This window comes from Solanum verrucosum, unplaced genomic scaffold (genome assembly GCF_900185275.1).
Source record: "Solanum verrucosum unplaced genomic scaffold, falcon-dt-bn FXZP01000220.1, whole genome shotgun sequence".
NCBI lineage: Eukaryota > Viridiplantae > Streptophyta > Magnoliopsida > Solanales > Solanaceae > Solanum > Solanum verrucosum.
In genome coordinates, this window is record NW_026020308.1 from 590309 (window position 1) to 662397 (window position 72089).

At 34.7% G+C, this 72089-nt stretch overlaps 3 protein-coding genes and 2 pseudogenes across 4 annotated transcripts; 3 read left to right on the forward strand and 2 right to left on the reverse strand.

Annotated features, from left to right (window-relative positions):
• Positions 1-23672: 23672 nt before the first annotated feature.
• LOC125835086 (uncharacterized) lies at positions 23673-25850 on the forward strand (annotated as a pseudogene).
• Positions 25851-25915: 65 nt separating this feature from the next.
• LOC125835087 (uncharacterized mitochondrial protein AtMg00810-like) lies at positions 25916-27256 on the forward strand (annotated as a pseudogene).
• A 573-nt stretch (positions 27257-27829) lies between these two features.
• On the reverse strand, positions 27830-35212 carry LOC125835042 (uncharacterized). Of its 2 annotated transcripts, XM_049514180.1 has the most exons (9): positions 34866-35212; positions 33163-33367; positions 32978-33068; positions 32134-32279; positions 31547-31790; positions 30652-30756; positions 30388-30570; positions 29432-29633; positions 27830-28507 (listed from the first exon to the last, which is right to left on the reverse strand). In XM_049514180.1, exons 1-9 carry the CDS (start codon positions 35014-35016, stop codon positions 28020-28022), a joined length of 1815 nt encoding a protein of 604 aa, XP_049370137.1. In that variant the 5' UTR covers positions 35017-35212; the 3' UTR covers positions 27830-28019. The 2 variants fall into 2 exon arrangements, with proteins under 2 accessions (XP_049370137.1, XP_049370138.1); XM_049514181.1 differs by lacking the exon at positions 34866-35212 and having other exon boundaries at positions 32978-33083; positions 33163-33327.
• Positions 35213-40269: 5057 nt separating this feature from the next.
• On the reverse strand, positions 40270-44708 carry LOC125835141 (flocculation protein FLO11). Its single transcript, XM_049514279.1, has 4 exons — positions 43439-44708; positions 41544-43195; positions 40801-41064; positions 40270-40553 (listed from the first exon to the last, which is right to left on the reverse strand). Exons 1-4 carry the CDS (start codon positions 44649-44651, stop codon positions 40305-40307), a joined length of 3378 nt encoding a protein of 1125 aa, XP_049370236.1. The 5' UTR covers positions 44652-44708; the 3' UTR covers positions 40270-40304.
• Positions 44709-60914: 16206 nt separating this feature from the next.
• On the forward strand, positions 60915-70541 carry LOC125835123 (ATP-dependent zinc metalloprotease FTSH 9, chloroplastic-like). Its single transcript, XM_049514260.1, has 13 exons — positions 60915-61944; positions 64974-65039; positions 65137-65271; positions 65403-65468; positions 65806-65991; positions 66144-66230; positions 66308-66421; positions 66573-66697; positions 66787-66895; positions 67786-67911; positions 68768-69088; positions 69223-69346; positions 69852-70541. The coding sequence occupies exons 1-13, from the start codon at positions 61045-61047 to the stop codon at positions 69977-69979; spliced, it is 2487 nt and encodes an 828-aa protein (XP_049370217.1). The 5' UTR covers positions 60915-61044; the 3' UTR covers positions 69980-70541.
• Positions 70542-72089: the final 1548 nt, after the last annotated feature.

Genomic DNA, 72089 nt, shown 5'->3' on the forward strand with positions numbered 1-72089 from the left:
GAGAGCAGTTTTTGAGACCTCAACTAAGGGTAGTGGTTGGGCTAGAGCTAGAGACCATGCTCGTGGAATTGCACTGGCTAGAGTCGTGCCCATGAAGCGGCACCAGCTAGAGGCAGAGCTACAGAGACTTCAGTTGAGCCACATATTGAGGTTGGTTAGAACCAGGTTCCTCACAGGTTTAGAGCTCACTTGTTTCAGGAGACTTGTTAAGGATACTTGGTGCGCTAGAGAACCTTTCTTAGGGTGGTGCGATAGGTTCACCACATGGTTTTCAAGCTGAATTAGGAGTGCAGATTCCAGGTTAGCAGTAATAGACTTCGGGTATTCAGGATCAGATGGGTCAAATCACCAGTGGTTCCGGCACCGGTTATAGGTGTTCAAATTGCTCCTAAGATTTTCTGCGATATCTAAGTAGTAGTGTTATGAGAGGTTCAGAAGATTAAAAAACCCAAGTTTCAAGGTGGTAAGAGCGATAATACTCATGAGTTCTTGACTTTGTGCCATGAGATGCTTGAGGAAGTAGGTATGATGGATTCTCGTGATGTTCGTTTTATTGCACTTCAACTGCGCGCACGTGCCAATGAGCGGTGGAAGACTTTTGGGAGATCTAGACTAGTTGGATCTCTTCCAGTAGAGTGAGATGTGTTTTCCATGCTTCCCAGGACCACTCTATTCCTTGGAGAGTGGAGTCAACTAAGGTTTGAGAACTTGAGATAGGGCAATTTGTCTGTAACTGAGTATGAGGCCCGATTCTGTGAGCATTCTAGGCATGCTATTATTATTGTTCCCGATGAGGCAGAGATAGTTCACTTGTTTGTACGAGGGTTGACTTTCTTTAGTTTTTATGTGAATTCAATAAACATGATACTATCTCTGTCAATTTTTAATTGTCATAGTTTTCTTTTTTTGAAGTCAAACGATGATAACTTTGACTACGTTTTACGATGTATTTTTTCATCATATTGATATGCAAAAAATTGAAAATAGGGTGTACATAGGTCAGTTTGGTTTGGTTTTTTATGAAAAAATCCTAAACAATTATGTCGGTTTATTAAATCTAAAAAACAAATCAAACCACATAAAGTTGGATTTTTCGGTTTCGGCATTAGTCTGTTCTTTCGGGTTTTTTCAGTTTTTTGGTTTTTTACAACTATACGGTGTTTGAAAAGAGATCAAATATATTTTCACTTACCTGTGTGATAAGCTAAACTTAAAAAATGTTAAACGAATAGAAATCTTCGAAAGACGATAAATTCACATGAGTACAAAATTATTTTTTTGAAATATCAATGTTCAATATGTATAATTAATAAGATCAAAAGCTACAATCAAACTGAATACAAAATGAAATATTTACAAAGTAAATTGTTAACTACGAATTTGAAAAACTATAATAATATTATTGTATTTTCTGATCTTAGTACAAATAAAATATTTACAAAGTTTTACAAGCACAAATTTGAAATAATATATATAAACATTGGAAACTATAAACTAACTAAAATATATTAACAAGTAGATTATAAATAATATTTTTTGAACAAAATAAAATTATATATTTATATTATGTCGGCTTAGTTTGGGTTCGATTTGACTTTTTTCTTTGAATACCAAACCAAACCAAGAGTGGTCCGTTTTTTTTTTTGCAACGCCAAACCAACCAAACCAAACCACAAATCGGTTTTTTTCGGTTGATTTGGTTCGTCGTTCGGTTTGACTTTACGGTTTGGCTTGTACACCCCTAGTTGGAAATTATAATACTTTTCGAATAATTTTTGAATATCTAACTTTATTTTTTAAAATATCGAATTAATGTAATCTAATTTAACTTTGAAAATTAGTCAAATTGACTTTTAAAAAGTGCAATATGACAATTTAAAAGCTGACAGATATAGTATATAAATTAATAGGTTACTTTAATGATTCTAATGTAGTCAAAATTAACCTTCATTCACTGAATCTCTCAAAATAATAATATTTTATGGTCCACCATTAATTTTGTGAGATTTTACTGTAAATATTTTTTTTAGAGTATAAATAAGTGATCCATTTTCAATATAATCCCTTTTAATTGATTTTTAATAAATCTAAAAATATTATTTAGAAAATAAGTAATTAATACTAAGAATAAAAAATAAATTAAAGAAACGCGAAGTTGCCGCATAAAGCGAGACACTTGGATCATTATGGATGGCCAAACAAATAGAAAGTAGTTCAGTAAACCTCACTAATTTAATACTCGATAAATTAATAATCTTTCTAAGACAACATTTTCCTCTGGTCTCGATTTGGGTCAATGAAAAAAATCACTCATTTCAATTAGATAATATATTTTTAGAAGACCCCTATATAAATATATGGGTGATTTTTGTGATATCTTTTGAATGAGAAGCCATTTTTGGATATGGTTTCAAGAAATTTCCTATGTTGCTTGTATAGTTTACTCTCACCATCATACATTGGATGTTTTTAGTAAAAATATAATGAATAATAATTTGATAATTAAGAAACAATGAACATTTTGTATAATGAATTTAATTTTATAATGAATTATTGAATTTATTTTACAATGAATTATTTAACAAAAAAATATATATTAGAATGAATCATATACATACATTGTACTTTAGTCTAATAAATATATTTTTGTATGAATTCAGTAAATGTAATTAGTAAGATACAATCATGTTGATGTATTCATTGTACTTTATATATAATAAATAATTTTATTTTTATGTGAAATCAATAAATATTCAACTACCTCCATCCACTTTTAATTGTCATAAGTTCTTTTTGAAGTCACACGATAATAACTTTGACTAACATTTTACGATGTATTTTTTCATCATATTGATATGCAAAAAATTAGAATTTATAATATTTTCGTATAATTTTTTAATATCTACATTTTTTTGTTTAAAATATCAAATTAATGTAATCAAATTTAACTTTGAAAATTAGTCAAATTGACTTTTGAAAAGTGCAATATAACAATTAAAAGTGGACAGATATAGCATATAAATTAATAAGCTACATTAATGATTCTAATGTAGTCAAAATTAACCTTCATTCATTGAATCTCTCAAAATATTAATATTTTATGGTCCACCATTATATAGATACTAATGTCTATATAAACAATATGAAGTGTTATTATGCATGTAATAAGTTGGGTGAGGCTTCATATCATGAACGTAAGTTCATGGCCAAAAAATTAATACCATACGTTTTTTTAAGTCAATATATATATGAAAGAAGCTATTTTTAAAATTACATATTTTTTATTTGTTTATCATTTACTTTGTTACTTTTGCATTCACAGTTGTTCGAGCTAGTTTGATATATAGTACATCAAATGCAAGAACGTCTACCTCAAAAGGCTAAGCAATTTAAAAGAATTGGGAGAAATTGATAGATACGAGACAAGAGATAAACAAAAGAACAAATGACATTAAAAACCAACAAGAAAGTGGAACTGATACCAGGAAAGAAAGATTTTAGGCCACATGTGATCTTTGGAAGTTGAAGGACAAAGAGGATTGTCACACCCCAAATCCGGATGTGATGGCACGTGTCCATTTTCCACCGGACACGTCAGCCTAACCCAACCACAACGATAGAGAAGTAGAAATATGAGAATAAAAGATAATAAATAAGCGGAAGACTTTAATTAAGACTTAACACTACCTAAAATTTGGTTGTCACATGTGCAAACCTCTAAATACAGAATTCGAATAAAAATATACAAGTCTCAGAGTATAGTTCTCGAATAGAACAAAACTGAAAGTAAAGATAACTCAAGGGCACGTCTGGAATGAACCGCTACCTCTCGAGTATATCCCGAAGCTCAATCTACTAAAGAAACTACTAAGCCGAATCTGAGAGAGAGCTGTCAACCTACACAATTATGTAGGAGCAAGGGTGAGTACCAAAAACCACAGGTACTCACAAGTAACTCTAAACTAAGCAAAACTAGCAGCTACAAACAACTCCTTTCAATCCCAACCGAACCACCGAAACTTCAATCTAGCAGCAAACCAACCAACCTATACTAAACAGTTCATATTTAACAGCCAGAACCAACAGTATATCCTCATCAACCTCAGATCAACAAATAAGAGCAAGTAGATCAAATTCCACATAAGAAGGGTAAACCGATACAATCCACACATCACAGACAAAGATAAGGCAAATGCGATGAAAATGCAATAATGATGTCAGGTAGTCGTAATGCATGTATGTTCTACGATACACATCTGTTGACGTAATCAGTTCGCGCTGAATACTCAAATCAGAACCCATGGGGGCCACACATGGATCATATATCACCGCCGGAACCAGATCCCATCGGCATCAATATCGCTAGCCGGAGCTAGTCCATCTCATATATCTCTAGCCGGAGCTAGCCTCAACTGTGTCTCATATCCATCCATCCTCATATTAGTGTCTCAGAACTCATGCAACAGATAGTTCACACATGGGATGAATAATGAATATGCACATGTCATCAATCACAATCATATCACGATCACATCATAGTATTACACATCATCTGTCTCAATCACAACCATATCACGGCCACATCATAGTAATACACATCACATGTCTCAATCACAACCATATCACAACCACATCATAGTATTACATCACCTATCTCAATCACAACCATATCACGGCCACATCATAGTATTACACATCACCTGTCTCAATCACAACCATATCACGACCACATCATAACACATTTAGCTCGTTTTATTCCCCATCTTTCATTTACAACAAATTTCAATCAACAAATAAAACTCATCCTCAATCCCCATTACTCCCCAACACAATTAGGAAAGTAGCCATGCGTATTCTAAGAATTTTACAAAGTTTGGAAGCCACTTGCCTTAAAATGAACTCCAAAAGTTACTTGACTTGAGCCTTTCCTTTCCGAGTATAATCCGGATCACGATAATCTATTCAAACAATTATTCACAATCACAATTCGAGTCCAATGACACCAAAATCAAGAAATTTAGGGAAAAAGGGCAAAATGGTCCAAAAGTCTCATACCGAAAAACGATACCCAAATCTGGAAATTTTTTATGTAAAATGATCCTTAAAGTATTTGGAAGCTAATGGTGAAAACCAATTTGAAAACGGAGTTGAAATCAATTCACAAACTCAATTTGAAGGGAAATCCACGTTCTTGAAGAAGCCTAAAATATTCGGATCCGAAATCCCGACTCGAAAATGCAATATCTCTTGAAAAACATCTTACCCATGCTTAGATAAGTTCAAATATGAAATTTCATCAAAAACGGAGTTAAGATCGACCTTGAAATTCTCAATTTATCAAACTTTAACTTTATCGGGAAAGTCCAAATTGTACGCGGTTAATATGATGAAAATAATCAATGAATCAATAATTTTATGTTAAAATCAGTTTACCCATAACATAAGGATCGTAAATATACCTTTTTCATCAAAAAGGGAGTCTAAATCGATAAAACCCCAATTTTTCCCAAGAGGTTTACGAATAGGGGAAAAAAACCAGATAAAGAAATTATGAGAAAATGTCGAATTGAAGATTGAATACTAACCTTCATATTAATTCAAGAAGAAACACGTAAGAATCACTCCATTCCGATCTCTAGAACTCCCGATATGCTCAAAATACCAAATGAACACAGTCTGAGATTTTTATAACAGTACTGGCTGTTATGCACCAGAAAAACAGCAGTTAATCTTTCACTAAAAAGACCGTAATTTCCTCATACGATAGTGAAATGACCCGATTCTTTTTTGTAAATGTCTTAAATAATGTTACGGACCTGCTCGTTCAATCGGAGCTCAATTTCATGCTCGTTTGCCCAGTCAAATATCATTTCTATTCGGTAAACAATTATTTCTTATTTGCGATAAAAGTCCAATCTCGGATTAGCGAAAATGCACCAAAATTTTCAGATAAGTCCTATAATTCATGCTCAAAGTTTCAGAACCTTCAGAATAATTTTTTGACCTTTAAAACTAGTAATGAACCCTTTAGTTGTCACAATTTGCTGAAATAGTGTCTAAGCATCCAAGAAGCTTAAAAGCTCACCCAAAACTCATTTGGCACTTCCTGGACACAAACCAAATATGCTACTAGCTTGAAAATGACATTTCGGACTCGATGAAATCGTTGGAATTTGAATTCGAGGTCTCCTTGACCCGGTATCCGATAAGGCGTCAAGAAACTAACTTTAGGCTCAAAAACTCGAAACGCACTCGGGGCCTCTAAAAATTCAACCAAGACTCATTCTAGACTTAGAATCACCTCCTGAATCCAACGGTGCCCTCGGAATTCCATTTTGAGCACCGGAACCTCGTTTGTTGACCAGAGTCAACTCTTGATCAAAATTTCACAATTTTTACAACTTAGGACCTCAAATCTTCGTTTTAACTCCAAATTCGACTCCGTAAATCTTCATAGACCCGTTTCGACATTCTAAAACTGCTAGAATCGATGGAAATCCGATTCGAGTCTCGAAACTCCAAATGACTCGAAATAGCACTTTTAACCAAACTTTAACTCTTAAAAACTCAACTTTCCAAAAACTCAACTTTTCATCAATTTTCCTTCAAACCAACTTCGAAAATACAATAATTAGGACTCGGGGCAACTATCGGGAGGGGTAAAACGGTCTTTTTATGAAAATTTCCAAAAATGACCTTTAGGGTCATTACATTATTCCCCACTAAAAATCATGTTCGTCCTCGAACATAAAGTAGAAGAAGACAAAAATACTCGACTGTAACGACCCTAAAAATTGATAGGTGAAACTAGAGTCTAACGTATGAATTTTTAAAGTTTAAGCATAAATTGGAGTTATGAAATTTTCCAAAAAAAAAAAATGGACGTTGCCTTAGTTTTATTTGGTAAGTCCATGTGGGCAAGGGGCGTTTTCGTAAATATTAATTTTAGTTAAATTAAGAAGTGGGTATATTTTATTTTATTTCTAATAACTATATATGGTATTAAAACTTTTAAAAGGTATTTTTGAATTTATTCTTCAAATTAAAAACCCCCCCTAAAAGTTCTTTTCTCTAAAAGTCCTCTCAAGCTCAAGGAAGAAGAAGATGTGGGCAACTAGGGTTTCGAATTGAAGGTTTCTTGCATCAAATTTTCGTGGATTTTCTCAATACTAAGGTATGGTGGCTCTTTATCTAAAGCTAGTTTTCGCTTTAGAACCAATTTCAAAGGGTTTTCAAATTCTCAAAAGTTATGAAAAACTTCTATTTCTTACTCTACTCAAGGGTTCTTGCATTAAATGGTTTTAAATGATGGATTGTGATATTGTTGATATTAAATTGATGTTTTCAAGTGAAAAATCTCATGAACCCTTGATTTCACAAATTTCTATATTTGACTTACGAAATGGGTTTGTTGATAATGATTGGGTATTGATGAATTTATGCTTAGAATAGATTGTATTGTTGATGTTTATGATTTTCTATATCTATTGATTAATGTTGAGGATGGCTTTGGAGGATGGTAAGTTGGCTTAATCTCATATTATTGACATAATTGTTCTTGCTTGGTTTGATCCACTTATGGTGGAGGTGTTTAATTATGGATTGTATTATGAATATGGCCTTGAAGGCATTATCTATTGAATTAAAGTGTTATCAAGTTATGAAGTGTTATAGTACTATATGAAGGTAAATATGTGAAGGTATTCTTATAGTTATAAGGTGATCTTGTACAAAGTGTTATTGTAGTGTAATTGAAAGTATGTTCTCTTTAAATGTCCATATGTGACGATGGTTGTTGGTAGGTTGAATCCACCTTTGGTGGAAGTGTTATATCTTGTTCTTGTGTGGTATTATTGTGAATTGTAGCCATGAAGGCATTGGGGAAGTTGTTGCATAATGTTGGAATATTGTATTATTGTGAATTGAGGTCATGAAGGGCATTATATGAGTGTTATTGTATTGTTATATTATTATATATGAATGAGGCTATATGTAAAGTCCTATATGAAGCTATATGTAAAGTTTTATGTGAAGCTATATGTGTGAAGGTATGATGTGAATGAGTTTATGTGATCTTGTGATGATCCTATGTAAAGTGGATAGCATTGTGATTTAAAGTATGATTTTTTTTTCTCATGATGTATATATGAAAAGATGTTGGATTATGAAGTATCCTTAAATGAAAATGTTGTGACTTGGTTGGTAGACTAAAGTGTCCCTCCTTGTTACTTAAAGTCTTGAATGCATGAATGTGTGAAGTAGGCTAGAACTAAGAAATGGTGCCCTTTCTATAAATGCTAAAAGAGGAATTCTAGGCCAAGACTTGAATCGGCAGAACTAAGAAATGGTGTCTTTTCATAAGTCTAGCTTTCCTAAGTAAATGTATTACCTTGAAGGATGGGCCTTAGGGCGAAGTTCCCTTCTTGAGTGAGATGATAGACTTAGAGATGGATGGAGCCGAAACGGCATGAAAATCCTTATCTAAGAAAGTCAAATGAGCTATCCTTATGAACCTTGATTGGCCATGACTTAGAGATGGGGCCTTTCTTGGGAAGAGGTACTATGAGTTGGTTGAACTAGAAAATGAACCCTCTCTAAGTACATATGTGATTGAATACTCTATGGGAAACAAGGCTAGCACCGAGTGGATGTGGTTAGGAAGGTGACCTAGTTGAGTATGAGATTAGGCACAATGAACTTCCTTGGACATCCCCTAAACCATGTGCCTACATGGGTTGCTTACTAGTTCTACCTTTGGTAAGTAGAACAACCTCTACGGAGTAGGATAGACTCCAGATTCCATGCCTAGCTAGTATGGTCTATGTCGGTTATGTCTATTCCCATCATGTGGGATGTGCACTCTAGTTATTGGATAGGTTCTACAACGTGTAGGTAGTAGTATGGGATGCTATCTACACATGGCACGAGTAGGCTTTGAAAATACTAAAGTGAATTCCCTAAGTCTAACGACTATTATGTGAAAGTCCCCTTATGTGCTTGAATGTCTCCTAAATGGTTTCTTAAAGAATGTTGGTCTATTGATGTTATGTTATAAAGGAAATGTCCTTATCTAAGGTAATTTTGAGGAACACTTAAGTGTGCTTGAAGAGGTTGTATGGGCGGTCACTTCTTGTCTCACTCAAGTGTGTCTTAAGGTTATATTAGGTAGAGGTCCTACGGTAATGAAATGGCGTGTGTTCTTTTAAAGTTAAGCATGGGTTGTATATGAATATATGTTGAGTATGTATATGGTTGGCTATGGTTTTATATGTGAACATTGACTTGTATTATGTCTCTTATACTTGTGAAGTGAAGGTTTTATCAAAATAATATGAAAGCATTTATTCCTTGTAAATGTCCGTTTTGGCATGGTTTTGCATGGTCATCATACTTTGTACTTAATTGTGCTAATTCCATATTTCTCTATTTTCTACAAGTGTAGGTTCCGGAAAGTGAGCGGGTTCTATAGTAAGCTTGGAACTTGAAGTTCTTCCAAGATTTTGTGGTATGTCCTCGTATGTCGAGGACAAGAGTCTTCTATTCTAGTTTTATGATAAGGTTCTTGTAATAGATTTAATAGACTTCTTTTGATTGTAAAGGGCCGTGTCCCTAGTATGTTTTCACGTTTATGTCTAAGATGGCTAAGAGACTTAGTATTCCGCTTGTGTACTTTTGAATGATGTTTTTAAAAGTGACCTTTGAGTCTTATGGGATTTTATTTAAAGAGTTTTTAATTTCGCACTATTTTACATATCTAATGTGATGAATGCTAAGGGCTTGTATGAGACCTCCGAGAGGTCGAATACGCATGTTACGACTTGGGGGTGCTCTCGGGTCGTGACATCAACGCTATCAACCCCGAGGTGAAATTTCCGAACTCAATAATTACTACTCCAAACGAACCCATTCTTAAACCTTATCCCAAAAATCCATAAAAAGGACCCAAATCAATCTTGACAACTTAACCCTCAAAGGGTTATTTCAAACCACCGACTAACTCAAAGACTGAATCTAAGATCTCAAAACCACAACATATTTACCATGACAAACCCCTAATCATGTAACCGTGAGAGAAATTTCAAAATCAATAACCACAGAAAAATCAAGGATGAACATAAATCAATCACCAAGCTCTCACAACACACGAACTATCACCGACTCTAGAAAAAATCTCATTCTCATTACCACATTTCCACAAGTCTGAGCCATACTAATCTGATGCATATCCATCGAGCACCCATCTTGGAATAATCACGCTTATCTAACCCACGGATAGAAATGATCAAGTATCCAACTGATGATCGACCCACCCAAGCATATAAAACCTCTAAGGATGCCACCAAAACACTGAAGTAGGATCCGTAATTGTAGACAACTCCAGCAACGGAAGAACTAGGTCCACGGGCCACCTGAGCATCGAACCAGACCTAGTTGAACCATGCATACAAGGGCAAGATAAATACCAAAATAGCCAAAAACTGTAGCCACATACGGTAGCCTCTCTATACCTTTCCAAAAGCAAGATGACACTTGTAGAACTTCCGAAAACCTTCCACCACCCCAATACCATCGAACCCACTATCTCTGAATCGGCCCACCCACACAAGTATTCTATTCTGCCAAAAGAGCATAAATCGGTCCATCCGATTCACCACTAGGCATCCACCCACAAAAGTAAAAACACGTCTGAACATAGACAGAGAATCATAATCTAAAACCATGTCTGAAATGAGATAGGTGGTCACATAAGAATATACAAAACCGAAATTGAACAACCAAAGATATCCCTTCCACGATGTCCATAACACACCTTCCCATTCATCTGACTTCACAATCAGCCAGTCCGGCCTCATAACAATCATAGACATACTCAATTTATCCATTTTCTCATACTCTTTACAATAATCCATTAAAGCCAACAATATCAATACTACCAGAACATCATAGTCACACCGGCCAGTTACTTTACCCTCAGACGGCCACTAGTATCCAGTCATTCTTAGAAACACATCGTTGCTTCCAAAAATTTGAATTATGGTCCTTCCTCCTTCCATTGAAACATTCCACGATCGATATGGGTCTCACCCAATCGCTAATAATCCAAGTTCTAAATGCCATAGTACCTTTTCATTGAGATAGAACTATTGAATCACGACCAATATCGATTACACGCGATCCTTTACTTACCCAACTTTAACTATTATTCAAACCATCATATATCTCATGCCGAAACTTGAAGCAGTTCTTGGTCACTCCAATAATTCTGTATACTATGAGCACACAACCTCTATTTACCATCAAGGATCTATGTAACGCGTTACTACAGTTTGGATAATTCCATAAATAGAGTTATCAACCCAGTTCAAAATCCTCAGTAACCATGTAGAGCTATAAGTCCTTCCGGTTGGACACTCGTAAGCCACCTACCATAAGCTGAACAATTCAAACCAATTCAAAAACTGCAGAATTCCTCATACCTCAACGTTTACCACCAACACCAATACCAAGTGTTCAGAAAGTAGTTGATAACACATCATACCTTTGTGCTGAACCAGTCCACCTTGCATTGTCATATCTAACATAAAAGCAGAAATTTACACAATCCTCAACTTCAAACTAAGGATCTACACGTGATGTCTTATTCCTTCACATCTCTTAACTTATATCCATCGCGCAAGACTCTTGTTCTTCCCGTAAATCATTTATCATTATAGTTTCTTGGCCAAACATCCACCGCATATTACCTTTTACCTTAAGTCAAACTTCTCAAATGAAACTTCATCGAACTCTTTTACAATCACAAGTATTTAACTGCTACAACTCAAACCATGCAAAAGTCCTTCCAATGGCTAAAAAGTTGATACAACCAATCATCTCTTACCTTGCCAACCCACATCTTGACAAAACCAACCCGATTCCTTTTTAATCGTACCTTCTCGCTAAAATCCTTAATTTCCTTTACACAAGTATACTTGTTAAAACTTTCTTCATCCATGGCTTATTGTTGCCCATTTCTTTTGACTCATCATGAAGTCATTAGTTCCCAATATAATCATGACCACCCAAGGGTCGTACCTTGTCCTAGAAACAAGACAAGATCGATTCACTCGATCCATCACTATAACTTTCCTTATAATTAATGCTTAACTCAAGCGTTCATAGTAGCAACCACTTGATTTCTCAATCGAGAATGCAACATCAACCTTCTGACTCGATTAGGTGAAACAGCTGACAACTCAGATTTCTCCGCTTCCATATATCACCAGTACCACATCATGAACAACCGCTAAATCCACCACTAGAAGACATCAGATCCATTGAGAAGGTCGTACTCAAACAACATGTTCGTTTACACTCATTAAATAGTTGCGAAACATTACCAAAGCACTTCAGTCTCCGACCGAAAATGATATGCATAATTTCGTAAGCCCGATCGATGGCAGAAGCAACATAGCCCATAACCCTAACCAAGATAACACGAGTACCGTCGTAGTCGCCGTACAATGACCCTGTAATGATATACACCCACACTATAAAACCACCGTAGAACTTCTGATTTGGGTTGGTGCAACTTCATCATCATAATATACTACGCAATCCATTCCCTTATGACGAACTTCACAAACTGTAGTTTCCAAAGTCGCAGCACTCTCAACATAGTCATTCTCTTACTTACACCATCTTTCATCGTCTAGCCCCTTCCGTCGTATAAGTCACACAAACACTATTCTCGTTGTTGAATAAATGACCGGAGAAATAAGACGTTCCTGAAGTCTCTTAATAAATGTTCATTTTCCAATACCATAAACTCAAAACACATCCCTTGGCCACAACCTTACTCACTCGTCTCGAAGAGAATTCCATGTTTGATCACATTTCCTTTCCACAAGCCTATCACCTCCGCATCAAAACCAGATCTAAGATTAAAATCACGCGATAACACCTAAACTCGCACCCATGCAGGACCAACCACGAGTCATTACAATAAGAGAGAGAACAGAGTGAAGTGATAAGAATTAGATCGGACCAAGGAAGCACGATAGAGAATCAAGTAATAAAGATTTTTCCTAAAAGTCACCATAGCCTCTCGAAGATAAGTATAGACATCTCCGTACCGATCCCCGAGACGCTACTTAGACTTGGCTTGTACACGTGAAACCCATGAACCTGAGGTTCTGATACCATTTTGTCACACCCCAAATTCGGATGTGATGGCACGTGTCCATTTCCCACCGGACACGTCAGCCTAACCCAACCACAACGATAGAGAAGTAGAAATACGAGAATAAAAGATAATAAATAAGCGGAAGACTTTAATTAAGACTCAACACTACCCAGAATTTGGTTGTCACATGTACAAACCTCTAAATACAGAATTCGAATAAAAATATACAAGTCTCAGAGTATAGTTCTCGAATAGAACAAAACTGAAAGTAAAGATAACTCAAGGGCACGTCTGGAATGAACCGCTACCTCTCGAGTATGTCCCAAAGCTCAATCTGCTAAAGAAACTACTAAGCCGAATCTGAGAGAGAGCTGTCAACCTACACAATTATGTAGAAGCAAGGGTGAGTACCAAAAACCACAGGTACTCGCAAGTAACTCTAAACTAAGCAAAACTAGCAGCTACAAACAACTCCTTTCAATCCCAACCGAACCACCGAAACTTCAATCTAGCAGCAAACCAACCAACCTATACTAAACAGATCATATTCAACAGCCAGAACCAACAGTATATCCTCATCAACCTCAGATCAACAAATAAGAGCAAGTAGATCAAATTCCACATAAAAAGGGTAAACCGATACAATCCACACATCACAAACAAAGATAAGGCAAATGCGATGCAAAATGCAATAATGATGTCATGTAGTCGTGATGCATGTCTGTTCTACGATACACATCTGTTGACGTAATCAGTCTGCGCTGAATACTCAAATCAGAACCCATGGGGGCCACACATGGATCATATATCACTGCCGGAACCAGATCCCATCGGCATCCAAATCGCTAGCCGGAGCTAGTCCATCTCATATATCTCTAGCCGGAGCTAGCCTCAACTGTGTCTCATATCCATCCATCCTCATATTAGTGTCTCAGAACTCATGCAACAGATAGTTCACACATGGGATGAATAATGAATATGCACATGTCATCAATCACAATCATATCACGATCACATCATAGTATTACACATCATCTGTCTCAATCACAACCATATCACGGCCACATCATAGTAATACACATCACATGTCTCAATCACAACCATATCACAACCACATCATAGTATTACATCACCTATCTCAATCACAACCATATCACGGCCACATCATAGTATTACACATCACCTGTCTCAATCACAACCATATCACGACCACATCATAACACATTTAGCTCGTTTTATTCCCCATCTTTCATTTACAACAAATTTCAATCAACAAATAAAACTCATCCTCAATCCCCATTACTCCCAACACAATTAGGAAAGTAGTCATGCGTAGTCTAAGAGTTTTACAAAGTTTGGAAGCCACTTGCCTTAAAACGAACTCCAAAAGTTACTTGACTTGAGCCTTTCCTTTCCGAGTATAATCCGGATCACGATAATCTATTCAAACAATTATTCACAATCACAATTCGAGTCCAATGACACCAAAATCAAGAAATTTAGGGAAAAAGGGCAAAACGGTCCAAAAGTCTCATACCGGAAAACGATACCCAAATCTGGAAATTTTTTATGTAAAATGATCCTTAAAGTATTTGGAAGCTAATGGTGAAAACCAATTTGAAAACGGAGTTGAAATCAATTCACAAACTCAATTTGAAGGGAAATCCACGTTCTTGAAGAAGCCTAAAATATTCGGATCCGAAATCCCGACTCGAAAATGCAATATCTCTTGAAAAACATCTTACCCATGCTTAGATAAGTTCAAATATGAAATTTCATCAAAAACGGAGTTAAGATCGACCTTGAAATTCTCAATTTATCAAATTTTAACTTTATCGGGAAAGTCCAAATTGTACGCGGTTAATATGATGAAAATAATCGATGAATCAATAATTTTATGTTAAAATCAGTTTACCCATAACATAAGGATCGTAAATATACCTTTTTCATCATAAAGGGAGTCCAAATCGATAAAACCCCAATTTTTCCCAAGAGGTTTACGAATAGGGAAAAAAAACCAGATAAAGAAATTATGAGAAAATGTCGAATTGAAGATTGAATACTAACCGTCATATTAATTCAAGAAGAAACACGTAAGAATCACTCCATTCCGATCTCTAGAACTCCCGATATGCTCAAAATACCAAATGAACACAGTCTGAGATTTTTATAACAGTACATGGCTGTTATGCACCAGAAAAACAGCAGTTAATCTTTCACTAAAAAGGCCGTAATTTCCTCATACGTTAGTGAAATGACCCGATTCTTTTTTGTAAATGTCTTAAATAATGATACGGACCTGCTCGTTCAATCGGAGCTCAATTTCATGCTCGTTTGCCCAGTCAAATATCATTTCTACTCGGTAAACAATTATTTCTTATTTGCGATAAAAATCCAATCTCGGGTTAGCGAAAATGCACCAAAATTTGCAAATAAGTCCTATAATTCATGCTCAAAGTTTCAGAACCTTCGGAATAATTTTTCGACCTTTAAAACTAGTAATGAACCCTTTAGTTGTCACAATTTGCTGAAATAGTGTCAAAGCATCCAAGAAGCTTAAAAGCTCACCCAAAACTCATTTGGCACTTCCTGGACACAAACCAAATATGCTACTAGCTTGAAAATGACATTTCGGACTCAATGAAATCGTCGGAATTTGAATTCGAGGTCTCCTTGACCCGGTATCCGATAAGGCGTAAAGAAACTAACTTTAGGCTCAAAAACTCGAAACGCACTCGGGACCTCTAAAAATTCAACCAAGACTCATTCTAGACTTAGAATCACCCCCTGAATCCAACGGTGCCCTCGGAATTCCATTTCGAGCACCGGAACCTCGTTTGTTGACCAAAGTCAACTCTTGATCAAAATTTCACAATTTTTGCAACTTAGGACCTCAAATCTTCGTTTTAACTCCAAATTCGACTCCGTAAATTTTCATAGACCCGTTTCAACATTCTAAAACTGCTGGAATCGACGGAAATCCGATTCGAGTCTCGAAACTCCAAATGACTCGAAATAGCACTTTTAACCAAACTTTAACTCTTAAAAACTCAACTTTTCATCAATTTTCCTTCAAACCAACTTCGAAAATACAACAATTAGGACTCAGGGCAACTATCGGGAGGGGTAAAACTGTCATTTTATGAAAATTTCCAAAAATGACCTTTAGGGTCATTACAAGGATCAACTCGAAGACAGATTGGAGAAATCTGAGGTTCCTAAAAGGATGATATAGTCTATTTATTTATTTCTTGTTATCATTTACCAAAATGTTTAGACTTAGGATTTTTATAGATTTATTACTAGGAGTTGAGGTTTAATATTTCCACTCACTACCTTTACTCGTTATTTTTTTACATTATGCACATATGACACCTTGCCTCATGCATCCAAAATCGCTAAAACATTTAGCGATATTTAAATAGAGTATTGGTTGTAAATACTCATATTTAATTATTGTTGTTAAATATAATATATCGATAATTAAATTATTGTTGTTAAATAATTGTGGAAAAACCTTTTATGTTTTGTAGTGTGCAATCTTCTTGCTTTGGCCATCTCAATCTGCATGTTCTTGAGTCATGTATACACAAATTCAATATTATCGATTTAAGGTAAACACTCATATGTTCTAGCCAATGAATCCCTTCCTTAGGAAAAATTACAAGAATATAGTATGTAAGACCATTATTTACATAATATTATTTTAATTTTTTTATTTATAACATTAACATTTTAATTACAAATATATACATAACAATATAATAAAATGCACTTTTTTTTTTACGTGGGATACGGTTTTATTTACTACTTTTTGGGGTAGTGTGCTTATTTTATGGAATTGATAATTTACTATTTTACCTTTTGAATTTCCAAGCACAGTTATGTTGTGATACATTTCTTTTTTTTAAAACATCTTTTAATTTCTCTTTCTTTTCTCTCTCTTAATTTTTATCATGAAATCACACCATTTAATTTTTTATTCTCTCACATATTAGTTTTGGATAAAATCTCCATCTTTTCTCATTAAGAATTTTGGTTCTTCTTCATACTTGTTTTTTTTCTTCAAAATTATCTATATTTTGAGATAAAATTGTGTGTTTTCTTTGATTTATACAATCATGAATAGGAAAATTTCATGAATTCGATTTGTATAAATAATCTGGGTATTGACAACCGAATTGCAATATTAACAATCTTGATGTGTGTTCGAGATTAAATTTCGAGTTGAATGCATTTACTTTGTCTCCCTAATCTTGTTATCAGTAGTGAAAGGTCTATCTATGACTCCTAATTTGACAAAAAAGAAAGGTAAGGAGAAAGAGGTTTCAACTGTTGATTCGAAGGTGTACTCGTATGATAGTAATTTTATATAGAAGTTCATCTTAGAACAATTTCTTCCATCACTTTATCTTATTTTGAGAAATTATTTTGTCATACAATTAAATAAACTTTTATTATTTTTTGATAATTTTTTTGGTATTTCATTGTGCCTATTTAGTCTTTCTTGAAATTCTGAAAAATAATATTTCTCAAAATGTGGTATTGTTCATTCTAGTGTTGGACCTGAAAGGTAATATTTGATAGAAATTATATTGGTGTTCATTGTGGTATAAAATGACTAGCTGAAAAAATATTTATAAAATTATTAACAAACGTGCATTATATGATATAAATTATGGTATAAAAGTTGGTATTCAAGCTATCAATTTAGCAAGAATAATTGTTTTTTGATGATTTTTTGGTATTTCGTTGTGCCTAATTTTTAGTCTTTCTTGAAATTCTGAAAAATAATATTTCGCAAATGTGGTATTGTTCATTCTAGTGTTGGACCTGAAAGGTAATATTTGATAGAAATTATGTTGGTGTTCGTTGTGGTATAAAATTACTAGCTGAATTTTTTTTATAAAATTATTAACAAACGTGCATTATATGATATAAATTATGGTATAAAAGTTGGTATTCAAGCTATCAATTTAGCAAGAATATTATACCATATTTTAATCCAACAATATACCTCATTATAAACGTACAAATTTCTTGCAGTGTACAATAGATATAAGGTTGAATTGGGGTGTCCAAATGAAATATGCGGACAACTTCAAGGGGCTCTCGATGACTTAAGCCTATAATATACTAACTTATACCATATTTCATACCAACATTATATCATATAAAATACTAACCTTCATGAAATAAATACTACCATATTGTCATATAAAATAATAACTTATACCATATATCACACCAATATGGTATCATATAATATACTCCAACTTTCCTTGAAATCTATGCTACCATATAGTCATTATATAATATACTAACTTATACCATATATCATATCAACAAGATTTCGTTTGATATACCAATTTTTATTGAAATAAATACTACCAATTAGATATCATATAATATACTAACTTATACCATATTTCACCCCAACGTGAAATCATATAATATATTAATATTTATTGAAATAAATATTTTCTAATATATTAACATTATGTTAATTGATTTACATCTTTTTTGTTCGAAATTATTCATTTTAAACCATAACAAAACCAACATCGTTGAAATTAATAAAATTAACAATTGAAAAAATAACACCATTCTGAAAAATGCTTAAAAATTGAATAATTATGCAATCGTTTATAGCATAAAAATACTATTCTGAAAAGAAAAAAAAATTATTCAAAATAATGAAAAACAACAATCACTTCTTAAATATTTTTCAGAATTAACTATGGAAAAAGGAATTATATTGAGGTTATGAAAGAGAAATATTAAATAACAATTGAGATATTTGTGGAAAGTAAATAACAACATGGAGTAAATTAAGGTATTAGAATTTTATTTACTATAAATTGTGCGTGGGTTATTTTTCATTTAATATTTTTTTTATTTTGTAATGATTCTATTGTTATTTTGGTGTAAAGTAAAACTATTGTTATATACGTGTTATTTATGTTCTTAAATTGTATATTTAAGTTTTTTTCCCCATTCATTAATAGGTTATTCTCGTACTATCAAACTCAAATATATTTCTTTCATAATCAGTACGTCATAATATATACACTACATGAACAACCAACATGAAAATTTTGGAAGTAGCAATTTCAAGCACATTGACGAATAAACGCATTTGTAGAATGTGATTTATGTATCGCTTATTTAAATATCGTTTGTGTAGATTCATATTATTATCTATGGATTCTTTTATTTTATATACTTTTTGTTTGTTTCGTATTATGAAACTGATGGCTTAAACTTAGATAAATATGACATCCACCTTCACCAATAAAGTATGCAAGAATAAAAAATGATCTCTTCTAGACTACTTGGAATATTTGTCTAAATAATTTCCATATTATTATATTCTTAATCAATGAGATCTCCAAAATTATAATAAAGAACACCTGCCTTTATTTTAATATCTAGAAAGGAAAAAAAAACAACTACCTAGTGACTAGAATATAAAATTTGAGGTCCTAAATCCCTACATCTATTACTTCGGTTTTAAAAACTCGTAGTTACTAAAACCCTTTTTTATCGATGTCTCTTCGAGTTTGGTCTCTTTATCCTTCAATCCATTGATTTGGTTTGCTGCATCAAATCTATCTTTCCTCGAATCATATTCATGGTTTTCTTGTACCTGGTCAAGTTGCTTAATGTAGTTTGTTCGTTCTTGTATTTGTTCTCTTATCTCGTCCATCTTATTCTTCAACTTCAACTTCTCGTTATTGTTTCTTGAGGAAGACATTCTTGCTTTTGATATATATATGTCAAACTGCAACCAATACTGCAATATGTAACATAATTAAATAAATCAATTAAAAGCTAAACCAAAAGACATTAACAATTTCTATACTACACAACTAAGCCTAAATATATTGATTTTGTCCATGTATATACTATAAACTTCTTTATATAACAAGAAATTAATTAGAGAAGATCAACATTATTAATTAATATGTTCTTAAGAAAAACAAATATTAACACACAAAGTACTTACGTTAATTAACTTTGTGGAAGATGCATGACACTAAATTACTTCCTTGCATATTCTCTATTGTTTATATAGATTTCACTCCTTCAATTTTTTCCTTTTTTTTCCTTCTGTTTTAATTGCATCAATAATTAAAAATATTCTTTAAAATGAAAATTACCATAATATAGACTTGGAAAATATATACGTACAATTCAAAAGCAGCATGCTAGGAAATATAATTTAGGAAAATTTAATTGGAAGAAAATTAAAAGGAAAAATTGCCATGAAATAAGAAAATAGTAGTAATAACTAATATGGCACCTTTGTTTTCCTAGTCTCAAACTTTTTCAATGTTTTTAAAAGACTTATTTACGAAAGCATTTCCTTTTCTTTGTCCACTCTATTATTGAAGTTAATTCTCTCATCTTTTCTTAGGCTTTTTTATTTTATTTTATTTTATTTTATTTGGAATTTTTTCCTCAAAATATGGTAATTTTTAGTAATATTTACCCTTATTTAATTTGCAGTAAAATAGAGAGAAAAAATTAAGGTATTAGTATCTATATAAACAATATGAAGTGTTATTATACATGTATAAACTGAGTCAGACTTCATCATCAATGTAAGTTCATGGCCACTAAATCAATTTTACATGTTTTCTTTTAACATAGTAAAGAAGACACTACTTTTATTATATACAGTGTTTTGATTTGGTTTTTCATAACTTTGTTATTGTTGCATTCACAGTTGTTCGAGCTAGTTTGATATATATACACCAAAAGCCAGAATGTCTACTTCAAAAGGCAAAACAATTGAGAAGAACTGGGAGAAGTTGGTCGATACAAGAGAAGAAATAAACAATCAAACAAATAACATTAAAACCCAACAAGAAAATGGAACTGATACCAGAAAAGAAAGATTTGAGGCCACAACTGATCTTTGGAAGTTGAAAGACAAAGAGGATCAACTCGAAGATAAATTGAAGAAATCTGGAGTTCCTGAAAGAATGCTATAGCGTTGTTTATTTTTTCATTACTAGTTATTTACTAATTTCATAGGTTTAGATTTAGGATTTTGCCCAATTTGTTACTAGGAGTTCAAGTTTTATATTCTCATCACTACTTTTTGGTAGTCTACACACTACATTTTATTATTCAAATAAAGGAGAGTTTATAGTTTAGTTTACACATATCATTAACTAGGTAAATTTCTCGCACTTCGCGCGGTGGTGAACTACGTCAATAATCTACTTATGTAAAGTTGATAATATAAGTGTTTTCGAGTGAGTACAGCCCTACGATAAATTGTCAAGAATATTTTATCCAAAGATGAAATGAAATATGTTTTTAATCTTAGAGCCAAAAAGATTTGATTCTAAGTGTTTATGCATTTTGTTATTAATTCTTCATTTTACTGTAGTTATTCATCACCAATGTCTTTAGAAAAGATATGTAATTGTTTCATTGTCTATATTTGTATTTTCAAAAAGTGGTACAAACATTTTATTCATCAATTGCTAGAGTTTTTCTCCTATTCAAGGCCTCTACATACAGAATATAAATATTATACATCTTATATAATTAGTTGTGTACTTGATAAGTTAATTAAAATTTAACAACACATCTCTTGAAGTTCAATGAAATAACGCATGTTCGCTCAAATAATTTGAATTAAATGATGTCTTGGCAAGTCCCTTAAGCCATATTTTGTTGTTTATGTTTCTATCAATATGGTTAAAACTTTATTTTGTTTTGCCACTTTTAATCTAATGTTTATAAGGAGATAATTAATTTTTTAATATTTGACTAATATGGACTCATCCTATTTTGAGGGGTAATTCCAACATTTGAACCCCAAACTTTTGATTAAGGTTGAGTATACAATACTTACCATCCCACTACATTCATTTATTTTTTGGATTTCACTAATCCATTGAATGCCTTGATAAGATAGAAAGTTGAATAACTAAAACTCAAAGGTAGTTTGGAACCACCATAAATTCTGAACAGTTAAAAATTCCCTTCTTGGACATCCCATGAATCTTTTAGCGACTGAAAACTCTATAAAGATCAATGTCATTTATTTTACAAGTTTAAGAATTCTAATAAACATGACACCAATAGTCTAATGATTACATCAAACTCTTGCTTAACATATCTTTACTTCAACATAATGATAAAAAAACATAAACATAAACCACAAAGTTTAAAACATGTACTCAAAAACAACAATTAATAACATAAACATAAATTAATGACTATAAAAAATATATCAGGATATGTAACAATAGAATGAAACAAAAAGAAAAAGATCGAGCCAACTGAATGCAAATTGTCCCCTTAAGGAAATTATTCCCCTCTAGTACCCGAGGTTTAAAGGAATAGATCCTCTCAGGATAGAATGATTTTATTCACCAGTGTATTGATACAAAAACAATGGTGTCAGTGAGCCACTCAACAGGAGCAAAGTACACGAATGTTTAATTATGCAGAAGAAGAAGAAGAAGTTTAAAATTTTCGTTGTTTTAAAATGAGAGGAAATCCCTCTATTTATAGACAACAAAGGGTAGTGTGAATAAATGCTTATTATGCCTTATCGGAAAGGTCACAACTCTTTGAAAAAGTCACAACCTTTCATAAAAGTCACAACTTTTCATAAAAGTCGCAACTTTTCATAAAAGTCGCAACTCTTCATAGAAGTCGCAACTCTTCGTAAGAGTCGCAACTTTTCATAAAAGTCGCAACTTTTCATAAAAGTCACAACTTTTCATGAAAGGGAAGGCTAATTTTGAAAATTAATAAATTAAAAGGAAATCCTGGTTTGTGATGGCGCCACGTAGGCGGGCCTTGCATTCTCTTTTATATATATATATATATATATATTAGTAAAATTATCCGCGCTTTGCACGGAAATTTAATATCACAGAATTTATAAAATAATACTTATAATCTATCAGTCATTAAAACTAAAACACTATATTATCTTACATACATAGTAACGTACATTAATAATGTAAAGGAAAATAATAATTATAACATCTCATCATTTATCCTTCAATCAATCATCTTTATTTGATTTTGTAATTTATCCTTTTGCCTCCAAGAAGTGTTACTATTTGATATTTTTGGAAAATTAGATGAACATTCACATGAGATATTGTATTTTCTAAAATAAATAATATTTATATGTAATAACTAATACTTATAACAATAAATTTGCAGAAACATAAACAACAAAGTTTAAAACATGTACTAAAACAACCATTAATATCATAAGCATAAATTAATGATTTTAAAAATAAAATCAGGATCTATAACAATAGAATGAAAGAGAAAGGAAAAAATTGAGTCGAAAATGTTGAGTGTTAACCAGGCATATGCCTTAATTTTCCAGGATGAAAGTCAAAATCTAGCTGCTATCAATACATCCACTTCACATGAAGATGGATAAGCTATTTTTTTCACTTAAAAAAACTCAGGATCTAAGAAGAAGAATTGGAACTCTGTTTGCGATTTTTGTCACATGAAAGGACATTTGAGGGAAGACTATTTCAAATTAATGAAGTGTGATCACTATGGAAAGACAGGGCACTTAATTGGGAAATACTACCAGCTGATAAGATATCCTGCTGATTACAAACTTAAAGGAAAAAATGTTCACAAGCTAACCTTGTTGATGTTCAGCAGGAAGGGCAGATGACTATCTCTGAAGATAAATACAAGGAATATGCTCTATGGAAGAAAATGAGGGACAAGGCTCCAATGTCTAAGGCTAGTGCCAACATGGCAGATAAGTGTTTCACAAACTTACACACTAGTTAGATAGTAGACTCTGGAGCATCTAATCATATAACTAGGAATAAACATATATTAGTGCATGATGGTATAGTAGGTAATGCATGGAGTGTACAGTTACCTACTGGAGAATCTGCTAAAATCAATCACACTGGAAATTATTCACTATCAGGAGGTGATTCTCTTAAAGATGTTCTCTGTATGCCTACTTTTAAGTTCAACCCGATGTCAGTTTCAAAAGTGACAAAAGATATGAACTGCTGTGTTAAGTTCTACCCTGAACACTGTGTGTTTTAGGATCTTTGCATTGGGAGAGTAAAGGTGACTGGTAGGGAGCAATATGGACTTTACATACTGAACACACCAAACAATGACCATTCTATGACGGAAGGGAAGTCCATGACTGTATCTAGACCACTTCTTGATCTATGGCATATAAGTCTAGGACATGCTCCCATGGCAGTTTTAAGAAGAATTCATGTTTTTCATAATCTCACTTCTTTTCAATTACAGCATTGTGATATTTGCCCGTTATCTAGACAAACAAGGTTGCCTTTTTTTGTTAGTCGTAGTAGTACTGCAGATGCTTTTCATTTGATTCATTTGGATATATGGGTATATTATCATGTTGAAACTCACAATGGTATGAAATACTTTCTCACTTTGGTTGATGATCACACTAGATGGACTTGGATTTTTTTGCTTCGATTGAAGTCTGATGTTTCTACCATTCTTAAAACTTTTATCAATATGATTGCCACTCAATTTGGGAAAAACATTAAGTCCTTTAGATCAGACAATGGTTCAGAGTTCTTTAACCAATCTTGTTCCAGTCTATTTCAACAAAATGTTATTATTCATCAAAGCTCATGCCCTTATACTCTTCAACAGAATGGAGTGGTGGTAAGGAAGCATAAGCATATACTAGAAACTGCTAGAGCAATCAGATTTCAGTCATGTTTACCATTGAATTTTTGGGGTCACTGTATTGAAGCAGTTGTTTATGTCATTAATAAAATACCCTCCTCAATGCTACAGAATAGATCACATTTTGAACTTCTACATGGTCATGATCTTTCTCTAGCTCCCATGAGGGTGATTGGATGTCTTTGTTATGCCTCTGCTCTACCTAGACAAGATAAGTTTGCCCCTAGAGCTATCAAGTCAATTATGCTAGGCTATGTTGCTCATCAAAAGAATATAGGCTGTATAATTTGGTTACTAAGTCCATTTTCATCAGTAGGGATGTGATATTCTATGAGGACATTTTTCCCTTTTCTCAACCATCTTCAGTCCCACCTGTGTTTGGTTCTGTTGCAAAGCCTTCCGATGACTATTCTCAGCTTCTTCCTATTTGTATTACTCCAATAGGAGCACATGACCTACCTCCTGATGACCAGCATATTGAAATAGATATTGCTGACAGTGGTGTTGATAGTGCTATAGCTACTGAAAGTCATGAAAGTCATGAGTCTGACCTTTCCCTATTCCCTACATGGAGGTGATGTTGATGAGCCTCTTCTTGCCCCTCATTCAACACCTCTAAGGAAGTCCACAAGACAATCTAAACCTCCCACATGGATGCAAGACTATGTGAGTAAGCCATCAGGGGCTCATGCTTGTATTTATACTCTTTCTGCTGTGTTGGGATACACAAAATTGAGTTCTAAGTATCAGGCTTATCTTGCTCAAATGTCTTCTGATAGTGAACCTACATCTTTCAAGGAGGATGCAAAGGATCCTAGATGGGTAGAGGCAATGCAGTCTAAGATAAAAGCTTTAGAGGAAAATTCCACTTGGATTGTTGTTGATCTTCCACCAGGCAAAAAGGCTATTGGTTGTAAATTGGTCTATAAGATCAAATATAAATCTACAGGAGAAGTGGAAAGGTTTAAAGCCAGATTAGTTGCCAAAGGTTACAATCAAAAGGAAAGGCTTGACTATCAAGAAACTTTTTCACCAGTGGTGAAAATGGTGACTGTGAGGACAATGATTGTTACTGTTGTTATGCAAAGGTGGGACATTCATCAAATGGATGTCTATAATGCATTCTTAAAGGGGACCTACATGAAAAGGTATACATGGACCTGCCTTTAGGTTTTGCTGGTGACAAAGGGCATCAAGTTTGCAAATTGTCAAAGTCACTATATGGCCTTAAACAAGCATCTTGATAATGGAATATCAAGTTAACCACTGCCTTGACCAGTTCAGGGTTCATTCAGAGTCAGTTGGACTATTCTCTATTTACTAAGAAGTTTGGCCCTCACATTGTCATTGTTTTAGTCTATGTTGATGATTTGTTGATCACTGGAAGTGATGGAGATTTAATACAACTAAAGACCATTTACAGCTCAGTTTCAAGATCAAGGATCTGGGAGACTTGAAATATTTTCTTGGCATTGAATTTGCCAGAAACAAAGATGGAATTTTAATGCATCAACGGAAATATGTTGTTGAACTTATCAGTGACTTAGGCTTCACTGGTGCCAAACCATTTCAAACACCATTGGAAGTAAATAAGAAGCTCACTTCTTTTGAGTTTGATCAACATTTGCATGATGATACATATCATTTGTTAAGTAATCCAGGTGAATATCAAAGATTAATAGGTAGACTTCTCTACTTGACTATCACTCGACCAGACATTGCCTTTGCAGTACAATGTCTCAATCAGTATATGCATTCTCCTAAAGTCTCTCACATGGTTATTGCAACAAGGGTTATGAAATACATCAAACAGTCTCCAAGTCTGGGTGTGTTTATGTCAGCCCATGCTTTTCCTTGTCTCACTGCCTATTGTGATGTTGATTGGGCATCTTGTATCACTACAAGAAAGTTAGTTACTGGTTTCTTACTCAATCTTGGTGATTCTCCTATCTCCTGGAAATCAAAGAAACAATCAACCATTTCTCGAAGCTCGGCTGAGGCTGAATATAGAAGCCTAGCTTCTACTATAGCTGAAGTGGTCTGGCTCACTGGTTTGCTCAAGGAACTTGGAGTCAATTTCCTGGCCCTGTGTCTATGTTTTGTGACAGTAAATCAGCTATACAAATTGCTACTAATCCTGTTTTCCATGAGCGTATAAAGCACATTGACATTGATTGTCATTTCATCTGAGAAAAAGTGCAGCTTGGCCTAGTGAAATTGATCCATATTTCCACCAGTGAACAACAAGCTGACATTTTCACTAAAGGTCTTGGTGTTCCTCAACATACTTATTTGGTATCCAAGCTAGGCATGAATAACATCTTCATGGCTCCTAGTTTGAGGGGGGATGTTGAGGAATTGACAAAATGCACAACAACACTGTGAAGATATTTTCCTTTATTCAGTTAATTAATAGTTGGTTAAATAGTTAGTTAGTTGATGCTAGTTTGTTATATTTCAAGTTAGTTAGTTAGAATCTTAGCTGACAACTTAACTCATCAATTAGTAGGTCTATATAAACAAATACTTGTACATGTATATTGAATTGAATCAATTGAGAAGCTTCCACAAATTACTCTCTCTGTCTTCTTCTTCATTACTTTGATACATTGTGATCAATAATGCTTTGTGAAATTGATTACAATCAAACAAATTTTATTGGAAGAAACATCATATCGAACAATTTTTAAAAATTGGAAAAAAAATACTGAAAACGAAAAACTATTTTTTATTGATTTAGTTTGATAAATGAAAAATCGAAATCAATCCAACCTATGTACACTCTAATTAAAATTACTAAATCATGTACACTCAATATATAATTCATGTAACCGAGTAGAAAAGTAAATACTTAGTTAATTCGACCAGTTAGTGTGAAGTACCCATTTTCATTTTGTTAAAGACACCTTCTCCTTGAATGACATAATTAACATTATTCAATAACTCAGGTTAACATATGGTAATAATAGTACATAATAATTATTTGGACTTACTGTAACATCATATGCCAGAGACCAAATGGTACAAGTACACAAGAGGTTGCATAAAGCCAATCCCAGGGAACAGTGAAGCTTTATAGAGTCTTTCTGATAGTCCGCATCTTCATAGACATGTCTATTTCACTAAACCTCTCTTCGACACATCTCATCTAGAGCACCTTGTTTTTACTAGTTAATCCGTAGCCGAATGGAAAGAGAGGTTCATAGGAGTTCTGTTCCTGATGCAGGGGTAATTGATCTACACTTTTAAACCATGTCATAGGGAGCCTTCCATGGAATTCAAAATCTCCGAAAATGACATCAGTGATACCAGTTCCTTCAGTGCCCGGCAACCAAGCAGCAACGAAGGCGTCCATTTTCTCCAGAATCGAAGGCTCTATATATAAAGGCCTTCCGGAGATCAATATCACCAACGTTGGAACTCTGTCTGCAACCAAGCTTATTAGTTCTTCTCCGCCAAGAGGAATTCTGAGGTCTTGGCTGTCTCCACCGCTTTCACAATAGGGAGGTTCACCAACAACTACAATTGAATAAGAGAAGTCTTGACTCGCAAAGGTGTCTGCTGACGGATTTTCCTCATATACCAGTTCTGTTTCCCCTCCAACAGCATCTTTAATAGCTTCCAGAATAGTTGTACCTACAACAAATTATCGTTTTAACTAGTAAATGATCCATGATTAATAGTGGTAAACTATAGTTCAGAGATGGGCTACTTAACCTTCTAAATTATCTTACCGGAGGATTTCAGTAAGACATGCATGCATTATACTATCATCGGCCTGTTGAGAAAACTGAGCTCATTGTCAAAAGGACCCAATGCACGTCTAATCCCAATCCTCGTCTTTATTGAGGTTCCTAAGGGCAGCCAAGTGCACTAAGCTTCTGTTTTGAGCATGGTCCACAGAAGGACCGGACTACATTGGGTCTATTGAGGTTCCTAGTACATCAAGATCTTTGCGCAAGGCTAACAAGAGTACTCACTAGCTTACATATATCTATATGTCATACAAAATTATGCTATCAGCTGGCGATATCAAGCATTTTATGACATTGTAGCTTAAGATTTCTTGCGAGAAAACAATCAAACATACAGGGTTTTACAAATCACCCACAAGAAATGGAAGCGAAACTCTTGAGATATTGTTCCTAACCTTAACTTGTGGTAAATTTTGAAACCATGTAAGAAAGAAGGAAAGAAAAATGCTACTCTAAACTAGAATGCTCTGGTTGTATGAAAGACTACCAAATACCCCAAGAAGTAAGTAACAACTGATGCCATCTTTCCATTACTCTCTTTGTTTCATTTAATATGGTGGTGCTTGGCTGGGCACAAAGTTTAAGAAAAAACAAAAGACTTTCTATGCATACCAAAAGTACCCATAAAACTCGTGAACTAAAACATGTCAAATATTTCTGTATCTATAGGAGTATGTCACTAAGAGTAAGATGGGGAACTTAAAAGTTAACGAGTTTTCACAATATAGAAAGGTGACATTGTTTTTTTAATGTAGTAAATATGAAAGAGTGTCATATAAACTAGAGCAGAGGAAGCATTACTTACCAATTGTGATTCTTCCGCCCATTCCTTCCCATGTTTTAGTCCACCCTCCGCATTGAAATCCAAGATCGTCAGCATGTTTTCCTGCTACAAGAATTCTCTTTGCCTTCCTATCTAGCGGAAGAAATGGTTTTGTTACATCCTTTCCATTCTTTAGAAGAACCAGTGATTTGCGAACTGCTTCACGTGCTAATTCGTGATGTTGCTGAAACAATTATCAGAATGGTAAAAACTACTATGAAGCTCTGCACCGATACATGCACATAACTACTCTCTCTCTCCTACATTCTTTAAAATGTATAATTTTACCAAACAAACAGAACTAGCAGTATATACATTGTAAAAACAGGTAAAACAGTTTGCCAACTCACATAATTTAACTTTTGTAAGGGCAATGCAAAGCTATGTTGCTCAGACTCGGGTGTGGGTACCCCATACGGGTGTGCGTCTAGAGGTCAGACTCTTTGTCACAGAACTTTTAGGATTTGGGGGTATGAATCCGAGAGCGGATACGGGAAGTGGGATACGGCCAATAAACGCATATTTTTACACTATATAAAGTATATATTTCGATTAATTAAAGGTAATGAATTAAAGCTAATAAAATTTAATTCTTTATAAACACTTAATGTGTTAATCATAAAAGATCTCATGAAATAGCCAATCAATCTATCCTTCTCGGGCATAGATGTAGTCAAAGCATCCAATATGAGTTGACCAAATCCCGTGTGGATCCCACACCCACACCAATGTCACGTCAACAGGGGTGCGGCAATCATTTTGAAAAGTCTGTGCAACATAGATGCAAAGAAGATGTTCACTTTGATGTCGAGACAAAAAGCAGAATAGTTGAGATAGTAGGTCAAACAAATAAAACTTATGAAGGTCTTATTTAATGCCGAAATTCAAGATAAATATTTTGACACTATCTGTCAAAATAAAGGACAAGATGGACTTACATTACAACCAACAGTATCCAACAATGACCTATCACTCAAAGGGTTCTCAAAAGCTCCGGAAACAAACTTAACTCTCAGGATCCTTTCAACAGCATCATCAATTCTGGTCATTGGAATCTCCCCAGATTCCACAAGATATTTCAAATGATCGAGAAATAATTGATACCGAAAAGGAACCATCACCTGCAAAAAGTTTAACAGACAGTAAGAACAGAAATAACTCATGCAAAAACAGAATAACTCTTAAAACATGGTTTTATGTACCATGTCAATCCCTGCATTGACTGCTGCCAAAATACTTTGGTCATAGTTAGATCCATGAGGATGGAAAAATCGGTCAAGTCCTTCGGAATCAGAAATAACAAAGCCCTACAAGAGTTAGCATTCAGATTCTTGCAGTGTATGTGATCTTTAAGCCAATCATATTCTAACAACTTGACAAACAAATAGAACATTAGTGCATAGCATTTCATTCAAATCGAGGAAAAATATAAATAACCAATAACCAAATTCCATGCAACCAGATTCAAATTAAAGAGAGACATCGTTTCTCTCATCCCCTTACCTTACCATTTCTTTTCTTTTTTTGGTTTCCCACCCAGTGTCCGGTACCCAACTAAATCCGGATTCGCGCCGGGAAGTCCCACATTGGGGTAAAGTGCTCCCTAACAAAGGCGACTCCGTACCCAAGGGGACTCGAACCCGAGACCTCTTGGTTAACGATGAAGGAGTAATTACCACTCTCATCCCCTTACCTACTCCTTCATAAGTTGAAGCAAAAACATTGAAACAAGTTTTTACACTTTCGGCTTGGTGACGTTTTAACCAAGTAGAACCAACTCCAAGCCATATGAACTTTTCCAGCTCTTTGCTAAGAGAATCTTTTGTGTTTGCTGAATACGAAGTCCAAAACCTGTTTGGGCTTCAAACCAAAATTTGATTAGTTTTCTACATTGTTTTTAAAGAACAATACCGAGTAAAAATGGGCCCTGAAACTCAGCTTTTTGGAACCGCAATATGTTCAATCACTTCCCCTACTATGCATGGTAGGAAATGAGAAAAGCATCTGACAATCTAGAGGATTTTTATGTTTAACTAATGGTCCAAAATTTGGACTCCAAATGAACCATAGAGCATTAAGAGAACAGGCAATCCTTACCTTAAATCCGAGCTTCCCTTTCAAAACTTCAGTAAGAAGGAAGTGGCTAGAATGCAGGTGGCTTCCATTCCATTTAGAGTAGGATGCCATTACTGTGCAAACTCCCTGAGAAATACAGTCAATATAAGGGGCAATATGTATTCTCTCTAGATCATCATACGATGATATGGTATTTCCCTCATTTATACCTCGGTCAGTACCCCCATCTCCAACAAAGTGCTTTGCACAGGCAACAACCTTGTCTCTGGAGTAAAATTCATCAATCAGTCCAAAGAGATCCTTGCCATTAGGAGAACAAATAATACAAAAGTAGAAAGCTATAGAAATATCTGACGAATGATCAACAATAAGGTAGTAATAGCTAAGACATGCTTTTCAACACTGATTTTTTATTTTCAACTCTAGCTATGCTTCTACTTTTCCTTCCCTAATGACTTTTCTTCTGAAAATTGCAACATGTGGAATAGCATTTGAATGCACATAAGACTTCAAGAGTATAGGTTGTAAAATACAAGAGAAATACATTTTTTATATATTCAGAGAAGCGTACAAAATTTTGGAATTTGTTTTATGGCAACTTCTACTACCTTCCAGCTAGAAAAGGATAGTTTTGGGGGTATCCAGGAGGTGGTTGCCCTTGCAAGCCTGTGACAATTGAGGTCATCTTCCTAATAAGTTCGGTGTCTTCTCCATAACTCTCATAGCATCTTCCCCACCTGGGATCTCTACATACCTGTTTCACATTATTTAAATGAAGTCAAGATGCCTCAAGACAATAGAGTTATAAAGAGATAACAACTAGAGAGATATTGCTTAGCACCAGCTTGGTACTACGTAGTTTCTCTTTATCAATATACAAGCTGCTTACCTTCTCAAACAAACAAACAAAAAACAAGTACTACTTCTAGAGAGATAGCAGTTATGAGGGACTGGGAACATAACAATCTTAACCAAGAATTTCCAAAAAGAAAAACGACAAATCATGTTTTTCTTGTCTCAGTTAGCAACATACTACTCCCTTTGTCTCAATTTGTTTGTCCTACTTTTCTTTTTAGTCCGTTTCAAAAAGAAAGTATCTTTTCTTTTTTGGCAACTCTTTCATTTTCACTTTCCACATGGCATGTTTAAGAACACAAGATTAAAGGACATTTTGGTACATTCTATATATCTTTAGCTCAAGACCACAAGATTCAAAAGTCTTCTCAACTTTCTTAAACTCAATGCCAAGTTAAAACCTGACAAATAATTTGTAACGGAAGGACTAATTAAGAATTCAAATTATAAACTTTGATGTGATACTTAGGAGAATCCTTTTTCTATCTTGCTCTAAGTGTATATATGTCCAACGTCTCATGTTTCCTTTACTTTATTCATCCATGAAATTGACCTAATACAAAGACAATAAAGAGACAAGTAACACGTTCAACTTACAGCAACACAGGGAGCAAAAGTATAGTTAATGCCACAAGCCCTGACTTCAAGAGCAGTCACAATCCCAATCTTCTGAACCAAATCTGCATCTCTGCTCGACATTTATCTAATTTAGGTCGTGATCTTAAATGTCAGCTATCAATAAGAAATTGGTAATAAAGATCAAAGCTTGACATTAATTCAACCTGGTGGCTCCAAGGCCCACATTTTGTGGAAAAATGGTAGCACCATAAACATTGTTATTGCCATGAATAGCGTCAACTCCATAAAGAAGCGGAATCCCAAGCCGTGATTCCAGCGCAGCCTTTTGAAATCCGTCAACCATATATGCCCAAGCTTCCGATGGGGCATCCTCAAATGGTGCACTGCCTCCAACACTGAGTATACTCCCTGCGCCACGAAAACAGGTTCAAATAAATTTCAGCCAAGAAATTTGTCACAATTCCAGAACATCTTAGGCCCGGGAATAGAATCCTCTATACCTGTTCCTCTCCATTTAGGTCCAATTCGTCTTATAAGTGTTCTCAAAGTCCCAATCTTATCCTAAATGCATAGCTAGTTTAATACCAACCAGTTAGTATCACCTAAAAGAGTCATTTATATGCATTCCACTTTATTCAGTTCATTTCATTTCAATTCAAAATAAAAGATTCTCTGAATCTCACACTTGTCCCTCTACATGAATAACTAGCCTAACCCAACTAACTAGGATCACCTAAATGAATCCTATATACCCGTCCACTCTATTCAAGTCCACTTCATTCCAATGCTAAATAAGAGGTTAACTAAATCTCATACTTACCCAACTAGTTAGAACCACCTTACTTTTATAAGGCAGTTACAACAACAACATACCAAATGTAATCCCACCAAGTGGGATCTGGGGAGGGTAGAGTGTGCTCAGACCTTACCCTACCTCTAGAGATAGAGAGGTTGTTTCCGATAAACGCTTAAATAAAGCCTTCCAAACAGTTTGCAAACAGAGATAAATGCTTATAAGACAGTTAGTAATGTCTAAATGAATCAATTTATGAGGACTCATTCTATACACGGGCATGTAAAAAGATATTTGCACAATCAGGTCATTGCATGTAACTCTACTTAATAATCATTCATCGGTAACCTATGACAAATGGTAAGCAACCCAATGTAACAGGTTAAATTACTCTGATTGTGTAAAAATCCTTTACCTCGTCAGTGTATATAACTTAAACCCATTATTTATCTCGATTCTTCTCTATCCAGGTTGATTTCATTCCAATACTAAATAAAGTGCTTTAAATATCACACTTATATCTACACCAACAACTCATTTAATCTATCACCTTAACTGGAGTGGACTTAGCACTTCGGGCCAAACTCAATAGCTTTTATCCAAATTTCGTTTTTGCCTGTTGAATATGTATAAATGACTAATTTAGAACTCAATACCTTAACAACAACAACATACCAAGTGAAATACCACTCATGGGGTCTAGGTAGAGTAGAGTGTAAGCATGCTTTATCACTACCTCGTGAAGATAGAGAGGTTGTTTCTGAAAGACCCTCAGCTCAAGCGCACCAATTTCAGATATACAATTCAGATATGAAGAAGAAGTAAACATAACACTAATAAGAACAAAATAGTGCAGTAGCACAAACACAATTAACTAATGATGATAGATATCAAAAACTAGAACTACTAATACGGCTAGTACAACGACAGACACCAACAAGCCTAAACCCTTAAAAGCAAGGCACTTCTCAACTACCTTCTAACCTACAACTCATAAACTTAAATGAACTAAATTTCCCGAACTCATAACCTTCAAATCCCGACTCCACCTCAAAATCCATCAGTGCCATTCTATTTTTATTTTTTAGGGCAAAGAGGGAAAAAAAGGCATACCTATAGAAAGGTCAGTAATGACAGAGGGAGTGGCAACACTGCGTTCGATCTGAGTCATTTGGCCTATTTTTTCTTCAAGTGTCATCCGAGATAACAAATCTTTTACTCTTTCCTCAATAAGAGCTGATGGGTTCTTGTACACAAAATCCATTTCTGCTTATTACAAGTATTCAACAAAAAAGTTGAGATTTTTCTTGAATATTTGTGTTAATAGTAATTGGGAAAGAACTTAAAAGTGAGATTATTGAGAAATGAAGAAAATGGTGATAAGTGGAATAGCCATTAACGCTCTCTGCAAGTTAAACTTAGAAGATGAAGAAAGAAAGAAAGGTAGAGTGTCTCCAAATTGAAGTGAAAAGTGCACAGAAATACAAACATTTGTCTTTTAGGAAGAAACGAAATTACAAAGAAAGAATCTGTACACGTGTCCGAGAAAATTGTCCGGTATTTCCGTATTAGTTGATCATTATATTAAGGGGAAAAGGACAAATATATCTCCGAACTATCGTAAATGATATGTAGATACCATCCGTCATACTTTTGGAACATTGGTGCCTCTGTCGTCCACAAACTAGGCATATACACCGTTTATATTAACGAACATACACGTGTCATAATCTTATCCACCGATCCGACATTTATTAAATATCGGATCGACGTATAAAATTGCACCACGTGTCCCTATTTAGTCTTCTGTTAGAGTGACGGCAGGAGCACCAATGTCCCAAACATATGACGGATGACATCTGCATACCATTTACGATAGTTCAGGGGTATATTTGTCATTTTTCCCTTATATTAAAAATAGTTGTCTCATATTAGCTATTCACTTTACTAAATCAAGAAAGCATTAATTATTATTTTTTCCTATATTAACTTTGTAGTTAATTCTTTTTTAAAGTGTTCACATTTATTTGTAAAATTTCAAAAAGGTTTTTTAGGGGTGGATTAGTAAATTATCTTCTTATTTATGATTTTTTTAAGCATCGTGCAAACCAAAAAGTGATCAACTAATATAGGACAGAGGGAGTAGGTGACTTTCGTCATGATCAATTTTGGATTATCATGTAAGACGCATGTGTTTATATGTTTAACTTTATACAAGTTTGAGTGTCTACTTGATTCAAAGTTAGAAAACATAAATGTCAGCTCAAATTAAGTTAAAAGGGTGTTTATGTATTATCCTTATAAGAAAAGGTAAATAAATGGTAAAAAAAATATCAAAACAAACAATTGTCTCTGGACATAAATTTATATTTCCATATCATAAGTATGATATAATAGTTGTTTTTAATAGTAATACTAAATTGAAAAAATTACAAGGTATGACTAATTATATAAATATTTAAAATAGGGAAAAAGGATAAATATACCTACGAAATATCGTAAATAGTATGCAGATACCCTCCGTCATACTTTTGGGGCATTGGTGCCTTTACCGTCCAAAAACTAGAGCATATATGTCATTCACTCTAACGAAAGACTAAATAGGGACACGTGACACAATCTTATCCGTCGATCCGATATTTAATAAATGTTGGATCGATGGATAAGATTATGACACGTGTATGTCTGTTAGTATAAAGGGTATATATGCTCCACTTTTTGGAGGTCAAAGGCACCAATGTCCCAAAAGTATGATTGAGGGTATTTGCATATCATTTACGATAGTTCGGGGTAGGGGTGGCAAATGGTTGGATTGGATCGGATTTGGATGGATTGAATATGGATTGAGCAAAAATGGTTTGGATTACAATCCACCCAAATAGAATATGGGTAAATATGGATTTGGTCAAATATGATTTGGGTAAAATGGTTCTAACCCATTTAAAAAAATATGTTTTTCAAAAATAAAAAATTACCCCTTCCCCCGGGCACCCCCCACCCCCCGAGGCCCTCCCCCCCCCCCCCCACCCACTAATTTTTTTTTGTTTTCTGAAAACAAAAAAAAAAAACTGTTTTTTCAAAAAAAAAATAAACTACCCCCTCCCCTTGGGTACCCCCCACCTTCCACCAACCGACCCCTAAATTTCTTTTGTTTTCCAAAACAAAAAAAAAAATTGTTTTTTCAAAACAAAAAAAAATTACCCCCTCCCCCGGGCACCTCCCCTTCCACCAACCTACCCCTAAATTTTTTTTTGTTTTTCAAAAATAAAAAAAAATTGTTTTTCAATTATGTTTGAAAATTAATTGAACTAGGTAAATTACCCGTACTTCGCACGGGATTGAACTATTTTATTAAGCTTAAATATGATCTTTCGATAATATTCATATTTTCGATACATACACTACATTGTCAAGAACATTTTATATTAAGGCAAAGTGTTCCTCCGAAATCTTAAATGCTATATTTTTAAATTTTGTTTTTGTTATAGAAAAATTAGGAGTCGTAGAGAGATTTTAACTATAAATAAGAAGTCTAAGAAAATCTCTATAGAAATAGTTGGTCAGAAGTAATGAAATTTGCTAAATTTAAAAAAGTTATAAAGAACAACATCAGACATTAAGGAAGAGACCAAAAAGCCTCGAACAACAACACTCCCAAGTAAAGTGGAACACCACATCCATACAAGACCATAATTAACTAAACTCAAATGAAAGACCTTCCGGATTTTTCTTATGAACCTCCATCAATATGTTTTTATAATAGTATGACGTATCATGTATATGTTAAAAATGACCTTAAAATTGTGAGTATCTTAAATGTTTTTCCTCATTGTCTCAGAGTAGTCATTACTATTGCTTAGGTTTCATATAACCGGCCCCAACTTATTTGATTCCAATGGAACTGTTCACAACTGAATATTCTAAACCAAAATTTTGACACATAACATATTAAAATCTCACAGCATAATTTTGTAAGCACTTGAACTCACAAATATCCACAAATAATAATAAAGACAACCTTACTTTCCTAGCAATAAAGAAGAAAAAGGCAAATTGCTTAACATATTTTTCAAAAAGATAGTATATCGGGCTGTATCCAAATTTACAGTTCACAAATTTAATTGAAATAATCCAAAACAAAGAGTTCTTACTTCTTTATAAAAAATAAAAAATAAAAGTTTATCAAAATAAAGAATTTTCACTACAGTAAAAATGATCTTTAACGACAATTAATAGCTTAATTGTTGCTAAATATGTATTTTCAGAGGCAATTTGTACTCTCTATAAATGTCCCTAAAATTTATAGCAACATTGAATCTAATAACAACTAATAAATGTCGGTAAAGGCTCTAGCACTCTTCGTTAATGTGCATATTTATTGGCGATAAAAATTATTTTTGTTATAGTGTATTCTGGACATTTGTTTAATTCAAGAAAACTTGATCTCTTATTATGCCCAAAATGAAGAGACGAAGAAATATGACAAATTACTCAACTCGCGACAAAAGAAGTGGACTAATTGTGCTTATACTAATATTTTATCAAGAGTGCAATAACATAAAAATTATTTGTATCTAAGAAAAAACAATAAAAATAATATATTAACTGTGGTAAGCAAGAGAGCAATTTGTTTGGTTTTTTTTTCACAAACTTTACCATCAGTTTTGTATTAGTTATCACATATTTATTGTTGTGTGCTATCAAATATAGCACAACCCACAATAATTTTTTTCAAAAAGTATATGAAATAAACTACAGAAATGGACAAAAAAGAAGATAAATTTTCAATCATCGTCACTGAAATTTTTAACAGAGTGCAGAAAAAGTCACCAAAATAGCAAATAGAAATTGCAATAGATACATGAATCACTGTGACTTACAGTAAAAGATTAAGCTTCATGAAATATGAGGAAGAAAATTTTGAGGAATGAAACACACTTCATAAGACGTTTAATTAATGTATTTGAATTCGACTCCCCTATAGCAAAAAAATCCTATAAATAATAGTGACATAAATAAAAGTTTTGGTTACTAAAGAACCAAATGTAATGAATTCAACCATTTCAACAACGTTATGAGTTGTGGAATGAGAGGTGCAAGAATAGTAATGTTGCATTGCAATCAAAATCAGTATTCTTTGTTTATATGAAGAAACCTGTAGAAAGGGACAAAAGAGAAAATCAATTTTCAATCATCTTTGCTGAAATTTTTGACATAGTTAAAAAAAAGTCACCAAAATAACAAAAAAAATTTAATCATAATTACATGAATCACTAAAACTCCATGAAATACGAGGAAGAAAACTTTGAGGAATGAAACAAACTTTATAAGAAGTTTAATTAATGTATTTGAATTCGACTACCCTACAACGGAAAAACACCTACAAATAATTGTGGCAGGAAATCCCTCTATTTATAGACAACAATGGGTAGTGTGAACAAATGCTTATTGTGCCTTATCGGAAATGTCACAAGTCTTTGGAAATGTTACAACCCTTCGGAAAGGTCACAACGTTTCATAAAAATCACAATTTTTCATAAAAGTCGCAACTCTTCATAAAAGTCACAACTCTTCATAAAAGTTACAACCTTTGATATAAAAGTCGCAACTCTTCCTAAAAGTCACAACTTTTCATAAAATTTACAACTTTTCATAAAAGTCCCAACTTTTTATGAAAAGGAAAGGCTAGTACTCAAAATAAATAAATTAAAAAGGAATTCTGGTTTGTGGTTGCGCCACGCAGGCGGGCCTAGTGTTCTCTTTTATATATATATAAGATTTTTGAAAATTAATATTAATTTTTTTATTTTTTAGCACAATTAAGAATTTTGAATGGAAGTGAAAACTAATTGATCTATTATGGGTCAATATGGATACCCATATTTAATCCATTTTGACCATATTTGTAGAGATTCTTAAAATAGCTTGAAGCCCATATTTAACCAATTAAAATATGAGTGATCCAAGTCATTAAATATGGACAAAATGGACTCATTTCATTAATATGGGCTGAAATTGTCACCCCTATTCGGAAATATATTTGTCATTTTTCCCTTTAAAATAATTGCAAGTCGTACCTACTCTAAATATATTTCATTAAATTTTAATAGGTCCGCTCCGCACAAATTCACAAGGCGAGGTGAAAATAGTTTTTTTTCTGCAAATCGCCCGCACATATTAGTCTAATAATTTTTTTCAACACTATTAGGTCACATCTGCATATAAATTTTCATAAAAAAGTGAAATTAGTCACATAAAAATGAGTGCAGGCTACCTGCTACAAACATGTTTTCAATGTCATTCTCTATAAATTACATCCTAAAATACTATACAACAATAAATTTCCTCTTGACTCTCCTATGTGTATACATCAAACTTCATAGAGCTCCTATACACCAAGTATCTTACAAATTAATTTGAGTTACACAATTAAGGAGTCTCATGGGTAAAGAAGAAACAAACTATGTTGTTCGAATTCTTCTAAAATATCTGTCGATATTTTTGAAGAGTCTGAACAATATAGAAAACAAGTGCATGTTAACTATCCCCTTATTAGTCTTTAGCCTTTTCTTTACTATCTGTTTTTTCACTATGTGTTTCCTTTGATGCTGCAGAATTACCCTTCTCTGAAGTTTGTTCACTTGCACTAATAGGAGTGACTAAAATTTCATTCTTGTTAGTTGAAGTGGATGAAAATTTTGTAACATCACTTGACTTTTGTTGTTTGGTGGTGTTGTTGGAAGACACCATAGTGGTCTTGTTTGGTGATTCATGAGACTTCCCTTCATCATTGAATGGTTTCTGCTCAACATTGCAAAACCAAAAGGAAATTAAAAGTTTCATTTTGTAGCTTGATCGTCAACGACAAAGTCAGAAATTTCGCTAAGGGTGTTCCAAATTCAATATGGATATATAATGAATTTACACAGAGTGTAATTTACACCCTCTGTGCTCTTTAACTCGTTGTAGCAGGTTGTCTGCCTTATTTTTCAGATAACTAGTTCAACTTATTATGGACAGTTACATGTAGTTAACTATATAAACGTACCGTTTTAGCATCTGCATGATGAAGTTGGTCTGATGCAGACTCAACCAACAAAGTTCTAGACATTCTTGGACTTGGACTTTCACCTATTTGTTCCTCCCTGACAAAGTTCAACAGAGGGCCTTGACCTGTTGAGGACTTTGGTTTGAGTACGGACTTTGGTGATGATGAACAACTTGAGGCTGTAGGGACTTCTCGGATTGTATATTGTAAGCTGATTGAGTCTTGATTGACAGATCTCTCCGATGGAATTCCAGGTGTCGGATCCTAAGTTACATTAAAAAAAAAAAACAATACTTGAAATTTCAAACATTCTATAAGTGAGAAACTGGAAAGAAAATGTTGTTTCTATTAGGTTTGTTATGCAGAAGACACTGCTATACTGACACATAATAATTTTATAACAACTTATGATACACATTAATTATTTTTATTCGGTTCGTACAAAGTACTAACTATACATGATAATACATCTTTTCTGCCTTTAAAAAGTCAGATACACAACTAAACTTTGGCAAAGAGTATTGTTTGCATGCTGGATTTCAACTTCTATCAATTAATTTAACCTGGAGTTGATTTCTCTGATGGTCACTTAACTAGTAGTTATTATCTCATAAAGTCACTTAGTTTTTGTTGAAGAAAGGTGACTTTCTAAGATAATAACTATTAGTTGAGTAACCATCAGAGAAATCAACTCGTTTAACTTGCATAATCTAATCATTGTCAAATTCATTAAATCACCAAACCTGCATTCTTTTCTGTTCTTCAGAAGTTGAGGAGCCTTCACTTGCTGAGAACTTTGGTTGAATCATAGTGTTGGGAGAGGGGGATGAAGTAGAGGCACTCGAAACTTGTTCAACCACCAAATCATGTGGTGATGATGATGATGCTTGTGAATCATCAAAACTCTGACTAATTGTAGAAAAAACTTCTTCAATAGGCTGTTTACCACCATTATCACAAAGTGTTTCCTCAATGTCATTTCTAGGAAGAGACTTTGAATTTTCTGCAGACTTCTGTGTCTCCGGATGTGGTACTGAACTTTGCACTGTCGGATTTCTTAACGTAAGTGTTGAGCTCCGAGTAGTGGTTGGATCACAACTTTCAGCAGTTACTTCATCTGGCAGCTTATTTTTTAGTTTGCGCGTGTCTACTTGTTGAGCCTCCAAATTTGAACTAGATCCTTGATCAATAGAAAATGTTGGTTGCGAAACAGACTTAGACGATGACGTACTAGAAGAGGCTTCAAATGAGTGATGTCCTTGTCCAATAGTTGAAAATGCCACAGTTTCACTGTGTTGTTCGCTGGCACTGTCTAGAACGAGTGCAGCGACATCGTTCTCTTTGGCTGAAATTGAATTTTCTGTTTCTGAAGGTAATTCAGAAACTTGTAATGTTAAGTTGCTTAAACTAAGATCTGATTCCTGTGAAGCAATTGAATCTGATCTCTCACTGGAGATGTTCACTGACCTATCATTTTGTAGCTGATCAATACTCGAAGAGGATCCATGTTCAATTAAGCAATTTGGTTGTAGAACAGATGTCGGAGATACTAGTGACGTTGATGCGAAAGGGAGTTGTTGTGCTGGAAATTCTGGTTGTAGTAATGAACCTTGAAATCTTTCACCAACTACAGAAAGTCCCTCCGGCCTACGCTGTTGGTAACTACTACTAGCTTGATTCCTGTCTGTCCTTGGAGGTGGAAATGAGCTTGAACCAGTGGAATACGGTTCAATTGTTCGTTCTGATGGAATATTTTGTGGCACATTATTCTCAGACATATGGAACCTCGAAAATCCAAATTCTACTATATCTTGTTCAGTGACCTCGCGTACTTCTCTGGAATTTGATTCATTTTCATCTACTCTAGCTAGGTGAGATGAAGACATCAGCATGTCTTCACTGCTAGAAGTTATAGCTTTTTCTATCTCCCCATCTATAGAAATCTCCTCACCCACGGATGAGCTCCCATCGTCTGTCAATGGAGGTGAACCGACTTCAGAAACCTCCACTTGCATGTCAGAAGCAATAGACTGGCCGGGAGTGTGATGCATAGGACGATTAGGATAGTATAAACGCTCGTCCTCTATTGTGTTCTCCAACAAGGATAAACCAGAAGGTGATGGATCACCTGATAAGTTCCTTAGAGCAGGAGAAGCAATAGACTTCAAGATTGCATCTTTGTCTATCTTATAGAATGGTTCATCATCTTCCGACGAAGATGATGAACTTACCCTATTGCTAATATCTTCCACTAGTACTGACTTTATCTGTACTTCACTACTGTCTTTTTCATCCTGGACTTCCCTGCTATGATCTCCTTTATAGACCACGTTCATCTCCGGTTCGGATGCTTGAGATGGTACTTCTTCAACTACTCTATCATTATCTTCCTTACCTGCAATCAAATCACATTTGTTGAGTTTCATTTACAGGAAGTATTGAAGGACAAAGGTCACCCTGAATGAGCTCGCGGACATTCTTGGTCTCAAGCCTGAGATAAAGGCGGAGGGTCTTGATAGGTTGACAGACAGCACTAGTTATTTTTCATGTCAGCCTGAGGTGTTTAACTTATAAAACATGTCAAGTTTAAGGGGCTATCTAGGTATTCATCCAAAAAAGAATAGACTCATCATTTTACCTAATGGGTGTCTTGATTTGGAACTTTCAGATGTCTCTGGAAACCATTGCCTGGACGGAAGATCAGAACGTTGAGTCTTTTCGCGCTGATCAAGATTCAAATCCCCTGGAAATGCAGTCCCCATACAGAAGCTTCCATGCCTGGATAACATCAACTCCTTCTGTTCCTGAGCTAACATGAACTCCTGCATAAAACTTCCACCTCTTACATTAGGCTTTTCTTCATGTTGATCATATGGAAGGTCAAAAGGATTCCGATTTGGTCCCATAATCGAAGGGGCTGAACCCGGGGTAGTTGAAAATTGATTAGTTGATTCTTTATGTTTTGGAATTAAAATTGAAGATATTGGAGGAAATGTTTCTTTGCAGCCTATATTCATCAATGATCTTCTAACTTGTAGGCTCAACATCTTTCGTGCTCGTCTTCGTGCCATTAAACTTTCCAATCTTCTAGTCCTTTCAATCTCAGAAAGTCCAAGATCCATGAGATTCTTTTGATCATCATCTTTCCATTGCACACCCTTATTTCTAGCCCCATCATATTCTGTTTCACCAAAACATTCTCTTTTTCTCTCATACATACAACTAAATGATTTAAAACATTTTCCACTTCCTTCATAAGAACAACTTGAATACTCAACAGGCCTTGAATTCTTGAAAATACTTGAGCTAGAAGAGCATTCATCACGATCATGACTTATCGAATGCACTTCCACCTCTCGTATATCTTTCAGTTTTTCCTCAATCAACGCGCCTTTATCAACAAAATCATCATGATCATGATCATCACTAAAAGGTATTCGAAAAGTTCCACCTTGTATAAACTCCTCAGCACCAGTTTCTATACATTTCTTGGATTTTCTTCGTCTAACAGATCTAGCTCGAAGAAAAGCCTTTCGTTTATTTTCAATGACATCTTCATCATGATGACTGATTATATTCCTAGAAGGTTTCGAATGATCAACATCTCTTTCGAAGTGTTTGAAACTTGGAATGCTAAAAAACAGTATAAGAAGAATAGTGAAAAAGAACAAAAGGGGTAAGGAATATATGAAAAACCATGTGTTTGATGGTGAAAGTGCATAAAACAAGATGAAGAATAACAAAGTGAATGAAACAAATGGATGTTTTTTGGTAAAAGTGGAGGAAAATTCTATAGAATATTTAACATTTGTCCATATCAAACTACTAATATTGCTTGACTCAATAGCCATTTCTTTCTCAAATGTTGTATCATTAGGAAACTTTTTTCTAAAAATTATCAATTATCTAAGCAAAGATATAAACACAAAGAGACTCTCATCTTATTTAGTTTGATAAAGAAATATTCTTTTGAAGGATGATGGATGACAAAAAACTCTGAAGAAAATTGGACATGATGATGAAAAATTATGTCTTTTTTTAACCAAAGAAAAGTGGGATTGAGGAATTTTGTTCCTTTTTTGTTCTTGTTTGGTTAGTGATATCCTCTTATTTTAGAAATTCTCCACCATCCTTGCTCCTTATTTTTAGTGATACCTAGAGATTAAGATTTTAAATCTAACATATGCATAGTGTTTATGCACCTATTATTCTTTTCTTTTGTGACTAATTATGAGGAGCATCAATAAGGACTATGATAGGGAAGTCCAAAACTATATAAATCCTATATTAGCATATTGTAATACCAATATGAAAATCAAATTTTATATCTTGTAATAACCATAATAAATTACCATGCTCCACATTTATTATTGTTAACCGCTTCATACAGGGTAGCTTTATTAACTCTACCATAAGTAGGTAGCTCTTTCCAAGGTATCCACTTTTTAGTCAAGTGCATAGGCATTCGCGGTTAGCTATGGGCTAGACATTACTAGCTCGGGAGAACACTGCAATATTGGCATCATCCATCCAAGGCACGAGGGGTGGTGAGTGTCTCTGACTAGGGGTGACAATTGAGCAGGTTGGGTTAAATTTGGGTGGGTCAAAATGGGTCAAGACAATAAATGGATCAAGACCCAACCCAACCCAAATTTGTTTGGATCAAAACGGGTTAGTAACAGGTCATAACCCAACCCGCCCAATTTTTACTAAGTTTTAATAGCTTTATTTGTTAGCATTTTATAAGCTTTTAGTATCTAATAAAATTATTTTTTTTCTTTATTATAACTATATATTATATATAAAATCAAAAAAAAAAGATTTTTAATAATACTTTGACAAGATTTTTTAAAAATCAATTTGGGTTACATATCAATCCAATTTTTAATGGGTTGTATTGAAATGGATTGAGCTAACAAATGGACGAGTCAATAACCAACCCAAAACTAAATAGGTTGGATCGGATTGTGCGAGTTGGACTTGATTTTGCCACCCCTATCTCTGACCATTGACACAACTCAAGAAAAACCACATCCAAAAACTAGCTATTAAGGTGAGAAAGCCCAATGTTATATAAACCTCATATCAACAAATTGCAATATTAATGAGGAACTCAAGTAGTTTCATACCTTGCAATGATCCATAACTATCACTTAATTTGTTTTGCATGTTTGATAAAAAAAAATACATGTGAGAAATTTAAAATAAAACAAATTAGAAAATTACATTTTAATCTCAAATAAATTGAGATCGACGATATGAATCATCACTGTGTCATTTAGAAAAAAAAATCAAAAGTACATTCTTTTTTATCTTTCTCCATCAATCAAATATGTCAATCCCAAGTTAGCAAGGTCAAATCTCTTTTGATATCATACGACGATCAAGGTGGGAGAGTCTAAAATTATACAAGTCTTATATTTGCTTCTTATTAAGTCGATGAGGGTCGGACTCAAATCTCATACTTTGTAATAGGATCATAACATACTATCACGCTCGTCAGTCATCGTCCTTGATAGTTGCGCGTTAGACCATATCTAGCCCTAGGCCAACACTGCAATATTGATGTCATCATTCAAGGCACAACGGACGCAAAGAGTGGTAGGTGGCTCTAACAACACTAATACAATCTAGGGAGGACCACACCTCAAAAGCTAGTTATTAATTGAGGTGGAAGATTCCATGACAATATAAGTCCTATATTAATTTTCCATCAAACCGACGTAAGACTCATGTTCCAAACCTTACAATGTGATCATAACAGAATATAGAGAAAAGAAGAATAAGTAGGCGGGGACAATGTTATTAGTTCACCAGCGCATTCACTAGAATTCAATAATTTTGGTTCAAAATTCTATATTTGTGTTTAAAAATCTACTTATTAAAGCATATAATAATTAATTAAGAGCCCAATAAATTAAACTATATCTTTCTAAAAGGAAAAGACTCATAAATATCATCATCCCCTTTTGGTCTAAAAATATCCCAACCTTTTTTTTTTTTGCTCAAGAATACAACTAACCTATTAGAAATGACTTAGAAATTCCATCCTTCCACTTTTTGGTCTAAAAATACCCTCTAGTTTTTTTGATTTAAGAATACCCCACTTTCACCTTTTACTCTAAAAATACCATCAACCCAAATTAATTGAATTGAATTCTTTTACTAATTAGGGAATTCTTTATTTGTTTTAGAAGATAATTTTTTATTTATTCAATTATTATATTAGATCATCCAAAATACTTACAATATTTTAGTCTAACTATATTTGAAATGAAAAATATATTCTTTTAACTTTTAGTAACATAGTATAGAGTAAAAGAAAAGGGATAAAATTTGGCTAATTAATATATTCATAGACTTAACTATTTATCCTCAATGTTTTACTTAAAAGGTATGTAAAAGGAAAAATGACTGAGTTTTAGCAAAACGATTAAACTTGATTTAAGAGAAATCGAATTTCCAAAAGAACAGAGTCGCCACTTAATTTTTAGTAAAAAAATCAAGAAAAATATAAGATTTTTCAAAAGACTTAAACAGATAAAGTCAATTGAAAAAGGGTTCGAGTTCGAATGTACATTCCGAGAAGGTGTTAGGCCCTCGGAATGCCCGCTAACTCGCGGTTGACCGGCGATTTGACCAAAATGATTTTTGACTAATTTTGAAATCTTAAGTAAAAGAATTTATTTATTTTAACTTATTTATTTATTACTATTATTATTTTTATCATTTTATTTTATCTTAAGAGGGAATGAACTAAAGGGGAATTTTCAAAAGGGGAGAGGGGCAATTTAACTATCGACAAAACTAAAATAGAGCTAAGTAACAAATAAGTTGTATATATAAGAAAGAATAAATATTTTAACTTTTGAATATAAAGAGAAACGACTATCTTCAGAAAATTAATTAAGTTAAAACCAATTCATATAAAGAGTTAGTCACTAAAATAACAAATAAGTACAAGAGGAGAAAGGAGAAAATTTGAACTCGGGCTTTTGCCCAAATTCGGGAAAAAATAGACTTTGCAACTAACTTTGAAGATTAATTCAAGAAGAAAGGACGTAACAAAAATGAATCATTTAACTTAAATGTATTGAAATCGTTTAGAAAGAAAAGTAAACTTTTTCAAAATGGTCAAGTAAAGAAAACTAATTAAATGAGACGAAATAAGTTATCATAATCAAAAGTGGTTCATCTTTAGGGGATTAATTAAGTTAAATAACCAAATCACATAAAATGGGTTAGAGAATTAATACAAATAAATAAATAATGGCAATAACGAAGAGGATGCCCAAATTTGGGCCAAATCTGATGGACTTTAAGCCCATTTTCGCCCCAAACTCCTGTGTATACAACAAAGGTATATTGTTGTGTATGAGTCATATTTTGGGCTTTTTTCCATGTATATTAACATGTATACCATTCGTATACAATATACTTCGGCCTCCAAGTACTTGCAATTCGTTTGCAACCTGTAATTCGTATGTATATCAAGGTATATTGTTGTATATCAACATGTATACGACCCGTTTTGGACCTCTCCAAGACCTGTAAATCAGTCCCTGCCCCTGTACACCAACTTTAGGGACATGTTCCTTGATAAAACGAGATTTGAGCCTCCTTGGCTCAAAAAACTAAAATGCACCGGAGAAATGGAGGGGTCCAGTGGACTCACTCGACGGGATTCACATGCAAACACAAAAGATATACATGAGAACCAGTGCATTTCATTCATGATAAAAATAAAAGCATAAGATATAGATGACATTAGCAAATTGGATAAACACATAATTTATTATTCCAAGCTTTAAACCTTACAAGGAAACAAAATATCTCATACGTCATTTAATCACGACAAGAACCCACTTAATGCGAAGTATATCAACCAAACTAATATATAGTAGACAAAACAAACAACTAAAGATTAAAATCATCAAATTTGAAACCCGGGCATTGATTCGTTAAACACATCTTCACAGAATCTTTTTTTTTTTGAGAAGGACATCTTCACAGAATCTAACCAACTTAGGCCATTTGAAGAGCAAAGGGAAAAATTATCACAAGGTAGGGACAAGTAGCACTAGAAAATTTCCACAATACTAATACATAATAAGAGGTCTAAGCAATTAGAAAACATTGGATAATTGTCAAATTGAGAGATGGCATAGTAAGATAAATTTAGAGCAAACTGAAAACAAACTAAATATTCCAATCATCATAGTGAAATTCTTATACAAATTTTAAATTTTGAATGAATTTATAGAGTCCTAAAAAGAAAAAAAAGAAATGGGTAAACAACAACTAAAAAAAAACATGGTAGAATAGCATCACTTCTTAAAACTTCCTAAAGGAAAATCAATTGCAACTAAGCACACTTAGGTTTAACAGAAGAACCATAACAAAATAAAGCAATCATGGTCACAAAGAGGCAGAAGAAACAAAGTATAATTGGAGTATAAAACTATATAGCAGTAATGCCTAACACGATAAAGTATTAAGCTAAATAGCAAGTGATTCCATGGCATTTAACAATAGAGAAAACAAGATGTCAAAATAAGAATGCGACTATGCCACATATGTTTAACCATATCAGTTGATCTTGAAACTTAAACCTATGTGAATAACGACTTATCATTGAAGACTGTAAACATGAGAAGGCAGTTTTGGCATTCAAAAATAAATAGGAAAACAACAACATAAATTCCAAGAAGATCAAATACAGAATCAACAACACTAAAAAGCCAAAACGGCAAACACTCAACATTGAAACTAGATCATGAAGCAGCATAAGAAATATAAGCACAACATATTCAAGCTATCCAAAACCTCAACGACACACATCAATGAGATCTGACTACAGAATAGAGATTTTCAAACATTTACCGAACGAGATAAAAGAAGAGATGAAGAGAAAGCTATCGATAGAAGAGTGTTACCTTCTTCCGGGCAGCGAACTTGGAACTCGAGCTGCTGGAGACAATTCCACCACCAATAGATGAACTTCGGCGAGCTCCGAGGAAGAGAGAAAGAGAAAGCAAACCCGAAATCTAGACTCCAAGTCCCCGTAACATCTCTTTTTCCTATTCTGTATGCATTTCTATGTATGTATATGTTGTGTCTTCGTATGTAAGGTCTCTAATCCTTTCTTTTCTTTGTTCTTATAACCTTGTTCTCTCTGTATATTAGTGGACCTCCTATATTTTCCAATTCTATCTCCAACCTCCCGAATGAAGAGAATGAGGGGCTTTAAATAGGGAAGAATTAGGACGGATTTTGGGGGGGCAATTTTGGGTGGAATTTAGGATCTATTTTGAAATTCGAAATTCAAAAGCTCTTAAGAGATAAGGTTTGAGGAGCTGTAAATCGTACCAATCTTCAACGGAATGAAAATCACGGCCATTTGATCTTGAGTGAAGGACGATCGAGTCAAGGAGATCACTCCACCTGGCTACGGCAATGACGAAGGAGCGAGGCAGGAACAGTACTATTCGTACTGTTTCGAGGAAAATGGAGAAGACGACAAGGCGACCTGTGTACTGGGACTGTACACGTAGACGCCGCTACTGCTTTCCGTCTAATGGAATTGACGCCGTGTGGCTCGTGCTTGGAATCGCTGGGCTGGGTCGCGATTCTGGACTACTCGAGATGGGTCGGGTTCGCGATTTTCTGCTGGATTCATGGGTTTCATTTCTGGTTCTTACTGGGAAGAAGAAAGAAGTACAGGGGTCTGAGGTCGGGTATTGTTTGATGTTGTTGTTATCGGGTGGGTCATTTGGAGTTGGGTTTCTATTGTTGGTGGGCTACTGATTGCATGGTTATAGGGCCCAAATTCTTGGTCTCAAAATGAGTTGAGGAAATTGATTAGGTTTTAAATTGGAGATTTGGCCAATGGATTAAAGTTATAGCCAGTTAAAGTTCACAATATGGTTAGATTTGAATTTAGTTTGCAAACTCGGCTAAAATCTAAGATGAATTTAAATAAGATTAATTAAGGAGCTTCTTAAACTTAACAAAATGAAATAATTAACTTAATTATAAATCGAATGATTAAAAAATATAAAATATTATATAACTAAACCAATTAACCAAATATTTAATTAAAACAAAATATTTTTGAGATGATTTTCGAATATTCATAAAATATACTAATTGTATACATAATTATCTAAAACATATACATTATTTGAAAATGGTAAAAAGGCGACAAACTATTTTAAAATGAATTGCAAATTTTATATATATATATATATATATATATATATATATTTCTTTTTTATTTATCTTGAAATTTTATAAAACTAATTATTTTAAATCATTTGAAATTGAAGAAGCTCGTTGATTAATCTATATGTGGAGGTCCAAAATTGGGTGTCAACACTCAACACTAAAGGAAAATAACTATTTATTGATATCAAATTTTAAGTAGACGATTTTCTAATAAAATATCTATATACTATTTTTTTAGTCGAGCAAAAATTGCATTGGATATCTTTTCTGCCAAACACATAGATTACTTCATTGCCTAATTACAAGGGTAACCAATTTTCTAGAAATAATACTAAATAAAAATCGACAAACAACTTTAGATTTTACTAAAATAGTGACCATTAATGATACTTCGAAGACATTTGTTGCATCACATGTTGATCTCTTATTATGTTTGCTAATGATTGTATTGATAATTTTTTAATAATAAAATTTAGAAAAATAATAAATTTCAACGAATTAATTAGAATCTGAGTTGTGTTGAGATCTGATAATATTTATTAAGAGCTAGGAAATATTAGTCGAACAGAAGAGAAAATATAAATAGTTTTAAAAAGATATGTTGTTCTTATAAAGATACGAACCATCACCTTGAGGACCAAGAGAAAATAGGACAACCAGTCTAGTAATTTTCCTTACAAGATTATCTTCAATTAAAGATTTCGAGTACAAACATTTTAAAGGAAAAAAAGAAAAAAAAATATTTAGTTCAAATAACAAAATTACGAATTTTTATACGGTAACCGTTTAATCGACATTAAAATCATAAATATTAGATATGTAAATTTCTATTATATAGAAAGGTGAAGACGACCGGACAACCAATGGCAATTTCGAAAATCTAATATGATTGAAGGGCAGAATAGTAATTGCCAGGGTATTATCAATTTTTGTTTTAAATTAAATTTTTTTAAAAATAGGAATAGTAGAAAGAGAAGGCCACGTGTACTTCTATAATGAAAAGCACAAAAAATATCACAAGTGGCCGTACTATCTAAACATGATGGGACCCATTCACGCGACTATTGATAGACCTCGCTTAGAAGATCAGTGATCGTCGCTTCGAATTCAAAGGTGAGCCAATTCTTTCGGGATGCCATGGGATTTTCTTTCGTCTATGTCCATCATTTCCGGACTTAGATATTTGTTCTAGTTAGTTGATTGGTTCATTAGTTGGGGATGTATCCTTTCTTGTTTAGACTTGGATCATTTGTTTAGATGTTTTAGTACATTGACTTTCAGGTTCTAGGTATAAAATTTTCGCATTTGTTAGTTAATTAACTTGCTTCTGTAACTTAATTGCCTTAGTTTTAGTTTAGTTGCTTAGTTTGGGTTGTAGTAGTGGTTCTCCCACTGGATGGTTAGTGTGAGTGTCAATCACGACGGTCTGGGTCGTGACAAAGTTGGTATCAGAGCCTAAGTTTGTTGATCTCGATGTATCGAAACGAGTCTAATAGAGTCTCGCGGAAAGGTACGAGGACGCCTTTACTTTTCTTCGAGAGGCTATAGGACTTTAGGACATCTCTATTTTTTTCTCTTGTCTCCTTTCGTGCTATGACTTGATTCCAATTGGTATCTGGTGATTCAAATTGGTATCTAACCTCCTTCACTCTTCTTTTCACAGATGGTTAATACTAGGTATAACGGTGTTAGGCCCGTAGCTCTTGTCAATGCTCCAACTGATGAATCTGCAGCGAGAGGTCGCGGTCGAGGCAGAGGTAGAGGAAGAGCTAGGGGTAGAGGCCGTGGAAGGGTAGCACATGCTGAAAATGAGGTACATATTGAGACTGTGCATGTGAATGAGAACCCTCATGCGCATAATGGGGAGATAGATGAGAATGTGGATGTCGAGGATGTTGAAGAGATTGGACAAGAGGAAGAGGTGCAGGCTGGAAATGCAGGCATTCCTCATTTGGATCCGGTGTTAGCTCAACATATGATGTCTTTTTTGAATGGGTTGGCTGGTCCTGGAGTGCTTCCATCTGCCCAAGCAACTCAGGCTCCCGCCAATCCCCCTGTTGCTAGCATTGCGCCCAAGACGGGTGGAATGAGAGGTAATGATGCTTTTTTCCATCATCTGTTGGGTTCTATTATGACTGGGAACAAGCATGATATGTTGACTAAGTTTCTGAAGCTTAAGCCTCCGGTATTTCTTGGTTCTGAGACTGAAGATGCTTATGAGTTTATCTTAGATTGTTATCAGAGGCTGCATAAATTGGGCATTGTTCACCAATATGGGGTTGAGTTCGTATCTTTCCAACTTCAAGGTGAGGCCAAGCAGTGGTAGAGAGCTTATATGGAGTGCAGACCCTCTACTTTACCTCCACTTACTTGGACCCAATTTCATGCTCTAGAAAAGTATGTGCCCAGAACTTTGAGAGATCGCAAGAAGGATGAATTATGGCTTTAGAGAAAAGTGGTATGTCTGTGGCTGCTTATGAGGCTAAGTTCCATGCCTTATCCAGATATGCTACGCAGTTGGTTACTACTGAGGAGGAGAGGATCCGGTTGTTTATTAGAGGTTTGAATTCTGAGTTGCAAGTATTATCTGTTCTTATGACTTCTGCAGGGAGGAGTTTTAATGAGGTGACAAACTATGTTAAGAAAGTGGAGGGAGTGAGGCGAGACGGTCAAGCTAAGGCTTGGGCAAAAAGAGCAAAGAATTCTGATAACTTTCAAGGTCCTTATTCTAAGGGGTCTGGAAGGCTAACACTTGCAGCCAAGCCAATTCAGTCTGTTATGCCCGTCTCTACAGGTAACTATTTGGGAACCCCATCTCATAATTTTCAGGATAGTCAGAGTGTCGTGCCTTCGACGGGTAACATACCATCTTTTGATCGTACTTACTACAACTGTGGTGAACCTGGGCATATGAGGAGAGATTATCCCTACCCATGTGTGTTAGATTCTGCGCATCAACAACAGTGGTACCCGCGGGGAACGGTAATAATGGTAGAGGACGTCTACAAGGTGGGCGATGAGGTAATCAACGAGGCCGTGGAGGAAGAGGAAATGGTAATGGTAATGGAGGTAGGGGTAACGCGCAACCAGGCAGGGAAGTGGCTCGTCAAGATAATAGAGCTCAATGTTATGTTTTCCCAGACAAAAATGAGGCGGAGACGTCTGGCGTGGTGATCACAAGTACTATTCTTGTATGTGACTGAATGACTAATGTGTTATTCGATACGAGTTCTACTTATTCGTATGTATCTGTGAGATTTGCCTCTGATTTTGAGATGATTTGTGATATACTTGATGCCCCAATTCGTGCTTCTACCCCTGTTAGAGAGTCAGTCATAGTCACCCATGTCTATCGTGCTTGTCCCATTGTGTTTATGGGTTTTCAGACTTGGGCTAATTTGGTGATTTTAGATATGATTGACTTTGACATAATCTTAGGCATGACTTGGGTGTCCCCCTATTACGATATGCTTAATTGTAATACTAAGTCTGTAACTCTAGGGAAAAAATTAGAGTGGGAATGGGTGTACAAGCCTAAGCAAGCTAAGATTATATCCTTCATTCAGTCTAGTAAATTAGTAGAGCAGGGTTGTTCGGCTTATTTGGCGGGATGTTGAGATTGAGGCTCCATCCATTGGGTCTATTCCTGTGGTGTCTGAATTTAGTGAAGTGTTTCCTAATGACTTACTTGGTATGCCTTCAGATATAGATATATATTTTTGCATTGATTTGGAGCCTGATACTCGTCCCATTTCTATCCCTCCATATCGCATGGCTCCGGCAGAATTAAGAGAGCTTAAGGCTCAAATCCAAGAGCTCCTTGATAAGGAATTTATTCGCCCTAGTGCTTCCCCATGGGGTGCTCCAGTTTTGTTTGTTAAGAAGAAGGATTATAGTATGAGAATGTGTATAGACTACCGGTAATTAAATAGGGTCACTATTCGGAATATGTACCCCTTGCCTAGAATAGTTGATCTCTTTGACCAATTGCAAGGTGCAGCGATTTTCTCAAAGATTGATCTAAGATCTGGTTACAAATCAATTGAAAATTAGGCTTGAGGATGTGCCCAAGACGGCGTTTAGAACTCGTTATGAGCACTATGAGCTTTTGGTTATGTCTTTTGGTTTGACCAATGCACCTGCAACTTTCATGAGTTTGATGAATGGGGTGTTCAAGCCATTTCGTGATTCCTTTGTGATAGTATTTATTGATGATATTTTGGTTTATTCGAAAAGTGAAGAAGAGCATGACAACCATCTTCGTACTGTTTTAGGTGTTCTTGGGAAGCAAAAGTTATATGCTAAATTTTTGAAGTGTGAATTTTGGTTGAAATTAGTTGCACTTTTGGGGCATGTAGTGTCAAAAGAAGGTGTAATAGTAAATCCTCAAAAGATTGAAGCGGTTAGGAATTGGGTTAGGCCTGACTCTGTGACGGAGGTTAGGAGTTTTGTAGGACTCGCTAGCTATTATCGTCGATTTGTTAAGAATTTTGCTTCGATTGCTACTCACTTGACCAATTTGACCAAAAAGGAGATACCATTTGAATGGACTGAAAAATGTGAGGAGAGCTTTCGAAAGCTCAAGACTCTCTTGACCACCGCACCCATTCTAGCATTACCAGTGGAAGGTAAGGACTTTATAGTTTATTGTGATGTTTCTCATTCTGGATTGGGCGCTGTGTTAATGCATGATAAGAATGTTATAGCCTATGTGCCGCGCCAATTGAAGGTCCATGAGAGAAATTATCCAACCCATGATTTGGAGTTGGCGGCGGTAGTATTTACTCTTAAGATCTGGCGGCACTATCTTTATGGTGTTAAGTGCGAAGTGTTTACCGACCATCGTAGTTTGTAGCATGTGTTCACTCAAAAGGATCTGAATTTGAGACAGTGAAGATGGATGGAGTTACTCAAGGATTATGATGTGACCATTAAATACCATCCGAGTAAGGCTAATATTGTGGCAGACACTTTGAGTCGAAAGACGGTAAGTATGGGTAGCTTAACTTACTTGAGTGTAACCAAGCGACCCTTGGCCAAAGAAATTCAGACATTAGAGTCTAAGTTCATGCGGTTGGGCATCTCTGAAAGAGGCGGGGTGTTGGCTAGCATTGAAGTTAAGACCACATTCATTGAGGAGATCAAGGCCAAACAATTTGAGAAGGAAAATTTGAACAAACTCAATGAGAAAATGGTGAATGGTAAGGCACAAAAGACCACTCTTGATGCGGATGGTGTACTCAGTGTTAATGGGAGAATTTGTGTTCCTCGAGTTAATGACTTGATTCAAAAATTGTTGGCAGAATCTCATGGTTCGCGATATTCTATTCATCCGAGTGTGACCAAGATGTATAGAGATCTGAAACGAATTTATTGGTGGTCGGGCATGAAGAAAGGCATAGCGGAGTTTATGGCTAAGTATCAAAATTGTCAACAAGTGAAATATGAACATCAAAGGCTTGCAGGTTTACTTCAAAGAATGCCAATTCCAGAGTGGAAGTGGGAACGAATAGCTATGGATTTTGTGGTTGGTCTTCCCAAGACTTTGGGGAAGTTTGATTATATTTGGGTAGTGGTTGATAGATTGACTAAGTCAACCCATTTTATTTCTGTAAGAACAAATTAACGCTGAACAATTAGCTAAGGTGTATGTGAAAGAGATAGTAAGGTTGCATAAGGTGCCCCTTTCTATCATCTCAGATCGTGGTACCCAATTCACTTCCAAGTTTTGAAGGAAATTGCATGATGAGTTGGGCGCACAACTCACTTTTAGTACAACCTTTCATCCACAGACGGATGGACAATCTGAGAAGACCATTCAAGTGTTAGAGGACATGTTGAGAGCATGTGTGATTGATTTTGGAGGGCATTGGGATAAATTCATACATTTGTGTGAGTTCTCTTATAACAATAGTTATCACTCCAGCATTGATATGACACCATTTAAGGCACTATATGGGAGGGGATGTAGGTCACCCATAGGTTGGTTCGAGGCTGGAGATATGAAACCTTTGGGGGTTGATTTAGTGAAGGATGCTCAAGATAAGGTGAGGAGTATTCAAGCTAAACTTCTAGCAGCCCAGAGTAGACAGAAGAAGTATGCAAATCATAAGGTAAGAGATATGGAATTTCAGACTAGTGAGAACGTTCTTCTTAAGGTATCACCCATGAAAGGGGTGATGAGATTTGGCAAGAAGGGGAAGGGTAAGCTAAGTCCTAGATACATTGGTCCATTTGAGGTTCTTGAATGTGTAAGGCCGGTTGCGTATAAATTGGCTCTACCCCCTAATCTATCCGGTGTTCATTTGGTATTTCATGTGTCTATGTTGAAGAGATATCATAGTGATATAGATTATATCATTAAGTGGGACTCAATTGTGCTAGACAAAGACCTCTAATATGATGAGGAACCGATTGCTATTCTTGATCGTGATGTGCATAAGTTGAGGACCAAGGAGATTAAGTCCGTGAAAGTTTAATGGAAACATCATCCAGTTGAGGAAGCTACTTGGGAAATCGAGAGGGACATGCGAGACAAGTATCCCCAATTGTTAGTCGAATCAGGTACTACTTCATTATTTCCTTAGCCTATTTTCCCTAAGTTTTGTTACTCGGGGACGAGTGATGGGTAAATTGGTATTTATTGTAACAACCGAGTTCCGTTGTTATAGAAATGACAACGGGGAAAATTCGGGGCCGAAAAACTTTTTCGTAGTATTTGTATTTTCCCAACCTTGTCCAGATTTGGACGAAATTGGAGTCCTTGAGGTGTGGGGAAATCTTGTAACAATCGGGTGAGTTGTTCTTGATTTTGATTGCATGAGTAGTTAGATAGCTTATTAAGAAATCCGTACGACTTTACGAAATTGAATTTGAGTGAGTAGAATTCCCAGAATCGATCTTAGCGTGAGGGGTATTTTCTGATCGTCGTGGGTTAGAGGTGTGTAGTGAAATGAGATTTTGGAATTTCTTCAGTTGACTCTCTGGTTCCGTTTGTGCCGCTTTGGCGGGAGTCTGGCCGCTCTGGCGGGGCCGTTATAGCGGGATATGGGGCACTGTGGCGGGTACGACGGGACTTAAAATCGTAGAAAATGATGGATAGCTCACTGGTTCGAAAATACCGCTCTGGCGAGACTTGATGTCGCTCTGGCGCCGCCGCTACATCGGGATGAGGGCCGCTGTGGCGGGCCAGACGCGACTTAATGTCGTTAATAAGCCTTTAAACGACCTTATTTGGCATTTTTCAACTTTTAGAGCTAAGGAACGATCCCCAAGCGATTTCTACTCGTTTTTCACCATTCTTGAGGCTAAAGGTAAGCTTTTCACTCCCCGAATCCTTTTCTCAATCCGTAAAACGTAATAGAATGGGTGAATATGAATGGGGGAGGTTTTGTTATAGATTCTATGGTGGAAACAATCATAGTTTGGATGTTTGGGATCATAGGTTTGATCTAGGGTTCATAGAATTGTTATAGTTTCGGGTAATTAGCGATTGCTTGTCTATTCCCGTGTTATTGTGATTGTTTGTAGACCAAGAACAAGCGGAACGAATTCAAAAAGGAAAGGATCAAGTTTCTTAGGGTTTCAAGCTTGTTTCGAGGTAGATGATGGTTGTGATTCTATGATTGTGTGATATATGTTTGTTCTTACTTCATTATGATACTTGTATATGTATGCTTGTTCTTGCTTCATTATGATACTTGTATATGTATGAATGTTGCAATGTTGATCACACTTGTTGTAAATGAGATAGATGAAATATCATTGTCATGAAATCATGACTTAAATGTATGATCTTGATGATATACTTGTGTTTGTGATTGTGGTGTGTGAATGAGATCAGATTGCCACGTTCCGACATAACTAACTTGGATCTGATTGCCACGTTCCGGTATAATTATGGGAACGGTTGCCATATTTCGACATAATTATGAGATCGATTGCCACATTCCGGCATAAATATGGGATCAGATTGCCACGTTCCGGCATGCTAACTGTTTGGGTTTGGGTTCCGTGAGACCAATAATGTGCTATAAAATGTGAAGTTGTTGGTTGTTCATAAATGTGGATAATGTTATATATGTTGATATATATGCATGTGATTATAATGTTGTTTGACTTGTTTATGTTGCACTAGTAGGATAGCCGCGTGATCCTACCAGTACACTATGGTTGTGTACTGATACTGCACTTGCTCTTATTTTTGTTCAGTCGTACAGGGCATCTTCACACAACTATTGACAGACATCACTTAGAAGATCAGTGATCGTCAATTCGAATTCAAGGGTGAGCCAATTCTTTCGGGCTACCATGTGATTCTCTTTCGTCTATGTCCATCATTTCTGAACTTAGATATTTGTTCTAGTTAGTTGATTAGTTCATTAGTTGGGGATGTATCCCTTCTTGTTTAGACTTTGATTATTTGTTTAGATGTTTTGGTACATTGACTTTCAGGTTCTAGGTATTAAATTTCCGCATTTGTTAGTTAATTAACTTGCTTCTGTAACTTAATTGCCTTAGTTTTGGTTTAGTTGCTTAGTTTGGGTTGTAGTAGTGGTTCTCCCACCAGATGGTTAGTATGGGTGCCAATCACAACGGTCTGGATCATGACAGAAGAATATTTTAAAACTATTTTCTATAGATTAGAAATATTCTCAAGTAAAAAGAAAAAGTTAGAAACTGTTTTTACATCAAAAGGTAAAAAATTCAAAATTCTCTTATTTGGTCAAACACTGGATTTGGAACATCTTTTTAAAATAAGAAAAAATACGTAGTTGTTGAAAAATATCTAGGATGAAAAGTTGCTAGACTTTTTTTTTCCAATATAGTTTATATATGTAAAATAAAATCCATGCAAAGTGACAAAGTTTAATAAAATTAAATTGAATAGTATATGTGGTTTTGGTTTGGACAAGAAAAATATTGAGAAACACATACTTTTAAACCATTGCTAACTGCCAAACTTCAACATATGAATGTAACACATTCTCTTATTTGTTTTTTCCTAAGCAATTTAAAAGCTCTTGTAAAAAAAGATACTACTATAGATAAATAATTTGAAAGGAAGAAATATAATTTAGGATAATTTTAATATATTTTTCTATGAATATATCAACACGTGTGTAGTTAACATAACTCACATTAAAATAATGGGAACTTATAAAGACAAAAAAAAATAAAATTAGAATGATTGACCATTTATCTTAAATGCTAAGATGAATGACGTTTCGAACCAATCCAAAGAGGAAAACTATTATCATATAATGGAGCCCAAAAATGATCCATGATTTTGGTTAGAGCAAAGTGGAAAAATATACTATGAATCATATTCGTTTGCGTTTTTTATTTGAATTATTATTAATTATAGAGAGAAATACTAAAAATACTCTCTGAATTTGAGGTAAATTATTAGTAGTATTGTTCTCAAACTATTGACAATTTTAAAAATCATTATATAGTTAAATAACTAAACTTAGATACATCTCCGATCTGCCACATGACATAACAAGTGATTTCAAATTCTTGTAGGAGCATGATACACTTAATAAAAAGTCGAGAAAAGTGTTGAATACACTCCTTAACTCGGCGAGAATTTATGAGTGTGTATTTAACTCATGTTGCTAGATTGATGATGTATTTAAGTTTTGTTAGTCAAGTAAAAATGTGATTTTAATAATCCCATAGAATCTAGAAGTGTTTTCAATACTTCTATTTTAATTTTATATCAAAATATAATGTAAAATTATAATTCATTAGATTAATTTGAAATTAAATTTCTTAATAAATAATTGGGGATAATCTCACAAAATAAACTTGTCTAGCTTGACAATCTCAAACAAAAAATTGGATAACACGAAAAAACAGACAGAGGTAATCAAACGGCCAAAAACAACCGAACCCGGCAAATCCAACGGTTATCCTTTCTTCTTCAACCTCTCGCCGGTAATAAAATCACTCACAATCTGTAATTCTCAGTTCAATTTTTTTCTTCATTTCCTCCATAAAATTTTCTCTCAAATGGCAATAATCGAACACCATCTTCGACCCTTTATTCATGTACAAATTTCTTTAAATTTTCAGTATAATCCAAAGTATTTTTACAGACATACTTTCTTCTGCAATCGCTATGGTTTTTTACACGAAAAACCCATTTCTTTGATCTCCCAAAAGACCCCTTTTCGTTCAAATGCTATATTTCCAAAATCCCTTTCTGGGTTTGATTTTTTGGGGAAAAAGAATTCAAAGAAAAAGTTAACCCCACGTGAAATTAGTGTTCAGGCTAATGGGTCCTGTGAACAAGATTCGGATTCAACGGAAAAATCTGAATCTTCAGGTACAGATAGCAAGAAATCTCCGGGTTCAGAACCGGGTTCTCGGGTCCCTAATTCGGGTTCGTCAAGAAGGGAGAAGCAAGGGAAAGATAATTGGTGGTGGTCGAAGGGGAGGAAATTGAGGTGGGAACCGATAGTTCAAGCTCAAGAAATTGGGGTTTTGTTATTGCAATTGGGGATTGTGATGTTTGTTATGAGATTACTACGACCCGGTTTACCATTACCCGGGTCGGATCCTAGAGCTCCGACAATGTTTGTAAGTGTTCCATATAGTGAGTTTTTGAGTAAGATAAATAGTAATCAGGTGCAGAAAGTTGAGGTTGATGGTGTACATATAATGTTCAAATTGAAGAGTGAAGTGAGTAGTGGTGTTATAGAGAATGAGGTTGTGAATGTGAATGGAAATGAAAATAGTAAGTTGCAGGATTCTGAGGCATTGCTAAGGAGTGTAACTCCTACAAAGAAAATTGTGTATACTACCACGAGGCCGAGTGATATAAAGACCCCTTATGAGAAAATGCTTGAGAATGATGTTGAGTTTGGTTCTCCCGATAAACGGTCTGGTGGATTCATGAACTCTGCTTTGGTAAGGTTTTGATGAACTACTTTTCAAGTGTATATTGTTTTATGCAATGTTAAGTCCTATATCTACACCGATGCACGTTCACTTACTATATCTGTATCTGGAAATGTTTTTAGTCTTCCTAAAAAGGCTGTAATACCGGCTCCGCACAAGAGCAGTAACTACCAGTAGATACTCATTCAGTTAGCTTGAAAATTGACTGGTAATTAGATATCTGATGCTTCGTCAAGAACTATCGTTAAAATATCTTAGTTCATTCTTTAACTTTTTATAAATGCTCTTAATTGTAACTTTACTGCTTTTGATATTGTACATCTTGAGTTCCCACAAATGGAGAAGTTATAACTAGACCGACTTAATTATATAGTTGTTCTTCCTTTTGTTGGAAGGAAAATGTTGTCTTTCTTCTTATGTCATGCAGTTACTCTCTTTTCTCAGCACATGACATGTAGCGGTTGTTTGGTTAGAAGCAAAATTATGCAAGGATTAGTTGTAAGGATTTAATAATGCAAAATTTAGTAATGCAAGATTTAGTAATAAGTGGATTATTTACTATTGAATTAGTATTTTGTTGTATTAAAATTTATTATACAGTGTATACTTCAAAATATATTTTTATTTGTTTAAACAAAATTAAATATTGGTTACTATAATGAATGGTTATTTTTGTTATTTAGTGGCTTTAATACATGTATTACTAATCCTCACGTTCTTATTCCACATTCTATCCCCCATAAAATAATACACATATCCTTGCATAACTTATGCGGGTATTAGTTTAGTGGGAAAGAAAATTGGAGCCAAACATTGTATTGAGCAATGCCAAGTTTTATGTGGAAAGAGTAAATGAAACCGAACATTGTAGTAATAGTGTTGAATTTTATATGGAGATCATAAATGAGGTTTTAGAATGTAATCGTATTTTACACGTTACAAGTTATAAATAAGGATTTAGAATGTAATCGTATATCCCTGCATAACTTATGTGGGTATTAGTTAAGTGGAAAAGAAAATTGGAGCCAAACATTGTTTTGAACAATGCTAAGTTTTATGTACAAAGAGTAAATGAAACCGAACATTGTAGTAATAGTGTTGAATTTTATGTGGAGATTATAAATAAGGATTTAGAATGTAATCATATTTTACAAGTTATAAACCTCTTTACTTTTTTCTGATGTTGTCTTTATTATTAACTAACATAATATTACAAGTTACATTTCCATCTTACATTGGAGTTCAAATTCAATGCTGCGTATTCAGAATGCATTCATTTGCTGACAAAGAAGATATAAATAAGGACTTAGAATGTAATCGTATGGTTGATCTTTTTTTTTTTCTTCGCATCTTTCTTTATGGTGGAAGAAAGCATAGCTGTGTTTTGACTGTTTGGAGAGGATATGTATGAAGGAGCTCTCACAAGCATGAGAATGATGCTCTAATATATCGTGTGTTACAACCATGGATTTGTCTTGAACGATAACTAATTAGCCTAGCTATGGATAAGATTACCAGTAGCACACTTGTTTATACTATCCGAAGACAATATTGTGTAAATTAATGAAACTGGCAAGGGAGTGAACTAAAAGTTTGAAAACAAAGAAGCATTCTAAAGAGGATGGGCTGCAGGATAACTAGAATTAATAATAGAACAATGCACTGCGAGTGCTAGCATACAAAGACCGAAGTTGACGTGAGACCAGGCGTGATTGTGGTTCTTAAATTCAGATAATTCAAATATTTAGGCTCAATATTTTAGGGCAATGATATGATATTACACAGTTAAAATAGAATGGTTGAAATGGAGGAGTATGGGAAGAGTGTCATACAATTGGAGGATACCTACCAAAGTGAATGGCAAGTTTTGTATAATAGTCGCAAGACTGGGAGTGAAAGTTTTCTTCTAAGCATAAAAATTATCAACAAGATGAGTGTCATAGAAATGAGACTGTTAAGATAGATGTGTGAATTGTGATCATAAAAATTAGATAAAATAGGAAATGATCACGTCTTATATCATGTACAGATAATACACAAGAGCATAAAATGAGAAAATGTTTTTGAGATGACTTGGTCATGTTCTACAAAGGTCTCCAAATGCATTAGTTAGTTGGTGTGAAACAAATTATTTTTGAAATTTCCAGAAAGGACGAGATAAACATCAAATCACATGTAACACAGTTGTTTTTAAAAACCTACTAAGGCTCAGTTGTATTGATGCACTTGCATCAGGTTCAGTATTATGCTAGGAATCTTTATTCTGTTAAGAGATTTGTATGTCAGTTGAAAATGTAGAGGACCTCTAGTTTAAGAGAACTCCAAATTATTGAGTATTGTTAATGATATGGGTCTAAAGTGGAGCAGCATGTATATTGATGATTCATGTAGATGACCCCATTTGGTTGTGATTGAGCCCTACTTCTTATTGTTGTTGTTAAAGTATTTTAAGGGAGCAAACAACAACAACAACCACAACAACAAACCCATGGAACAAACAACAACATCAAACAAAAATATTTCCGAGTTGAGTTCAGTCATAAGTTCCTCTCCAAGTTGCTTTCTTAGCTTAAGATGTCTTGTGTTTCGTAAAATGTTACAAAGATGACTAGATTTTCTGTTGATTCCAAGCGAGCCTATTCTCTTAATTTGCTATAGGAAGTTCTACTTGTCACTCTTATGGAATAAACTTCCTGCTCTAAGTGCGAATACTACTCCTTTTAGCCCTTTTTTGTCAGACAAGCCCTTTGACATGCCATTCTGGAGTGTGAGAGATCAATTTTCATGTTTTCTTCTTGCTCAAGTGCAGTTGATTGCATGAACGCAGATCTGTATGCTTTTCGATAATATTCTTGTTATTTTGGTTCATATGAATTTTTGGCTAATGCAACTTGACACTTCTTTCTAGTGCCTCATTCATGGTATTCATCTTTTCTATGGTGTAAGCCAAAGATTTCATTATTGTTTCCCTATCCTTATCTTTTTTCTTCAAATGTTTGAATAAAAAACTTGAAGTGCTATTTTACATTATTTTGCAGATAGCATTATTTTATATTGCTGTACTAGCGGGGCTTCTTCATCGCTTCCCAGTGAATTTTTCTCAGGTACATACAATTATGATTCAGTATATGTGTGTGATTATTGTATGTCCATGACATTTCTGAATATGTCACCAACTTTATTGTGGCTGCTTAATAACAGAGCACAGCTGGTCAGCTCAGAAATCGCAAGTCAGGGGGTTCAGGTGGCACAAAAGTGTCTGAACTAGGGGAAACTATCACATTTGCTGATGTTGCAGGTGTTGACGAGGCTAAGGAGGAGCTAGAAGAAATTGTGGTATTTTTCATTTTCATTGGTGAACTTTTCTTAACAGCATTTCTGCTATAAGTGCTGCATTTTGATACAATAAGCAGTTGAATAGTTAATAATTCATTGTTGTGGTGTTTTTTAATTGCTATTTTCCTCAGGAATTTCTTAGAAATCCGGATAAGTATGTACGGCTTGGTGCACGTCCTCCTCGTGGTGTTCTACTGGTGAGTTTCAAATTTGACATAGTAATGTGACTGCTAGGTGGTTATCAAAGTGAAAAACTTCGAGAATACTGTACAATAATTGGAGGGTTCACATAGTAACTCATTGAAAACTTCTGAATTTTTGTTCTTGGTCTTCTCCTGTTCCTGAAGGGATTCTCTCTCTATCCCTTCATATCACTTTGTGATGCCTCTATAGTCAAATCACATCATTATTTCCTGCTAATTTTGTTATGTGACTATTGACTGGCAGATCATTCTACTTGGGGACACCATTTGATTAGTTATATGTTTTGTGCTTCTCATGTAAAGATTATAAAAATAGCTTTAATTGTTACAGGTAGGTCTCCCCGGGACAGGAAAGACCCTTCTAGCAAAGGCCGTTGCTGGGGAAGCTGAGGTTCCTTTTATCAGTTGTTCTGCAAGCGAGTTTGTAGAATTGTATGTTGGAATGGGAGCATCACGTGTCCGTGACCTGTTTGCACGGGCAAAGAAGGAGGCACCTTCAATAATTTTTATCGATGAGGTCACCTGTGGTTTCCTCCTCCTCTTCTTCCTCTACAAACTCAAAATATTCTAATAAAAAGTGTCGATCATTTTCTGGATGTGCAGACCTCTTCTTCCTCTACAAACTCAAAATATTCTAATAAAAAGTGTCATCATTTTCTGGATGTGCAGATAGATGCTGTCGCAAAAAGCCGTGATGGAAAATTCCGCATTGTAAGCAATGATGAAAGAGAGCAGACATTGAACCAACTACTCACTGTAAGATGTACTGGTTTTGTGGTGCTGCATCACTTCAGTTTTTCAATAAGAAATTAATATCTTACAATAATCTGCAGGAGATGGATGGATTTGACAGTAATTCTGCTGTAATTGTTCTTGGAGCAACAAATCGCTCTGATGTCTTAGACCCTGCTCTTCGCCGACCTGGGAGATTTGACCGTGTAGTGATGGTTTGTATCTTTCTTCTATGGGAATAAAAATTTCATTTTGCTTAAAAGCTTTTGTCCATGTTTTAGAACATGGTGATGAGTCAATGTCATGACCTCAGCATACAGACAACTCCTATAGAATGGAAATGGTGATGTAAGTTCCTGTTTCTAGGTGGAAGCTCCTGATAGGTCTGGAAGGGAAGCTATCTTAAAGGTACATGTCTCCAAGAAAGAACTTCCCTTGGCACAAGATGTTGATCTTGGTAACATTGCTTCTATGACTACTGGTTTTACGGGGTAAACCTTCTTCTCTGATTTTCATCAGCTTTAAATTTTATATGTGATGTTTCCATGGCTGACTGATTATTCATTTGAGGATGGTATAGGGCAGATCTTGCAAATCTGGTGAATGAAGCTGCTTTGTTGGCAGGAAGGCTTAGTAAAGTTGTAGTTGAAAGAGTTGATTTCATTCAAGCTGTTGAGCGTTCAATTGCGGTATCACTCTTTACCTCTCATAAGTATTCTTATGGCTGAGCAACATCATGCACCATTACTCTTTTTTGCATTATATGTAACTCTTTCTCCATAATTGTGTGTTAGATCCACAATGGTTAGTTCAATTAGAACAAAGTGGGCATACATAAGAAGCTTTTCATGAAAGATAATCCATATTAGATGTTCTCCCTTGAACAAGAGTCCCACTAGATTTTCTATTTTTGGGCTCCATTGTATGATAATTTAATAAACTTGGATTTCGAGAGCTTTAGAGAAGTGGAGTATATTATCGATCCTTAAACTTCAAATATGTACATGCCGATGCTTTGAACCTTGATGGTTCTAAATACTCAGAATTTTATAAGCAATGAGATTATGAGAAACATGTTCAAGACTGAAGAATTCCTAACATTAGAGTCGATGGTAGAACTGGTGGAGTCAGACTTCATTTGATCCATCTTTTAGCTAAGGACCAGTGTTCTAATTTCAAGGGCAACTTAAATACAGAGCGGTGTTTTGTCCGAGTAAAATAACATATTGCTCAATATATGTCTATGGATTGTGTATAATACAATTGGCAAAAGATTGAAGAGAATGGGGGATAGTGGCTGCCCTCTAAGAGCCTTTTAAGAAGCATTGTCCACTAGATCTAACAATGTTGAAGGTCTAATTTTATTTTTTTAAAATAAAATGCTAGATGGCGGACAAGTAATAGTTTGCATCCCCCATGCTTAATCTAGTAGTGCTGGTCTATGGGCTCAAATGAGTGAATAAACAAAGTATTTCTTGTTCTTGACCTTGCTGCTACATTAGTTGATTTGTTTCTTTTAGTTTCTCTTCTTGATCACCATTGCCATTTAGGTTTACAAGCTTCATCTTCGATGTTTCAGGGCATTGAGAAGAAGACTGCCAAACTGCAGGGAAGTGAGAAGGGTGTAGTTGCAAGGCATGAAGCAGGGCACGCGGTAGTTGGGACTGCTGTTGCAAATCTTCTTTCTGGGCAGCCACGGGTTGAGGTGATCATTATTATTACTTGCTTTGAGAAATTCTTGTTCTTCCTGGTTTACTGCAAGCTCGTGTTATTTGTTTTTGTGTTCCACTGGATAACATCTGACAAAAGAGGTTGATCTAAAAAGAAAAGAAAAAACTCTTTAATAGAATTACTCTAGAAATAGAATTTCTGAAGTTTGACATTTTTCAGAACAGGAAAATCAAATATGTCTGCAAGTCTTGAAAAGACTGGTTTTAACCTTTTCCAGGGACAAAATGCCGCAACAAGACCACTCCCCTGCATTTGGCATGGGACCTCTAATAGTGTTTAAATTGGGGGTTCACAGCTTATTCTTGGGGTGATGGATTACGGAGCTTTAAAAAATTTGGATCATTGATCAATGCAGTCATCGCTGTGACCTATCCTTCTCGACGTAGTTTTACTGTTATTAGAGCAGAATAAAATAAATAATAGAAAATGGAGAAGCAGTGGCTTATTGGTGTCTAGTTGATTGATAGAAATGTCCAAAAGGGAAAAATACCTGTGTTTGGATCTAATACTTTCTTAATTTTGACGGCACCAGTTAATTCATTTTTTACGTACCCCGAACTATCTGTTTCAAATGAACCATACCAACATGGTTCTGGAAGTGGTCTTCCTGCAAGTTCTCTCAATATGCTTGTTCCTTTTCATGTGAAAATTTGCAAGTGAGGTCAGCCATTGCTATATTGGTGTATGATGCTTAAAATCTTTTACTAAAATCAGTACTTTGCTGCTTCTCAAGTGTGCTCTTCTCAAACTGCGATTGTTGCTTTTCTTGTACATAATTGGGATTAGTGCAGTTATGGTATCTATAACAGTTTTCTTTTTTCGTCAACCAGAAGCTGAGCATATTGCCAAGATCTGGAGGGGCTTTAGGATTTACTTATATTCCTCCAACCAATGAGGACAGATATCTGCTCTTTGTTGATGAATTGCGTGGGAGGTTGGTCACTCTTCTTGGTGGACGTGCTGCGGAAGAAGTATTGTACTCTGGACGTGTATCTACTGGTGCTTTTGATGATATACGCAGAGCTACAGACATGGCCTACAAGGCAGTGGCTGAATATGGTCTTAGTCAGACCATTGGCCCTATCTCAGTGGCAACACTTTCTGGAGGTGGGATGGATGATGGTGGATCCATGTCCTGGGGAAGGGATCAGGTCTTTCCGCTTTTGCCCCTTTCTTGTTTTCTGAATTCTCTGCTTTTTTCTGCTCTAATATTTGATCCCAACTTATGTTTCTAACTTAAGAATACCACATCCTTAGCAGAACTGAAAATAAAATTATTCCACAGGGGCATCTTGTTGATCTTGTTCAAAGAGAGGTCAAGGCTTTACTGCAGTCTGCACTTGATATTGCACTCTGTGTTGTACGTGCTAATCCCAAGGTTCTTGAGGGGTTGGGAGCTCAATTGGAAGGTAATATATTCAATGTCACTTTACTAGTCAATTTTTCGGTATTCATTAGCATTGCTTTCTTTTGATTAACTTCACAAGGCAATGATTTTGCATTAAAGATAAATAAAAGAATCTCATTTTATTTTAATATATTTATAAATAACAAAGATCTCTTTATGATATGTGATGTGTCTTTTCCTTTCAATCTCTTTACTTTTTTCTTTGTGGAAGGTGGATACTCTTTCTATTCCATTTTATGACATTGTTTCGGTTTAGTGTGTGTTAAAAGTATGGCACCCTTTATATTTGGGAACTCTTTAATTCTATACTTCCTATTGTACTGTCAATGTGATGCTCTTATTGCTACAAAAATGACATGTTTTAGACCACAAGTTTTTATGGTACATTTGATATGTAATAAAGAGCTTCGTTTCTTTCTTATACTATATGCTCAGACCGATGTATAAAATGAAACTGGAGTATTATATTTGGTACTTTTTTATGGATTGATATTTCTTCCTCTCAGAGAATGAGAAAGTAGAAGGCGAACAACTACAAGAATGGTTGAGCATGGTCGTTGCACCAGCGGAACTTAATTTTTTTATAAAGGGCAAACAAGTATCTTTACTTCCACTGCAAGCAGGCTCTGGATGACAGAAAGTGCAAGCTTAACACAGTCAACAGTACAAAAATGAATTTCGAGTAAGGACTTCCACGCCTTCATCTGTGCTCTCAAGGGAAACAAACTATATTCCTGAACCAGATGGGCATCACTTGTTGGCATCCAGATAGCGTGATTTTGCATGTGTTAGTAAGGTAATTGACAGCTACTTAACTCCTACAAACACCATTGTTATATACCACGATCACAGATTGGTAACTCGAAGTGAAGGCGTACACAAAAGATCTAGCCAAGAGTTTGTTGGTTCTAGAGGTGAAATGAAAAATAGGCTTGTGACCTGAGTGATGTCGGTTGGTATTTTCTTCTACATCACTTGTACATGTGCCAATTATTCTTAGTATTTACACAAGAATCAATACCTTTATATTGTAATATACATCTGTACTGCAGCTTACAAAGAAGCAATCCATGTCTAATGTTGTGGGAGAAGGTGAAACTGTGTATACAATGTTATCTTTCTGATTATGAGACAAAGTATCAGTAGGTTGCCATAATCTTTGACTTGTGTAAAATTACAAGTATTGGATGAGGTAACATTCTGAAAGACAAGACTTGTAAGCTTGCCAAGTCAATGTAGTTGATTTAGTCTCAAAAAGCCAATATAGTTGATTTCTTGTTTGTGAAGAGTCATTTTTTTTTATCTGAGCTGAATTAGCATTCACTGAAACGACTAAGAGGGAGCCGAGGATCCTCTGGAAACAATTTCTCTACCTCTGGCAATCGTATTCACTGAAATGTTTCCTATATGATTTCAGATTTAAAAAAGTTTCATGCCTTTTTCAAAGGCTTTTCACATATAATTTTTATACATGTGGCCAACATATGAAGAACAAGTTGGTATCACTTGCAAAGTCAATTGTACCAGGATTCTAAAGTACTTTTGAGACATAACAAACTTGTATACTTTGATGTTCATGTCCTTGGACATCGTAAGTGCAAGAATTCAAGCTCTATATTCTGCCATGTTATTTCTGATCTTCACTAAAATTGGGTAATGCTGATCCATTTCTGAAACCAAGACTGCAACTCGTATTATCAATGAATATATGAATGTTTGGGAAAGAAAAATCATCCTTGGGACTTGCTTTGTTGAGGTACCGATAATTCATTCACACATCCCAATCCTTCTTTGTTACTGGCATGATGTTTTCCAACCATATGGAGTAATATTTAACCTCACAACATTTGCCTCAGTTACCTCCTCTTTGATTCTTAGACTCATATCGTCCTAAGTTGACTACCACAATGAGTTTCTTTCGACTTCCAAGTTGCTTGATCTCTTCATGAGCACACCATCAATAGGTTGTAGGTGGACGACATATCCATTACTTGAAATAATACAGAAATTCAGCTAGCTCTGCAAGATAGATTTTTCTAGTGACTCCTACGTGCTTCATCAAAAGCTCTAACATTTACACGACTTTCTTTTATCTCCCATATTTATACCTTAGTCTCTCAAAGTGGTGAAAGGACAAATATTACATTTTGAATTTCAATTGATCAAAACTATGGACACGGTCTAATCACATTATGTGAAGTTCTTTAATTTGTTAAATACAACATCATTATCATGGAAAGAGATCTTATTTTACTTCCACCACCATTCGTCTAATTGTTGTGACCAATGATTAATGGACTAGTTGGAGGTTTGACATGATTTTCCAAAATTTTGAGGCATTTTAGACCATTGGTTGGAATTCAAGCTTTTCATAGGTTTTGAGTTGACCATGATCAATATTTGGTTGAGACGACCCTATAATAGTATTTTATAATTCTTAACTCTTAAGGTCTTTCACTTTGGCAAGGTTCCGTCAGCATTGGTAGAGTACATTAGTGACAATTCCTTATGCTTGTGGTTAAGTCGTATGAGGAAATGTGGCCTACAAACATGAGTTTAATGGCAAAGTCAACAATTGATAAGGCTTGTATCCTATATTTTATGTTGAAAAGGACATTATCTTATACACTTGTTGCATTCAAAATTAACTTTATCCTATGATCATACATTCAAACTCATTCTGATGGATCACTGATTCGGTACTATAAATGTCATGAACCAGACCGTCGTGAGTGGTACCCACA

Coding starts and splice junctions, on each gene's coding strand:
- LOC125835141 (XM_049514279.1), bottom strand. CDS start 44,651: ATGGCTATTGAGTCAAGCAATATTAGTAGTTTGATATGGACAAATGTT. Junction 41,065..41,543: donor AAGAACAGAAAAGAATGCAG/GTTTGGTGATTT, acceptor AATGTAACTTAG/GATCCGACACCTGGAATTCC. Junction 40,554..40,800: donor ATCATGCAGATGCTAAAACG/GTACGTTTATAT, acceptor AATGTTGAGCAG/AAACCATTCAATGATGAAGG.
- LOC125835042 (XM_049514180.1), bottom strand. CDS start 35,016: ATGGATTTTGTGTACAAGAACCCATCAGCTCTTATTGAGGAAAGAGTA. Junction 30,757..31,546: donor AAGGGAAGCTCGGATTTAAG/GTAAGGATTGCC, acceptor TAACTCTTGTAG/GGCTTTGTTATTTCTGATTC. Junction 28,508..29,431: donor GGGCGGAAGAATCACAATTG/GTAAGTAATGCT, acceptor AATTTGTTGTAG/GTACAACTATTCTGGAAGCT.
- LOC125835123 (XM_049514260.1), top strand. CDS start 61,045: ATGGCAATAATCGAACACCATCTTCGACCCTTTATTCATGTACAAATT. Junction 66,231..66,307: donor CATTGAACCAACTACTCACT/GTAAGATGTACT, acceptor AATAATCTGCAG/GAGATGGATGGATTTGACAG. Junction 66,896..67,785: donor CTGTTGAGCGTTCAATTGCG/GTATCACTCTTT, acceptor TCGATGTTTCAG/GGCATTGAGAAGAAGACTGC.